Here is a 72,089-nt window from a genome sequence, read left to right on the forward strand (position 1 = left end):
TTGTGTGGGAGTGTTATTTATGTATGCATGTACTATCAAGGGTTGTGGAAAGATCATTGAAATAGTATGGGTGAACTCTTGGTGTTGAGTTAGTTGTGGGGTGAAGGAAATCTTGTTGAAGGACCTTGTAATTAATTTGCACATAATAGTGTTTGATAAATTGCTCAAATAAGCTGGGCCATGAACTTCTTCCTAATTATGGTTCAATTTTTGTTATGTTTCTAAATAGATTGAAGTTGCTGAGATTTCTGGAATATTGTAGTAATTTAATAAAGCTCAAAGTGAGGTATGATTGCTAAACTCTTCTCTTAGTATTGAATTTCCATGATGTCCTTGTAAGTCCCGTGATGCTCGTTATAAATTGAATTATTCCGAATAAGCCTTGTGTCCAAAAAATATATACTCAATATGTATTCCAAATGTTCCTATTATGTTATGTGCTATTTGAAAATGTGCTCGAAGCATGGGTTGCATGTCTAATTGTTATAACATCAAGTCGTGGCCCAAATCAAAGCTATTATGTCAACTTGTGTAAGAAATCTCAATGTGCTTAACATTCGTATTTTCTCACATGTGGATTTAAAGTCTTGAATAGAAATGCTTTGTTGTTGATGATCCATTATGATGTTTGAAAGTGAAAGAAGAAAGTGTGAGATGTAGAAATGTGGCCAACGTGCCAAGAATGAGAATTACATTTGTAGCCAACAGTGCCAATGAAATGAAAGAATGTGTGAACATTATGAGATGAGTTTTAACTCCTTTATATAATAATGTCATTAATGTCCTATGATCACCCGTGGCTAGTACAAGTAAGTGATAGTATGAACATGAATTGTGGTCGTTTGCCAAAATGAGAATCATGAGGCATTGTATGTTCCAACGGTTTCAACTATAGTTGTATGCTTGGGAAATAATGAATGTAAATGACTTTGATGTTAAGTCAATGAGAATCATGAACTTATCTAGTGACCTTAAGATGACAAAGAGGTATATAATGAGGGGGAAAAGAGATGTTCTATGTTAAATGATGATGAACCTTAAGAAACAAAATTAGGTCTATGTACCATTGAAACCTACTTAGTGATTTGCCATGCATGTGTTAATTTAATGAGCTATGTTTCTCCATGATGAGCATGAACATGAAGTGTTCCAATGATCCGGGAACTTACGACTTTAAAAGTAGCGTTATTCATGTCGCTTGAGTTTATATATGGTTATGTGCATAAAGATGTGTTATGAACCCTATGGACGGTTTATGAAACGCATTGGTGTATTGTATATGTAATCCTATGGACGGTCTATGAAACGCATAGGTTTATTGTGTAAGGAATCCTATGGACGGTCTATGAAATGCATAGGTGTATTGTGTATGGAATCCTATGGACGGTCTATGAAACGCATAGGTATACTGTGTATGGAATTCTATGAACGGTCTATGAAACACATAGGTATATTGTGTATGGAATCCTATGGACGGTCTATGAAATGCATAGGTGTATTATGTATGAAATGTATAAGTGTACGGTATGAATAAATACTAGGGACGGTCTATGAAACTCATAGGTGTATTGTGTATGAAATGTATAGGTGTACGGTATGAATAAAAACTATAGACGGTCTATGAGACGCATAGGTGCATAATATCATATGTGAACCCTATGGACGGTCTGGTGAGACGCATAGGCAACATGAAAAATAGGTGCCACTTTCATTGGCCTTTTTTGTACATGTTGTTTCAATTACATTATATTATGTATTCCACGTATAGCTCATATGGCTCAGTTGATCTTAAAAGAAGTTCAGAATGATGTAAGTATAATAAGACTTGACATGTGATGCTATAGGTCACTTTGTAGTCTCTTGACGAAATTTATTTTGCCTTTTATTTGAGTTACCGTATTTCCATATGTTGTTCTGTCTGCCTTACATACGAGCACTATTCCACATGTACTCACGTACCTTTTGCCAGGGGCGCTGCATTCTTTAATGGATGCAGGTGGTTCCATAGCAAGCGACATCGATTAGTGATAGCAGTACATCCTCCTCTCAGCTGACTTGGTGAGCCCCACTTCATATCGGGGTTATGTATCTTTTGCTTCTCATGTATTGTGTTTCAAGGTATAGTCGGGGCCTTGTTGTCGGCACTATCCTAGTACTCTTTTGTACCTATTAGAGGCTCCGTAGACATGGTGTAGTTTGTACGTTGGTATTGGGAAGGTCAAACTAATGATGTTGTAATTGTATCACATGTTCCACTTCTAAACTATGGATGTGTAATGTAACATTTGGGAGACTTATAAATGAAGTAACTAATGGTAATGAATTGGTATTGTATACATGATCTCCTTATTGTCTAATTAATAAAAATATATATTCTCTTTATTCATAAGTGAGTTTGAGTAGAAAGTATCTAACAGGCTTGCTTGACCGGGTTCACTCGGTTGAGCACCGGTTGCGCTCCCCGAGCTCAGGGCATGACATTACCCTTACCTTGTGAGGGTAGAGAGGTTATTTATGATAGACCCTCAGCCTAAGAAACACAAAGAGGAAGCAACCAACAATAATAACACATGAATAAATAAAGACATTATGTGTAATAACAAAGATCTAAAAGTAAGAAGTACAAGAATACTACTAACAAAACTGGTAAGAATGACACAATATGGGATAACAAAGATCTAGGAGCACGAAAATATAAGAATGGTACTAATACTACTGGTACGATTAGGAGAAACTCTCAACTACCTATCAACCTACAATCCTAATTCTCGACCTCCACACCTTCCTATCAAGGTTCATGTCCTCGGTAAGCTGAAGCAATACCATGTCTTGCCTAATAACCTCTCCCCAATACTTCTTTGGCCTACCTCTAACCTTCCTCAGACCCGCCATGGTCAACCTCTCACACCTCCTAACCGGGGCATAGATGTCTCTCCTTATCAGCCTGAACCATCTCAGCCTCGATTCCAGCAATTTGTCTTCCACAGGGGCCACTCCTACCTTTACCCTAATAACTTCATTCCTAATCTTATCTTTCCTGGTATGCCCATACATCCATCTCAATATCCTCATTTCTGCTACTCTCATCTTCTAGACATGGGATTTCTTGATTGGCAAACACTCAGCACCATACAACATAGTCGCTCTAACTACCACTCTGTAGAACTTGCCCTTAAGTCTTGGTGGCATATTCTTATCACACAAAATACTAGATGTGAGCCTCCATTTCATCCACCCCGATCTAATATGATGTGTAACATCCTCGTTAATCTCCCTGTTGCCTTGGATAACAGACCCACGGTACTTGAAATTATCTCTCTTGGGAATGGCTTGTATAACAAGCTTCACGTCCACTTCTTCTTCATGTGTCCCCTCACTGAACTTGCACTCCATGTATTATATTTTGTCTTACTCAACTTGAAACCCTTAAACTCTGGGGTCTGTCTCCAAACCTCCAGCCTAGCATTAACCCCACAACGTGTATCATCAATCAGCACTATATCATCTACAAATAATATATACCATGGCACCTCCCCTTGGATGGGTCGTGTCAACACATCCATCACTAGAGCAAATAAAAATGGGCTAATAACTGATCCCTGATGTAACCCTATCATCACTGGAAAGTGTTCCGAGTCTCCTCCCACAGTCCTTACCCAAGTTTTAGCACCATCATACATATCCCGAATCACCCTAGTGTACGCTACTGGGATGCCGCTAACCTCCAAACATCTCCATAGAACCTCCCTCGGAACTTTGTCGTTAGCTTACTCTAGGTCAATGAACACCATATGCAAGTATTTCTTCCTCTCCCTATACTTCTCCACCAGTCTCCTCACAAGATGAATGTCTTCTGTAGTCGACCGCCCTGGCATGAATCTAAATCGGTTCTCTGAAATAGACACACTTTTCCTCACCCTCCTCTCCACCACCCGCTCCCAACCTTCCATAGTGTGACTCAACAGCTTGATACCCTTATAGTTGTTGCAATTCTGGACATCCCCTTTATTCTTGTACACCGGGACCATCAAGCTCCACCTCCATTCATCAGGCATCTTACGCATCCTAAAAATAACATAAACAATCCAATAAGCCACTCTGAGCCTGCCCGACCCGCATTCTTCCAAAATTATACCTGAATCTCGTCCGGCCCAATCACTTTACCCCTACTCAATATTCGTATCACCCCCTCAACCTCCTCCACCTTAAAGCGCATACAAAAACCAAAATCTCGTTGGTTCTCTAAGTTCTCCAACTCTCCAAGCACGATGTTCCTGTCCCCATCCTCGTTCAAGAGTTTATGAAAATATGTCTGCCACCTAAGCCAAATAGACGCCTCATTCACCAAAACCTTACCATCCTCGTCTTTAATAAATCTCACTTGATCCAGGTCCCGAGCCTTCCTCTCTCTAACCTTAGCTAACCTATACAGTCTCTTATCACCGCCTTTACTCCCCAGATCCTCATATAAGTGCCCAAATGCTGCAGTCTTAGCCGTTGTGACCGCTAATTTTTCCTTTTTCTTAGCCTTCTTATAGCACTCCCTATTCGTCCTCCTCTCATCCTCGACTACGCTCTCCACAAGCTTCAGATATGCTTCTTTCTTGGACTTCTTTATTCCACCACATGTCCCCTTTGTGGCCTACCACGTATCCATTCGTGACCCCTAACACCTCTCGAGCAGCTTCCCTAATACAATTTGTTGTCATGGTCCGCATACTACTCGTGTTTCCACTACTCATCCAGGCCCCCATAGCCACCAACTTCTCCCCCAACTCATGAGCTTTGTCCTTATTCAAGGCTCCCCACTTGATCTTGGGTGACCATACGCCGTTCTCTTCTTCCTCTTTCTCTTAATCTCCAGGTCCATTACTAAGAGCCTATGTTGTATCGATAGACACTCACTCAGGATAACCTTGCAATCAGTGCACATGCCTCTATCATACTTCCTGCAGATAAGGTAATCAATCTTAGTCTTGGTCACCGTACTCCAGAAAGTGACCAAGTGGTCTTCCCTCTTCTAAAAACACGTGTTAGCTATCACCAAATCAAAATTTTAGCAAACTCAAACAACAAAATTCCTGCCTCGTTCCAACCTCCAAAGCCGAACCCGCCATGCACATCGTTATAGCCCCTAGCAGACTCCCCAATATGGCCATTAAAATTAGCTCCTGTGAAAAGCTTCTCGGTAAGCGGGACACCACGAACCACCTCATCCAAATTCTCCCAGAAGTGCCTCTTGACCTCCTCGTTCAGGCCCGCTTGAGGCACGTATGCACTAATCACGTTTAAAGTGAACCCATCAACCACTAGCTTAATAGTCATCAGCCTATTGTTCACTCTCCTAACATCTACCACTAGCTCCCTCAAATCCCTATCAAGTAAAATACCTACTCCGTCCTTGCCCCTAACACCTCCTAAATACCACAATTTAAACCCGCTAACTTTTCGTACCCTAGTACCCAACCATCTAGTCTTCTGGATACACGCTATATTAAGCCTCCTATTCTAGAGAATCTTCCCTAACTCTAAAGACTTCCCCGTGAATGTCCCTATATTCTAGGACCCAATCCTCATCCTAGCGGTTCTCTTACCACCCCTGCACCTGTCACGACCCAAACCAATGGGCCGTGATGGGCACCTGGTACCTTACTCAACCGAGTACCAACGTAACGTATCTTTCATATCATACTATCATAGGTAAATGAGCTGGAGAGGCTGTCGTGAGATAAGCAGAATAAAACATGAGGAAATACTCAACATTTTGTGTAATCTTTCTTGGGTTATTTCCTTTGCATTAACTTACGTCTTGCACTGGCTCCTTATTTATCAATAACATCTCGGGCAGAAACCTTTACTTCCTCTCCTTGATGTCGTGTTTGCATAATGTTCTGGAATTGGAGCATATCTATAGGATTTTGGTAAGTGCAAGCTCACTCCTTTTTCATTTTTATCGCATTCTTCCTTTACCATTCCATAGTTACTAGAACCACTTAATTCTGACTTAATGCCACATCACTCCATATTCCCCCCTTTAGGGGAGTACCCAAATTTAGAGCTGCGATGATCTACCTATAGATGTTTTACCTCTCCATCTTTGGCGTCTTTTCACATCATCGATGACCCTTACTCGCCTTGCAGTAATCCTGCTGTACCAAGGATAACAAAATTCCTTATTCACAAGGGTGACACTTAGTGTAACTGGCACACTTAGTCCTTTAAGCTTAACTCTGCTCACCGTGCTTGCTTCTGAACTGATATTTTGACTGTATTCCCAGTGGAACTCTCTTTTATTTCCGTAACACTCATACGGTACCTCAAACTACACCAACTCCTATCTGAATATTTCTCAAGTATTACAATGTCATAACTGCGAGGCTGAATTCACTATATTTATCTAGCACGATCTGTTGATATGAGAATGGGCTAACGAATAGTTAGCAGTTGATTTAGGAAGAGCCTACTTATGGCTAGACAAGAGGATACAGACAAATCTGATACCACTTTTGTCACGACCCAGACCTATGGGCCGCAACGAGCACCTGATACCTTACTTAACTGAGTACCAACATAACATATCTTTATTATCGTACTTTCATTGGCAAATGGGCCAAACGGGCCGTCATGGGCTAACAAGAATAAAAATAGGAGAATACTCAATATAGGATGACCCAACCTGATAAAAAAACTTATACATGTGATATACAAGCCTTTAAGGCCAACATGATCATTTGTAAACTCAAAACATAGGCCGGCAAGGCCATACAAGCATTCGTATATATGACATCTGTCTACAAGCCTCTAAGGGTACACACTTAACATAAAGGTCGGGATAGGGCCCAGCCATACCAAACAATATGCATCTAAATCATACTGACCAAACAAGTAGCTCCGGAGCAAATGGAGTGCACCAACATCTCCCGCTGAGCTGATAGCCTACTTGGAGGACTCTCGAACTGTCTATCGGGACCTGCGAACATGAAACACAGTGTCCCCAGGCAAAAGGGGCGTCAGTACGAATAATGTACCGAGTATGTAAGGCACGTAAATAAGTACATAAAAGACATGGAAAAAAAAAGAGTAAATGACTCAACCTGTAAGTGTGGATAACTCTATAAAAATATTTATAATGTCATGCATATGCGTATGAATGTCATGTCGTGCATAGGTACATGTTTCATAACATCATCAGGCCTCTAAGGGCATCCCATTATATCATCTCGGCCACTGTGGGCAAAATCATCAACGTATACCAGCTGATCAGGTGGTGGTGCGTATATAATGCCATAACCGTTCCCATATCCCATATACATATATATACATATATATACGCGTATATAATGCCATCTGGTCATGGGTAATGTGCATGTATAAATGCATGAAATGCATATGAAATACGTTAAAAAATCTCTCAATATGCCATAAGTAAATTGATAGAAGCTCGGAAATAAGATGGTACATCCCGCATTTTCATATGTTAAAATTTCGTCGTAAGCTAATCGACTTAAGTTCGAGAATGAGATTATTTTGAGATTATAAGCATTATGCTATTTCAAACAAGTTATGAGTAAATTCGCGAAGGAGAGAAGGTAAGCAAATAGAAGAAAATGAGTTTCGTTAAAGGTTGTCGATTTGGGGTAAAATACGGGGCGAGCTATAATACCCGATATTTATGGACTAGTGCCATACAAGGTACCCCATGACCATGATAGTGAGGTGTATAAGGTATGTTAAAAGTGAGCAGTATTTTAAGTAAATTGAGATAATTCTTAATTATGTGGGTAATTGGTTAATTATTAGACTAGTGGGGGATTTTATGGATTGATTAAGAAAAAAGGTGGATAATTGGATAGGTGAGGGGGCACTCACGTGGAAGCACCCCTTAAATCCCATGAATGACTCTTTAAGTCATTACATTATGTGGCAAAAGTAGAAATGTGGAAGTGGGCAAGTTTTAAGAAAGTAGGAACATATCCATTTACTCAAGAAAGGCTACATAACCTTTAGCAAATTAAAGGATTCGTATATCTAACATTTGAGGGAATAGAAAAGAACTCTCCATGAGACTATCTGAAGCTAACAAAAATGCAACTTGAAGCCAACGTAAAAGCAAATTGAAGCTAACACAGAAGGGTACGGATCTTTAATAGATTGAACAGAGATTTTGCAATTTAAAGGGAGTACGGTGTAAACCTTCTCAAAACTATCACACGAATTTTTCCCTAGTCCAGGTATGTTAAGGCTATCCCTTCTTTCTTTTTGGCATGATCTATACGACACGAACGAAACGAGCAAATGCACAAATTCCATAAATATCTCTATTCATAGAAATACTAGAGATGCTTATGTTCTTGATTTCCCATGTGTCATATTATTCTATCATCTGTTCATGGGTCTCAAAAATACGCAAGTTGGTAAAGTTCATTTCATGATATTAATCAGAGGCATAATGGTCTTATGACGTACTGAGAGATTTTATTAACGTATTTCATATATATTTCATGCATTTATACATGCACATTGACCCATGACCAGATGGTATTATATACGCGTATATATATGTGTGTGTGTGTGTGTGATATATATATATATATATATATATATATATATATATATATATATATATGGGATATGGGAATGGTTATGGCATTATATATGCACCACCACCTGATCAGCTGGCATACGTTGATGATTTTGCCCACAGTGGCCGAGATGATATGATGGGATGCCCTCAGAGGCCTGATGATGTTATCAAACATGTACCTATGCACGACATGACATTCATACGCATATGCATGACATTTTAAGTATTTCATAATTTACAGAGTTATCCAGACTTATAGGTTGAGTCATTTACTCTATATTTCTTCCATGTCTTTTATGTACTTATTTACGTGCCTTACATACTCGGTACATTATTCGTACTGACATGCCTTTTGTCTGGGGACGCTACGTTTCATGCCCGCAGGTCCCGATAGACAGTTCGAGAGTCCTCCAAGTAGGCTATCAGCTCAGTGGAAGATGTTGGTGTGCTCCATTTGCTCCGCAACTGCTTGTTTGGTCAGTATGATTTAGACGCGTATTATTTGGTATGGCGGGGACCTGTCCTGACCTTTATGTTAAGTGTGTACCCTTAGAGGCTTGTAGACAGATGTCATGTATATGAATGCTTGTATGGCCTTGCCGGCCTATGTTTTGAGTTTACAAATGATCATGTTGGCCTTAAAGGCCCGTATATCACATGTATAAGTTTTTTTTATCAGGTTGGGTCATCCCATATTCAGTATTCCCCTATGTTTATTCTGGTTAGCCCATGACGGCTCGTTTGGCCCATTTGCCAATGAAAGTACGATAAGAAAGATATGTTATGTTGGTACTCGGTTAAGTAAGGTACCGGGTGCTCGTTGCGGCCCATAGGTTTGGGTCGTGACAGCACCCCACCCCCTGCCCCACCAAAAGACATGACCTCACTCTACCATCACTTGCCTCAGCCACAATAATCTAAGAGATACTAAGCTCTAGTACTACTACAACACACAACAAGATAACTAAAAGAATATAGTCTTCAACTTAAGGCACTAGTAAAGAAATTACAGAAAAACAAGTAATTGATGCAAGTGAATGCGTTGTAAATAACAAAGGCAAAGAAACAATACAAAATAAATCAAATTATATAAAGAGAGAAGATACATTAAAAATCAAAATATATGATGACACAAAGATACAGAATAAATCAAATTATATAAAGTAAAAGAAAAGTACATAATAAAATCAAAATATATGATGACAAAAAGATACAGAACAAATCAAAATATGTAAAGACAAAGAAAGATAGAACCTGGAAGTATTGAAGATGTCTAGTCGCTGCCTCCGCCCACACTGAACTTTGTTTCAGTGGGGACCGCTACTGAAGCCTGCTGTAACGCCTCCCTATTAGGTACGTCGCCATATTTATGCACCAGTAGTGAAGGTAATAGGAAGGCCAGGAGGGGCTACTAGATATGATGCTGACAGTAGTGCCTTGGGAAGAGAGAAACATGGGAAAAGAAAGAGAAAAGCGGTGGGGAATAGGGAAAAGGCAAGGAGAATCCGGTGGTAGTCAACGAAGGTGGGTTCTTGACTGCCCTTATTTAGGTTTATTAATAAACCTTACTAGTCACAACCCTTAAGTGATAAGAATACGGAGTTAGAGAAGAAAAAAAGTGAAGGACCAAACCTAGGAAGAACAGGAATTGGTGTTAGTAGTGCAAGCCCGGGTTGACTTTTTGATTTTGATAAAGATCGAAGCTTTATTGTTTAGGGTTGTTTCCTACGACATTATTTGATGATATTAAGTTGTTTGTGACTATATTCAAGCAGTTCGTAGGCCGATTCACGTGGGAAGGGCTTTTTGGAATATTAATTCGCACGTTTTGAGGTAAGTAAAATATCTAAACTTGGATTTGAGGGTAATTTTTCCTGATCCGGAAGGATTTAAGACTACTATGAGAATTGTTTGCTATCATGGCTTGTTATATCCGTGTTTTCTCTACTTGTATGATTATTTGAGCTATGATTCTTGTTAGAAATCATGTCTAGAATATGTGCTTGTTGTTTTGTGACATGATAGGGCGGTCCTTGCTATTTAACATACTCTCAGTCATGATGCTATAACCTTGTATGATATCTTTGTCTCAGTGCATTCTTATTATGATTTCTCACATGTTGTTGATGCCTTATATGCGTAACACTGTTGAACTGAGTACTATGAGATGTGGTTAACTGAGACTTGAGCGGTTGATGACTAAGCTTGGGCCTTAGACTCAATTTGGTATTGACTTTGAGGTGCCATGTACGCTAGGCTCATATTGGGCTAAATGGTACTAATTAGGGGCGACACGTGCACTAGGCCCCATGATTGGGCTATGTTACATTGATTAGAGCTTGAGCAAGGATCCAAACCTGTAGAGTCTGGTATACACAGTGAGTACAGGAACAGAGCTATATATGTGCTTTGGTGAGGGGAAATTGTTCCAAGCACCCGTATAATGTTGAGTGTGGTCGTGTGAGTGTTGGTAAGGGGCATTTGTGCCAGGCACTGTGAGTGTGCTGAGATTGTTGTTGTACTTGATGGTTTCATCATGATGATATTGTCAGGACCCAATTTCTCCCTCCGTGAACTGTCATGATGGCACTTAGTCTCTACGACGAGGTAAGCCTAACACTTTGCGGAAATGAAACAAAAGAATGAACATTAACTACTAACAGTAATAATTATCTAATAAGCAACTGAATGCCACTCGACATATACAATTATCACCTCTAAAAAAGTATGAAAAACTTTTCCCAAAACCCGAAAACCCGCAAGTCACAAGCTCTTAAGAAGTCTTGACTGTTCTATACATTATTTCTACAGAAAGAGGAAAATAAATGAACACAGGGGGATAGAGGGAGACTCCGGATACTAATTTTACTTCCGAGCTCGTCACAGCTTTTGCCCCAAGGTTAGGTTTGTTACTTATTGAGTACATGGGGTCGGTTGTACTCATACTACACTCTGTACTACATGTGCAGATCTAGGTACTTCTTGGCGTGGTGATTGCTCGAGTTCGCATCGGTACCAACTTGTGGAGACTACGAGGTAGCTGTTATATCGTTCTCAAACCTTGAGGTTACTGTTCTATTATTAGACAGTTGTATTAAGGATTTAGCGATATATTTTGAGATTATATTGTGCTCATGTACTCGTTGACACCAGATCTTTGGGATGGTTATAGTAGTATTATCATTGTTTTCTTAGATATTTCATGATATTTCCGCTATTGAGATTATTGAGTTTTATTTTATTTAATTCATTATTATTGTGCAACTGTTGGCTTTCCTAACAAGTAGTGTTAGGCACCATCGCGGCTCCGGTGGGAGTTTGGATCGTGACAATAACTATTTGTTTTATCTATAATGATAGTAGTAAATTTTATTTCTTTCATAAGGGTTACCAACCATATATGAATTTTACAAGTTATGAACCAACCAATAGTGGGAATCTACCTATTTTTAGAGGGATGGATCATGCTGGTCCATCCTCGAGTCATCAGCAATTTGATAATATGCATCATGGCTATCTACAAATTATGAATGGTATATTTAAGCTTTAAAGTTAATATATTATGTTGAGATGTACAAAATATTAAGTATTCGATTAGTTGTGTAGGAAAAATGAGCAACATGACGGTCTTGTCATAACTCAATTGGACGATGACGATATTTTGAATCGGGATATGGCAAATGCACAGAGTGAGGAAGATGATAGTCTTATAACAACAACGTTGATGATACAGGTGATGAAGCATCTTTCTTTGATAAGAGCAATGATGAGGAACCACATTTTACAGATAAGAGTGCTAATGAGCAACCAGATTTGATGATGGAGCATGATGCCACCACTCAGCATGCGCAATATATGCAGACTCCACCTACTGTTAGACCAGCGGTGTACGAGTCGCATGTGCCCTTTCATTCGGCGGCTACAGCTGGTTTGTAGTCAGGAGCATGAGGAGAGGGAGGCCAAGAGGCCTCATGGTTCGGGGGGTTTCACCGGTGTTTCTTCTAGGGTCAATCCCACCATAGCAGGAGTCGTCCTTATAGGCCCACTCAGATGGCTCGTCTGGTTCATCGTGGCACATCAGCTAGTCATGGTTCATACAATGCTCGCCTGGGTCAGTCAACTCTCGGTGCTCTCCCAGCCCAGAGTTCATCTCATGCTCTATTAGTTCTGGGTTCATCTGTGTCAAGCCCCTCTAGTAGTTATTTTGGTTCTCGGGGTCTGCTTCAGTACTTGCCGCCATTGTCAGAGCGGGGTTGCTTCGAGTGTGGAGAGCTTGGTCATGTGAAGAGGCATTGTCCCCGCCTTTTGGAAGGTCTAGTTCAGCAGAGGAGTCAAGCTGCAACTTTCGCACCAGTTACTTCACCACCTGCTCAGCCAGCTCGGGTTGGGACTCAGGCAACTAGAGGTCTCCCTAGAGGGGGAGACCGAACAGGTGGCATTCAGGCTCGATTATGTGCTATTCCTACCAGGCCAGAGGCCGTTGCTTTAGACACAGTGATCACATGTATTGTGTAAGTATGCCACATGGATGCTTCTATATTATTTGACCCTGTTTTTACTTATTCGTATGTATCATCACATTTTGCTCGTTATTTGGATATGCCCCCTGATTCCTTAGTTTCACCTATTCATGTATCTACGTCGGTGGGTGATACTATTGTTGTGGACCGTGTGTATCGGTCATGTGTGGTGACTATTAGGGTATTGGAGACTAGAGTTGATTTCCTACTACTTAGTATGGTTGATTTTGACGTGATTTTGGGTATGGATTGGTTGTCTACATGTCATGCTATTCTGGATTGTCACACAAAGACCGTGGCATTGGAAATGCCGGGGTTGCCAGGGTTCGAGTGGAGGGGTTCTCTAGATTATTTTCCCAGCAGGGTTATTTCTTATCTGAAGGCCCAACAGATGGTTGGGAAGGGGTGTCTATCATATTTGGCCTTTGTGAGGGATGTTGGTACTGATACTCCTACTATTGATTATGTTCCAGTAGTGCGAGACTTTCCGGATGTGTTTCCTGCAGACCTGCTGGGCATGCCACCTATAGGGTTATTGATTTTGGTATCAACTTGTTACCGGGCACCCCGCCCATTTCTATTCCTCGGTATCGTATGGCAGCAGCAAGGTTGAAAAAATTGAAATAGCAGCTTCAGGAGCTTCTTGATAAGGGGTTTATTAGGCCTAGTGCGTCGCCTTGGGGTGCACTGGCTCTTTTTGTAAAGAAAAATAATGGTACTATGCAGATTTGCATTGATTATAGGCAGTTGAACAAAGTTACAATCAAGAACAAGTATCATTTGCCACGTATTGATGATCTATTTGACCAGCTTTAGGGAGCGAGGGTGTTCTCTAAGATTGATTTGAGGTCTGGGTATCACCAGTTGAAGATTCGGGACTCGAATATTCTGAAGACGGCATTCAGGACCTGCTATGGTCAATATGAGTTCCTTGCGATCTCATTTGGGATGACCAACACCCCAGCAACATTCATGCATCTGATGAACAATGTATTTCAGCCATATCTTGATTCGTTTGTCATAGTATTCATTGATGATATCCTGGTGTACTCATGTAGCTAGGAGGAGCATGCCCAACATTTGAGGATTGTACTATAGAGGTCGAGGGATAAGAAGCTTTATGCCATGTTCTCCAAGTGTGAGTTTTGGCTCAGTCTGGTGGAGTTCTTGGGGCACGTGGTGTCCAATGAGGGGATTAAGGTAGATCCAAAGAAGATAGAGGCGGTTTAGAGTTGGCTCAGATCGTCTTCAGCTACTGAGATTCGGAGTTTCCTCGGCTTGGCTAGATATTATCATCACTTTGTGGAGGGTTTCCCGTCCATTGCAGCGCCTTTGACCAGGTTGACCCAGAAGAGTGCTCCATTCAGGTGGTCGGATGAGTGTGAGGAGAGCTTTTAGAAGATCAAGACTGTCTTGACCACATTTCCAGTGCTAATTTTGCTTTCAGCATTAGGCTCTTATACAGTGTATTATGATGCTTCTCAGATTGGTATCGGGTGTGTCTTGATGCATAAGGGTAGAGTGATTTCTTATGCTTCTCGCCAGTTGAAGCCCCATGAGAGGAACTACCCTGTTTATGATTTGGAGTTGGCCGCCATCGTTCATGCATTGAAGATTTGGAGGCATTATCTCTATGGTGTGCCTTGTGAGGTGTTTACGGATCATCGGAGTCTCCAACACTTGTTCAAATATAAGGATTTAAATTTGAGGTAGCAGAGATGGTTGGAGCTGCTAAAGGACTATGATATTACCATTTTGTATCATTGCGGGAAGGCTAATATGGTGGTTGATGCCTTGAGTAGGAAGGCGGTGAGTATGGGTAGCCTTGCATTTATTCCGGTAAGTGAGAGACCGTTTGCATCAGATGTTCAGGCCTTGGCCAATCAGTTCATGAGATTAGATATTTCGGAGCCCAGTCGGCTTCTAGCTTGTGTGGTTTCTCGGTCTTCTTTATATGATCGCATCAGATAGTGTCAGTATGATGATCCCTATTTTTTTGTCCTCAAGGACACGGTTCAGCATGGTGAAACCAGGGAGGTTACTATTGGGGATGATGGGGTGTTGCGGATGCAGGGTCAAATTTGTGTGCCCAATGTATATGGTCTACGTGAGTTGATTCTTGAGGAGGCCCACAGCTCGCGGTATTCCATTCATCTGGGTGCCGCAAAGATGTATCAAGACTTGAGGTTGCACTATTGGTGGAGGAGGATGAAGAAAGACATAGTGGGGTTTGTAGCTCGGTGCCTAAATTTTCAGCAAGTGAAGTATGAGCATCATAGACCGAGCAGATTGCTTTAGAGGCTTGAGATTCCAGAGTGGAAATGGGAGCACCGTGGACTTAGTAGTTGGGATCCCACGAACTTCAAGGATGTTTGATGCTATTTGGGTGATTGTGGATCGGTTGACCAAGTTCGCGCATTCATTCCTGTTGGGACTACTTATTATTCAGAGCAGTTGGCTAAGATCTACATCCACGAGATTGTTCGCCTTCACGGTGCACCAGTATCCATCATTTCAGATCGGGGCACACAGTTTACATTACAGGTTTGGAGTGCAGTGCAGCGAAAGTTAGACGCACGGGTCGAGTTGAGTACAGCATTCCACCCTTAGACAGACAGACTGTCCGAGCGCACTATTCAGATATTGGAGGATATGCTACGCTCATGTGTGATAGAATTTAGGGGTTCTTGGGATCAATTTCTGCCACTTGCAGAGTTTTCCTACAACAACAGCAACCAATCGAGCATTCAGATGGCTCCGTATGAGGCTTTGTATGGGAGACGGTGTCGGTCTCCGCTAGGTTAGTTTGAGCCGGGTGAGGCTAGGCTATTGGGTACTGGCTTGGTTCAGGATGCTTTGGACAAGGTTAAGTTGATTCAGGATCGACTTCGCACGGCGCAGTCTAGACAGAAGAACTACGTCGATCGGAAGGTTTGTGATGTTGCTTGTATGGTGGGGGAGAAGGTACTACTCAGAGTCTCAGCTATGAAGGGTGTTATGAGGTTCGGGAAAAAGGTCAAGCTAAGCCCTCGGGATATTGGGCCTTTTGAGGTGCTTAAGAGGATTGGGGATGTGGCTTAAGAGCTTGCCTTGTCGCCTAGTCTATCGAGTGTTCATCCAGTGTTTTATGTTTCTATGCTCCAGAAGTATTTCGGCGATCCGTATCATGTTTTGGATTTCATCACGGTTCAGTTGGGTGGTGATTTGATTTATGATATGGAGTCGGTGGCCAATTTGGATCGGCAGGTTCGAAAGTTGAGGTCAAAGAATATAGCTTTAGTGAAGGTGCAGTGGAGAGGTCAGCCAATCGAGAAGGCTACTTAGGAGACCGAGCGGGAGATGCAGAGTAGATATCCACGCCTATTTGAGACTCCGGGTATGATTCTAGACCCGTTCGAGGATGAAAGTTTATTTAAGAGGGGGCGGACGTAACGACTCGGCCAGTCATTTTGAGTGTTGTAGCCCAGTTCTCCTATTTACTGCTTATTCTATGCTTAATTGTTGTTATGTGACTTGCCGGGGTGGTCGGTTTGGTTCCGGGGATGTTTAGTCAAATCCCCAGGGTTGGAAGCCTATGTTGAAACAGTTGATCGGACGTTGACTTATGCGTATATTGCTCCGGATTGGAGTTTTAATGGCTCTAATAGCTCCGTAGGGTGATTGTGGACTTAGGAGTGTGTCTGGATAGTGATTTGGAGGTCCGCATGTTATTTTGGCTTGAAATGGCGAAAGTTGGAAAATAGAAGTTTGAAGAGTTGAGATGTTTGACCGAGAGTTGACTCTCTGGTTATCGGGCTCGGATTTTGGTTCTAGAAGTTGGAATAGGTCTATTGTATCATTTATGACTTGTGTGGAAAATTTGAGGTCAATCGTAGTTTATTTGATAGGTTTCGGCATCAATTGTGGAAGTTGGAATTCACTAGTTTTCATTAGGCTTGAATTGGGGTGTGATTCGTGTATTTGATGTTGTTTGATATGATTTGTGGCATCAATTAAGTTCGTATCATGTTTTAGGACTTGTTGGTATATTTGGACGGGGTCCCGGGGGCCTCGGGAATTATTCGTATGGGAATCGTATTGAAATTTGGACTTGGGAGAAATTTCTGGGCCACTAATCTCTGGTGCCATCGCACCTGCAGAGTTTTGGTCGCAGTTGTGTGACCGCAGAAGCGAAGAAATGGTCGCAGGCGCGGTTTGGGCAAAGTTGGGAAGTGGTCGCAGGTGCGAGGGTTTGTCCACACCTGCGAGGTTGCAGATGCGGAGAGGAGTCGCAGGCGCGAGGTCTGGAAAGGGAGCCTGGGGTGCAGGTGCGGAAGTATATCCGCAGATGCTGATGCACATCTGCACATGAGCGATCGCATATGCGGATGTGGACTGGAGGTTCTGGATCGTAGAAGCGATGGAGAATCCACAAAAACGGGACCACATATGCGGTTAAGTGGAGCGCAGGTGCGAAAGGCCCTGGGCAGATTATATTCGAAGGGTTTCCGGGATTTTTGTCATTTTGGACTTTAGAAGCTCGGTTGGAGGCGAATTTTGAGAGGGGTTTAATGTGATTTCTTGAGGTAAGCCACTCTAGATCATTTTTATTCAATAGTATTGATTACCCATTGATTTTTTCACCTAGCTTGTGTATTTATAAGGTGGAATTTTAGGAGTTTTGAGCTAGGGATTGGAGAGTAGAATTTGGGGATTTGAGTGACAATTTGGTGTCGGAATTTGATAAATTTGGTATGGTTGGACTCGTGGTTGAATGAGTGTTTGGATTTTGTAATTTTTGTTGGATTCCTAGACGTGGGCATAGAGTTGATTTTTTGACTTTTGATTAAGAACTTAGCTTATTCATATGGAATTGATTCTCATAGCTTGTGCTGACTGTATCGAGTTATTTGTGGCTAGATTCGAGGCATTCAGAGGCCGATTCACGAGGCAAGGGCTTATTGGAGTAGATATTTGCAAGGTTTGAGGTAAGTAACACTTCTAAACTTGATTCTGAGGGTATGAGTCCCTGAATTTTGTGTTATGTGGTCGGTGTTGAGGTGACGCACATGACAGGTGACGGACGTGTGGGCATACACCGTAGTAATTATGACTTAGTCGATTTCGTGAGACTATGTAGTCATCTTATCTGATTATTATTATTGTACTCTATGTGTTAGAGTACTTTAGCTATAATTTATGTTAGAAATCATGTTTAGGCTATGTGCTGCTACTATTGGGACCCACAACGGTCGTTCTTTTGCTGTTGAGTTATTTGCTAATTTACAGTTTTGTACTCATTCGCATTCATCATTGCATATCATATCTCAGTCTCTGTTATCATTTATTATCACATCATGTATCATTGATTTTGGTTGCTTGGCATGAGTGTTGTGTGCACGAGAGACTGGAGAGATTGATGATTGAGGGAGGCCGAGGGCCTGTTTGTGAGTGATATTGATGGGATCGGGCTATGCGCCACAGCAGGTACTAATGATTCATGATGGGATCGAGCTACGCGCCGCAGCAGGTTTTATTAGTGCTTGGGCAGGATCCGCCCCTCCGAAGTCTGACATACCAGCAATGAGCGCAGGTTGTATTGATTCACGATGGGATCGGGTTGCACGTCGCAGTGGGTACCGTACAGTGCTGAGTGACTGAGTGCGATGAGTGAGAATTGAGATAGTCAGGTTGAGTACAATGAGAGTGTGAGAACGTGAGGCTTTCATTGTGTTGCATCACATACGATATGCATATTGGCATATAGATATAGAGATGTCATATTCCTCATATCAGTCAGACTTGGCATATTTTATCTGTATTGAGCTTAATTGCTAAACCTGAAAGCATGTCTACATTTCATGTACTGTGTACAAACAGATCACGAGTTTTCTCTCAGATATCATTTGCCTATTTCCTGTCATTTCTATACTGTTAAATTCGGTATTTGGAATGTAATGGTTGAGCTCGTCATTGCTTTCAGCCCAAAGGTTAGACTTGTTACTTATTGAGTTGGTTGTATTCATGCTACACTCTGCACTTCGTGTGCAGATCCAGGTACTTCCGGGCTCGGAGGTTGCTAGTGTCGGAGCTTATCAGTTCTGAGACTATCGAGGTAGCTGTCATGGCGTCCGCAGACCTTGACTGTCCTCCTTTATCTTTTAGTTTTGTTTATATTGTCCTACCTTCCTAGGCAGTGTTTCAGTTGTTAGACCGTGTTATTATATAGATACTCATGTACTCAGTGACACCCGGATTTTGGGAAATTCTGTATTAAGTTGAAGTGTTTTCTTATCAGTATTTATGAGATTTTCTCTTGAATTTATCTTATTATGTTTTCCAAAGTTAAAAATGCGTGGTTTTATTGTGAAAGTCGGCTTGCCTAGTATTGTGATAGGCATCATCACGACATGTGAGATTTGGGTTGTGACATCATGAAATTTTTGTAATTATGCCATCTTGTTATTAAGAGAAAAATTAAATATTTAAACCTAAACAGTCTTCAAATATTAAAAAAATGTTATCAATCTTTTCAGAAAAGATTAAAAAAGATAAAAGCGTCATACAATAAAACAAACAGAATACTCTTTTATTTGTATGTGTGAACCCCTGATGGTAGGAGAATTTCTCTTTCTCCTTTTATATTTTATTTTCGATTGGCTTCCCAATTTAGAATAAGGAAAGTAAGAGGAAAATGACATGCGATGTAACCAAGCTGAAAATTTCCAATTAGGAAAACAATTCTCATATTCCCACTTTTTTTTGTCCATCCAATATTCTTCGAAGACCTTAGAATTCCCAAATTTTGTTATTAGATCACAAAAAAAACACTTAAAAGTTCAAGCATGGAAGAATATGAGATTTAAGAAGTATAAGCGGTAAATTAATGGAATAGCCTTAGTCCATTGCGGAAAAATACACTATCACGCCTTTTTTCTTCTTCTTCTTCTGTCGTTTTCTTTTCGTTTTTGGTCCACTGAATACGGTGTAGCTAAAATCTTGTATTGTACATTACTGACATAACTCAAATCTTAATCTAAGCATCTTAGCTTAGATTTCCAGTTCTAGCATACTTATCGATTTGACTGACATCGAGTATTTTGTCCATCCCGCTAGGCAAGAGAAACCTAAAATAACAGATAAGAAATACATAATCAGCCAAACTGTTAAATTAGCAACCAATGCCAAAAGGAAACAAAAGAAGAAAAAGGTAGCAAAATTGAAAAGATCATGTATATATGAAAGAATTTAACTATTTTTTTCAATTGGGAGAAGTAAGAATTTAATTTATAGTGTAAATTATTTACACATATTGCGAATTTAACCGATTATAACAGGTCAATCATCATAATTTCTGGTTATCATATCAGGTTTATTATGAATAAATATGTTGTTGTAAGTCAATTATGTAAAAAACTATTTACTTTGTCTCGTATTATTTGACACACTTTTCTTTTTAGTCTGTCTAAAAAATAGTGCATTTTTATATTTAGAAGTAATTTAACTTTAAACTTTCCATTTTACTTTTATTGGAATAATTTATAGACACAAAAGTTCATGCTTTGTTATTGTTTACCATTAAAACGGATAACAATTAAATTTGTACGCGGTTTTAAGGATAGTGGATTGATTCAACACAAGTAATCAAGAATGTTAGATAAACGAATTAGAGATAAAATGAATAACCAAACCAGTTGTGATGTTAAGGATGGGCTCGAATTTAAGCTGAACAATAGTTTTGCCCTCAGCCGGACCCTCGATTCGAAGCCAAATGTATATGAAGAACAACAATTAAAATAAGAACTTTTCAATAGCTGAAAAGCAGAGAAATAAGTTTATATTATCTCGATATGCGTGTTACAATGTATGTTATCAAAGAAAAACTTCTCATTTATATAGTAGGAGAGTTTCACCCATAGTATAAGTCTAAAAAGGGTAAAAATCCTCCTCCCTCATTAATTACTAATCTGTAACTGCCATCGAGCGAGATCTGCGTCATGATATCCGGTTGGTTCTGGATATCACGGCCCTATATCAGTCGCCCGCAACCGTTCATGCGCTTCCCGAAGTCGCAGAACTCGTTTTGGTCCGGGGCGCGTTGTTTTATCAAGTTCACTGGCGAGCACTCCGTTCGGGCTTAGGTACAAGAAGTTCCCGGCTTCGATTTCGATCCCATGTATTCATATCCTTGCTTCGTTTGACCCACCGGGAAATCGAGATGAATGTTAGCCCCGGTTTCACCCGTATACAGATAGTCCCATCATTTCCAAGAGAGTAGGTTTTCCGAAATGATGAAAAACGGTAGATGAACCCTGATTCCTTCCTTCGCACGTTACAACCGAGATCACGGAGAAGTCTAAACGTCACATCAGTCGCGTCGTTCTGACTTCGGACACGTGTCAATCATCACTGGTTGCCTTCGAATGTGAAACGTCGCGTATTAATTACATTTCCCCCTATAAAAGATTCGACCCCCTTCACTTCTTTCACTTTCTGATCCTATCTCTTACATTCGACTTTATAAAGGCTTTCAATTTTCTCAAATCTTCATACCTCGCTTCTTGAACCTTCACATCTTCATCTTTAACCTTCAAACCTTCACGTTTTGTCTTGGATTTTCAACCCAGAACTTCATATCTTCACTTCTAACCTTCAAATCTTCATGTGCCTTCTTCAAATCTTCATATATATTTCCAGATTTATGATGGCCAAAACTTCCACATTTGTACCATAGCAAATGACCCATTAATCATCCCACCCAGCCGCAGATGTCGAGGTGGACATCCCCGAGGTGCTTCCAGAGCCTCCTATGAAAAGATTCATACCCGGGGGTTGTTCTATCGGGGACAATTTCAAGGTCGAGAAGGCCTCCATCAAAAAAGACCGAGGCGAAGGAGCATGGAGATACATATGCTCCGTCACTAAATATACCATTCCCATAGTCCGAGAGGACTGTAAATGGGAAGGCAAAGACGTGGTTATCCCCGGGCCTAAGGATGACATCACTACCCACGTGGAGGGGTATTTTAAGTGTTTACACTTACCCTTCCACCCTGGGCCCAGTAATACTGGCCTTTTGCAAGAGGTACGAGGTATGCCTCGGGAAAATCCACCCGTCCCTCTAGAGGATCATGATCCTCCTATGCTACTTCATAAACAACACTGAATCCCCTCGGTTCACCCTCGACCACCTACTCCATCTGTACAGACCTCGAATTTTCCGAGGGGGATTAATCAAGCTTGTTTGTCAAGCCAGCAAGGCCCCTTTTTCGAGCATCAACGAGGATCGAGATCGAGGTTGGCAAAGGCATTTTTTCGGGTAAAGACTAAAGACCTGATCCCTCCCGAGTTCTTGCCATTCCCCGAGAAGTGGAACGCATCTCGTAAATGTAGTCTTTCATTAAGTGTCGATTTCCCTTTATTTCTTCTCTCATAGCCAGTATTTATGGTCGTGCAGTTGTTCCTCGGGTTCCTAAAGCGATCCCCCGGTTCAAGGAGTGGATTGAAGGGATCTGTCAGCAGATTTCATACTACGAGCGCATGTGGCGCACACTTTCGAAGGGCAAATGGGAGGTCCATTCTCATGGTAAGGCTCTCCCCTGAATAGTTATTACTACGCCCCACGCTTACATGATGCTGACCTTCTCTTTTCCCTCGTAGGTTTGCCAAAGACAACCGAACTTAGGCCGCTAGATGGTGATGAGGATACGTCGTTACCCATCGAACCCTCCATTTCGGCACAGCCCCGGGCTGACACGGAGGAGAAGAAGAGGAAAAGAAATTCCTCAGGTTCCCCAGATCCTAGGGTGAAGATAAAAAAGAGGGTGGCCACTCGGACTCGCAAACAAAAGAAGATTCCTAAGTCCCAGGTACCGGACTCTGACTTGCTTCATCGGCTCAGGGATGATCCTGAAAAAGATGATATCTTTGTCGGCTACGGATCAACCCCTGCTGTGGATCAGGCGGCGACCGAGGAAAGGAGCCACGAGGCCGATCCCCTTTCGACTCAAGAGGCCGAAGTGGAGACGGGGTTTGTGACCTCCCGAGAAGCCATTTCTATTCCGAAGGAGGCGACCAGTGTGATAGACATCATTGAGACGCCCTCACATACCGAGTCCATGATTTAAGAGGCCCAAGCAGGCAAGGAAAAATCAAGTGAAGGAGCTCAGGGTGCAGAGGATCCTCCCCACTCCTTCTTCGATGGCATGGATATGTCCACATTAGAAGATTTCTCCGGGCTGGGTCACTTGGAGATACCGAAGAAGGACATGCCTTCGGGAGCTGATGGGCCGAGTACGAGCCCAAGATTAGTGAAGCAATTCCCTGCATCGAGCGTGGACCCCGAGCGCAAGAGGACGGTTGTTCTCACAGTCCCGAAGGATGCCCGAATCCTTTCTACTCTGGTAGGGGTAGCTAGCTACCTTCTATGCCTAGTGACCGAGGAGGACCATGCAAAGATGAATGAGGTAGGCACGTCGAGTCTTTTTAACGTGGTGCAGCAGGCGCTAAACCGAGTAAGATTCTAACACTTTCATACTCCCTTCATGAATCCCACTTAAGTTTTCCCTTGATGTCCATTACTAGTTCCAATATTTTACAGGCTTGAGTGCCTCATCATGAAAGCTTCCTCCGGTACCACTTGGAAACCAGCCAGCTCGAGTTCCAGCTCAAATAATAGGTCCGAAAGAAGGACATGTGCCGGCTTCTTATTGAGCAACAGGATGAGGACCTTAAAGACCTCCGGGCCGAGCTGGACAAAGTTCAGAAGGAGGCCTCAATCCTAAATAGGGAACATGTTGACTTGGTTGAAAAGGTATAGGTCTTTGATGTTAAAAACGAGGAACTATTCATGGTGACTAACAACACAACCTCGCAGGTCCAATAGAAGATTGACCTGATCGACCAGCTCAGAGCTGAGATGATTGAGGTAAAGGCCATGGCTGAAGTGTGGAAGGGTGGGATGGACATGTTGGCTTCAGAGAAGGAAACTGTTAAGGCAGAGTTGGCGTCTGTTGAGAACCAACTCCAGGTGGCGAAGGACAAAGCTGACAAGTGGTCTTAGCGGAATAATGATCTCCGAGCTCAGCTGAGCTCGGCGGTCCAGAACGGGATGTCCTTGGAAAAGTATATGAGGCGCTAAAGTCCAAATTGGACATGACCTCTGCTGATGTCGAGGAAATGGTGGCCTAGTACAAGGCTGATGTGGAGGCTGTCGAGACCCGCCTAAAGACCAAGGCTGAGTATGTGAAGTGGTTGTCCCAGAGAGAGACCCTCGAAGAGATACACGCCCGAGGTTTCAACCTGTCGGCTGAGGTCGAGGAAGCCAAAAGGCTCGAGGCCGAGGCAAAGTAGCTCTATGAGCCTAAAGGTGTCGAAGGCTCCAAGGGTTCCGAGGGCTCCAAGGGATCCGAGGGCTCCGACGGTTCCGGTGACGAGTCAGGTCCCGGTGAAGACCAGGCATAAATGCCTTAGTACTTTTTTAGTTTTTGTTTTTCCCTCATGTATTTTTTTTTTTGTGTGTTTATTTTGAGGCCATTTTTTATTGGACCTTTGTAAATATACTTCGGAATATATATGAAATTTTCCCTTTCTGGCAATATCGTGTCTTTACTTTTTCAGTATCTTTTTATAATTTCTATTGATGTAGTGTTTTTCATGCCTTAACATAGAATCGAGTGTAGTTATGGGGCATTCATTTTTCGAAGGTCCAAATGGAGCATGACCTCGATAAAAATTTGTTTGCTCGAGGCTTGGAAACCTCGTTGTGACCGGAGGTTTTCAAGATACTTAAATCATTTTAGACGATGCTTTTGTCGAGGGTAACCTTTTAGAAGGTTTTGAATTCTTATAAAGGCCTTACTTTCTGATTATGAGCTTCAGATGCCTCTGAGCCGCTTTTAGGGTGGTCGTAGCCTTTTGTATTCGGGCACCGCCTAATAGGTTTTGTGCCTTCGGGATTTGGTAACCCGGGTTTCCCAAACTTTCTTCGGGCGACAGTCCCCGAGTAGAGGTAGCCCTTGGGCTCGATAGTCCGCGAGTAGGGGTAGCTCATGGGTTCAATAGTCCCCGAGCATGGGTAGCTCATGAGCTTGATAGTCCCCGAGCAGGGATAGCCCGTGGGCACTTATGACTCGGGATTGGAGAAGCAAGAAAATGCGTAATACCAAGGCGGGGCTTTGTTTCTTTTCTTAGTGTGTAAAGTACATGATTGAAAGCGCATAAAAACTTGTATTATGTCTAGAGTGAACTATGTGAGCACGGTTCATACGACCGTTTGGACCTTACAATGAATCCTAAGCACCAAGCCTTAGCTTTGAGGTCGAGCTTGATAGGGCTCGGATACTATTGACATGAAGTGAACGATCATTGACTCCGATTTGAGACCGGTCTTCGAATCTAAGTTAGCACGTTTTACTGTTGCCTCGTTAAAAACCTTGTCGAAAAACCCATTTTGGGACAAGAACGGTTCAAGGGAAAAAGTGTGTAACTCGTGCTTTCAGACCTAATAGCTAAATCCATCCTTGGTCGTTGCCTGCAAATGTTAGTCCGATTCATAACATAGTTAAAGAGTAATTGATATCATACCTTAGCAGTAGTACCACTTTAGGTGTGTCACGTTCCAGTTGTTTGGTAGTTGCACATCATTTCCTGCTTCGAGTTTGTATGAGCCTTTGTCAATAATTCTGACGACTCGATATGGTCCTTCCCAATTCGGTCCCAGCTTCCCCTCGTTGGGGTTCCAGGTGTGTAATGTTACATTCCTCAACACCAAGTCCCCGATCTTGAAGTGTCGGAGGTTGGTTCTTCGGTTGTAGTATCTTTCTATCCGCTGTTTCTGGGCGGCCAACCGGACTAGGGCAGCCTCACGCCTTTCATCCAATAGTTTCAGGCTCGTGATCATGGCCTCGCCATTTGACTCTTCGGTCACATATTGGAACCTGAGGCTCAGTTCTCCCACTTCACCTGGTATTAAGGCTTCGGCTCGGTAGACAAATGAAAATGGCGTGGCCCCGGTACTAGACTTCAAGGTCGTACGGTATGCCCACAGGACTTCAGGCAGGATTTCCTTCCATTTCCCTTTGGCATCGGTCAACCTCTTTTTTAGGTTTTAAAGTATGGTCTTGTCTATTGATTCCATTTGTTCGTTCCCACTAGGATGGTAAGATGTTGATAGTATCTTATTAATCTTGTGATCTTTTAAAACTTTATTTACCTTGCTGCCGATGAATTGTTTCCCATTATCGCAAATGACCTCGATTGTTATCCCGAATCGACATATTATGTGGTCCCAGATGAAGTCAATGACTTTTTTCTCTCGGACCTTTTCGAACGCTTGAGCTTCGACCCATTTGAAAAAATAATCGGTCATGAATAGTATAAACTGAGCCTTACCGGGTGCCCATGGCAGGGGACTGACGATGTCCATCCCCCACTTCATAAATGGCCACGAGGATAGGATCGAGTGGAGTAGCTCTCCTGGTTGATAGATTATCGGTGCGTGTCTCTAGTAGTCATCGCATTTTTGTACGAAGTCCTTCTCATCTTTCTCTATTTCGGTTCAATAATAGCTAGCCCTAATTAATTTCCTGACCAAAGATTCTACCCCCGAATGATTCTCGCAAGTACCTTCATGAACTTTTCTTAAGGAGTATTCGGTATCTCCCGGTCCCAATCATCTGGCTAGCGGGCCATCGAAGTTCTTCTGAATAGTGTCCCTTCGACCAGGCTAAATCTGGCAGCCTTGGTATGCAGGGCTCTCGATTCCTTGGAATCCAAGGGCAATTTCCCAGTCTTCAAATAGTCTATGTACTTCTTCCTCCAATCCTAGGTTAAACTCGTTGAGTTTACTTTGGCGTCCATTCCTTGAATTGATGCAACGTTACATATAATTAGTCTAAATACCTTCGCATTCGTTCCTCTTTCACTTCAAATGTTCCATTGACTTGATTCACCACGAGGAGGGAGTCGCACTTAGCTTCGATCACCTCGGCCCCAAAGTTCTTATCCAATTCGAGACCTGCAATCATGGCCTCATACTCAGCCTCATTGTTAGTCAATTTCACAGTTCTAATAGACTTCCTAACTACATTCTCCGTAGGTGGTTTCAGCACGATGCCGAGCTCAGACCCTTTTGTGCTCGAGGCATCGTCCATAAAAAGGGTCCAAATTCCCAAGGCAGTCCCCGAGGTTAATAATAATTCCCTTTCGACTTCGGGTATTAAGGCCGGCGTATAGTTGGCCACGAAGTCAGCCAAAATTTGAGATTTTATGGCAGTTCGGGGTCGATACTCGATATAGTACCCGCTGATTTCGACGGCCCATTTGGGCAACCAGCCCGAGAGCTCGGGTTTGTGCATGATATTCCTCAGTGGGTAAGAGGTTACGACACATATGGTATGGCATTGAAAGTACGGTTTTAACTTTCTGGAGGCTCTTAGCAAAGAAAGCGCAAATTTTTCCAGGTGAGGATTCCTTGTTTCGGCTTCTCCTAGAGTTCTACTGACAGAGTAAATAGGAAATTGCATACCTTCCTCTTCCTGGACTAAGACTCCACTTACCGCCGCCTCGAAAATTGCCAAGTAAAGGTATAGTTGTTCGTCCGCCTTCGGAGTGTGGAGCAGGGGTGGACTCGATAGGTACCGTTTGAGTTCTTCCAAAGCTTGTTGGCATTTTGTAGTCCAAGAAAAGTTATTCTTCTTCTTCTTCAACAGTGAGAAGAACCGATGGCTTTTGTCTGAGGACCTCGATATAAACTGCCTAGGGCAGCTATACGCCCAGTCAGCCTCTGAATGGCCTTGACGTTGTCCACCACGGTGCTTTGATTTTGTCAGAATTGATCTCAATTCCTCGATTGGATACCATGAAATCGAGGAATATTTCGGATCCGACCCCAAATGGGCACTTTTCTGGGTTCCGCTTCATATTGTATTTCTTCAATATGTCGAAGTTTTTGTGCAAATGTTTCAAGTGGTCCTCTTCTTGCAGGGACTTGACTAACATGTTGTCAATATAAACTTTCATTGATTTTCCTATATGTTCTTCGAATATTCGATTTACTAGGCGTTGAAAGGCGACACTAACGTTCTTTAATCCGAATGGCATTACGTTATAACAATCGGTGCCGAATTTAGTGATAAAGAGCATCTTTTCTTGATCGCCCAGGTCCATCTGAATTTGGTTGTACCCGGAATAGGCATCGAGAAAACTGAGTATCTCATGCCTAGGTCCATCCCGAGTGGACCCTATTTTAAGGAGCTTAGATACCCCGTCCTTGATGAATGTATGCTTAACCTCGAATTGCGGTCTCCTCTTCTGCTTAACCGGATGGAATTTTGGGTCCAAGATCAGCTTATGAGTGGTTACCTCTGGCGGGATCCCTGTCATGTCAAGATGGGACCAAGCGAAACAATCTATGTTAGCTATGAGAAATTCAATGAGTTTTTTCCTAAGCTTGAGAGTTAACCCCGTGCCTAGGTATATTTTCCAATCTGGAAAGTGATCGATCAATATGACTTGCTCCAACTCCTCGACCATCGATTTGGTGGCATCGGTATCATCAGAAGCTATGAATGATCTAGGAACTCCGTAATCATACTCCTCGCTCTTCCGGTTCGGTCGGGACAGGTATCGGTGATTGCTATTTAATTTCTTCCTTCCTGTTCGGCTCCGTGTTCTTCGATGTCGAGACCCTAGGCACTGGGATTACCTCGTCGACTGCAAATATTTCCTTTATAGCTGCCTACTCTTCGTAGACCGTCTTGATTCCTCCCGGCGTAGGGAACTTCCGTGCCTAGTGTAAGGTTGAGGGTACCGCCCTCATGTTATGAACCCATGGCCTTTCGAATAGGTCGTTGTACCTCGTGTCCCTTTCGATCATGTATAATTTTGTCTCTTGGATCATCCTGGTGATGTTCACTGAGGGTTATTTCTTCTTTAATAGTTTCTCATGCCATGTTAAATTCATTCAACACCCGAACCGCCAGCACTATTTGGTCTTGTAACCCCAACTGCTCTACTACCCTCGATCTGATGATGTTGGCCGAGCTACCTGGATCAATCAACACATGTTTAACTCGAGATTTTATGATAAGTACAGATATTACCATTGTGTAACTAAATAGTTCCCTCCGGGACGTAATCTCGGGTGCGATTTTCCCTCGTGATGGATACTTTAGTGCACTTTATCATTGGCCCTTGGAGGACATCGACTCCTCCAATGATCATGTTGATGACGTTCTGAGGTTCTTCTTATTCGGTCTGTTTATTGGAGTCCCTGTTCCTGAAGTAGTTTTTGGCTCGATTACTCATAAATTCTCGAAGGTGCCCATTATTTAACATTCGGGCAGCTTCTTCTCTCAATTGTCGACAGTCCTCGGTCCTGTGGCCATGAGTGCTATGATACTTACACATCATGTTGGGATCTCTCTAGGTAGGGTTGGACTGCAATGGTCGAGGCCACTTGGATTCCTTGATGCGCCCAATGGCTGATATGATGCTTGTTGCATCAACGTTGAAGTTATACTCTTATAATCTTGGTGCTTCCCTTACCCCGAACAGCCTGTCGAATCTATTTTTGCTCATCAGACCTCGGCTATTGGACCCTCAATCGCTTCCCTTTTCGTTCCTGGTGGGGTTGCGTCCGGAGCCGTTTTCCCTTCAATCTGCGTTGTATGGTTGATACCGATCTCGGACCGGCCTTGATTCATGATCGACGACTCTCTTAGACCTGTCGTCAGTTCTGATGGGATAAACGGACCTGGAAGGGGCTTCGAGTTGGTCGTCCTCGACTCTGATTTTTGACTAGTACTTGTTGTGGACGTCGTCCCAAGTTACCGCCAGGTACTTTACCAAATTTTATTTTAGCCGTTGCGAAGCCAAAGAGCTTCGGGGGTTAAGTCCTTGAGTGAATGCCTGAACGGCCCAATCATCCGCAACCTGAGACAAGTCCATCCGCTCCATTTGAAGCCTTAACACGAACTCCTTGAGCATCTCGTTGTCTCTTTGCTTAACCTTGAAAAGATCCGATTTTCTGGTCTCGATGTTGATGGCCCCGGTATGAGCCTTCACAAAAGCATCTGTGAGCATAGTGAATGAGCCAATAGAATTTGGGGCTAAGTTTTGGTACCATTACGTTGCTCCATTTGACAGAGTTTCTCCGAACTTCTTTAGTAACACCGACTCGATTTCATCGTCGCCTAAGTCATTGCCTTTGATGGCACATGTATAGGAGGTCACGTGCTCATTTGAATCCGTGGTTCCATTATATTTTGGAATATCGGGCATACGAAACTTCTTCGGGATTGGCTTTAGTGCCGCGCTCGGAGGGAATGGCTTTTGGATAAATTTCTTGGAATCTGGTCCTTTTAATATCGGGAGTGCTCCCAGCATTTGGTCGACCCTGGAATTATATGTTTCCACCTTCTTGTTATTGGCCTCAATTTTCTTTTCACCTGATCCACCGACTTCGTTAATGCTTCAAGCATTCTCATAACTTCGGGACTGATCCCGGACCCAGCTTCACCCGGTCTCTCGGTGATCTGCTCATTTCTTTGGATGTTCTCCCGGGACGGTTCGGGCTCAACTCTGCTGGAGGTGTGGCTTTGATTTTGCAGCTGCGCTATCGCCGCCTGTCAAGCCTGTAACATTTCGAAGAAGAACCGTAGGCTAACCCCATCACCTTCGTCTTCGGGCGCTTCTCGAGCTGTTGGTCGGGGTCCTCCACGGATGCTGTTTTCGGGATCAATTGGCAGGTTGACATCGATGGCCACTTGTGAGTTAGTATCGACTTGGTCAGTAACTGGACTCCATTAGGATCGGCAGGAGATACCTCGTTGCTAGGCACCAGATTGTTGTTTTCGCCATGATTGCCATACTCGGCGTCAACGTTCAGGTGGGCGGACTGAGAATTTGACATTTTCTAAACTGACCTGAAATTAAGACTTTAAAGAACTAGCATAAAATGGAGTGTGTTATGTAGATTTGTATCAAATAACCACTATTATCCTTAGCCGCACGATGGGCGCCAAACTATTTATCCTTAAAACGGATAACAATTAAATTTATACGCGGTTTTAAGGATATGTGGATTGATTCAACATGAGTAATCAAGAATGTTAGATAAACGAATTAAAGATAAAATAAATAACAAAACTAGTTGTGACGTTAAGGGTCGGGCTCGAAGTTAAGCTGAACAGTAGTTTTGCCCTTAGCCGTACCCTTGGTTCGAAGCTAGATGTATATGAAGAACAACAATTAAAATAAGAACTTTTCAATAGCTAAAAAGCAGAGAAATAAGTTTGTATTGTCTTGATATGCGTGTTACAATATTTGTTATCAAACAAAAACTTCTCATTTATATAGTAGGAGAGTTTCACCCCTAGTATAAGTCTAAAAAGATAAAAATCCTCCTTTCACGTTAATTACTTATCTGTAACCGCCATCGAGCGAGATCCACGCCATGATATCCGGTTGGTTCCGGATATCACGGCCCTCTGTCTCTCGCTTGCAACCGTTCATGCGCTTCCGGAAGTCTCAGAACTCATTTCAGGTCCGGGGCGCGTTGTTTTATCAAGTCCACTGGCGAGCACTCCGTTCGGGCTTTGGTACAAGAAGTTCCCGGCTTCGATTTCGATCCCATGTATTCATATCCTTGCTTCGTTTGACCCACCGAGAAATCGGGGTGTATGTTAGCCCCGGTTTCACCCGTATACCGCTATTATTTTTTTATTTCTTAAACTTCATGAATCAAATACGGTCCCAAAAAAAAAAAAAAGAAATGGAGGAAGTAATAAACTATTTGTGCACGTAAGTTAAACTCTTTATAAAACAGGGCAAAAGAGCATACCGATCTATTAGAACTTTTGCCATGGATTGGCATCCACCAGGAATGGTGGATTGTAGATTAACAGCAATATTTGGATTGTGGATACTTTGTCGAAGGTGAACCCATCCATGTTCCCCATTTTGTTCATCTGAAACTTTGGCCCTGAATTGTAATCAACATTTTCAAATTTCCGACAAAGTATAGTGTTAATCTTTCTTAAAATTACAATCTTGTATATATATACCTGTACATAAAAGCATCAATTGCAGCAGGATCATCATTAGTGTCCACAAGACAACCATCACTTACCCAGCAGTCTCCACAGGCGTCAAGTTCCCATCCTGGTAAGCTTCCTTGCTACAGGTGAACGAACACACATTTCTTTAATATTCATTTCTTTTTCGATAGAAACTTTGAACTAACAAAGAGATATGATGTACCTCAATATGGGTTCTGAATGCTTCGATGGCTTCAACTGCTTTTGCTTTAGCATTTCTAGGCTCAGAAAGAACAATCATTCTGACTTCTGCCGACTCCAATGGCTCTTCAAGATCCTCTATAAGACTTCCAATGTCGCCTTCTGATCCCTCAAGCTTCATTCTTACCATTTCAATTATAATTTTCACTACCATGTATGCACCTGCATGCAATGTTTTAAAAGAATTAAGGCATAAAATGGAATTAACCATGCATGCAAGAATAGACTTACCATCATCAAGAAAGTGATTTTCTTTCAAAGCACCATGGCCACTCGTTTCCATCATGAGATGTGTTTCAATGCCATCCTTGTTAAGATTGACACCCTTGTCAATCACATTCCTATAACCAACTCTATACAAGCAATGTTGACCTCCTTTATTCCTAATAAATTTAGTTAAGGCCATACTCGTGCGAGCATCAGTTACAATGGTTGTACTAGGGTGTTCCTTGAGAACAATTGCTGACATAAGTGCAATGAGCCGGTCACCATTAATGGTATTTCCTTCACTGTCCACAACGCCGCTCCGGTCGACGTCTGTGTCGAAAACAATGCCGAGATCAGCCTTGTTTTTTAGCACCCCGGCTCTGGTTAAAGCCATGGCTGTCTTGTCCTCCGGGTTAGGAATGTGATTAGGGAACATTCCATCTGGATTTAGGTGGAGAGAGCCAAATGTGTCTGCACCAAGCTTGTCTAACACATCCCAGGTAAAGAACCCTCCTGATCCATTTCCCGCATTAACAATAATCTGCATTTTGCCACCTTTCGTCACTTTATAAAAAATAAAAAATTTAGCTAAAATAACCTACTTCCTCTACACGCCTTCATCGATGTTGTTTTTTGACCGGAAGGCTGAGAGCTAATCGAGACTTTGGACTATCCGGACACATACTTGGTTCATGCATGTTTGTTGCCAGGAGCAATAAGATCAAATTGGTAAGGATTAACACTTCATTTCTATAATGACCCGGCCGGTCGTTTTGAGCATTGATATTCCGTTCGGTGGTTTGAGGTCTCGAATAGCTTCATATGATGCATTATGACTTACGCGTATGGTCGGTTGTGGTCTTCGAGTTGTTCGAAATTGATTTGGGAGAATGACTCTCATTTTAGAAACTTTAAGTTGTAAGTGTTGACCAAGTTTAACCTTTGTGTATTTGACCTTAGATCAGAGTTTCGATGATTCTAGTAGGTCCGGATGGTGATTTAGAACTTAGGCGTATGCCCGGATTTGCATTTGGATGTTTCTAGAAGGTATTGGCACTATTTGGCGAAAGTTGGCAATTTGAAGGTTTGGAATGTTCATAAGTTTGACCAGGAGTTGACTTCGATGTGATCAGGTTCGGATTGTTGTTTCGGAAGTTAGACTATGTTCGTTATGTCATTTGAACTTGTGTGCAAAATTTGAGGTCATTCCGAGTTGATTTGATGTGGTTCGGTAGGAGTTTTGGAAGTTGAAAGTTCAATAAGTTTGATTTGAGGTACGATTCGTGATTTTAATATTATTATGTATGATTTGAGTCCACGAGTAGGTTCGTGTTGTGTTGTGGGACTTGTTAGTATGATCGTACGGGGTTCTACGGGGCTCAAGGGTGAGTTTCGGATGAGTCTCGGATCATTTTCATGTTTTTGGATAAATCTGGTTCTGGTGTTTCGCATATGTGCATAATGGAGTGCAGATGCGGGTACTGCTTCTGCGAGGTTTGAGTCGTTTCTGCGAGATTTTGGCATGTTCAGGTGTTTCGCTTATACGGATGAAGGATCGCAGGTGTGGTGGTCGCATCTGCGGTATATGGATCGCAGATGCAAGAATGAGGCATGAGTTGAGTGTCCGCTTCTGCGGTAGTATTTGCGCTTCTGCGATGTCGTAGATGCGGTAGCAATTGCGCGGGTGCGGTTCTTAGTCTGGCAAGTTGAAGTCGCAGATGCGATCTTTGTTTCGCAAAATGCGAGAGCGCAGGTGCGCGAGTTGGTCTGCAAATGAGGAAATGCCTGGGCAGATTATATTTAATTCGAGAGTTTGTTTATTTTATCACATTTGAAGATTTGGAGCTCAGTTTTGTGTGATTTTGGAGACCACATGGATTGGGGTAAGTATTTTTTTTTATTCGATTTTAATTATATTCCATCTTCAATTTTGGCATTTGATTGATAATTCTAAAAGGGAAATTGAGGGTTTTTGTCTAAACTATCCTAAAGAGAATTATTGAGTTTTGAACATCGATTCGTAGTCGGATTTGAGTGAAATTAGTATGGTTGGACTCGTGTTCGAATGAGTTTTCGGAATTCATGAGTTTTGTTGGATTCTGAGGCGTGGGCTCGAGGTTGACTTTTTGGTTGACTTTGAGTAATTGATTAAAGATTCGACTTTTATCGCTTGGGTTTGTTTCCTATGGCACTATTTGATATTTTTGAGTTGCTTTTTTCTAGTTTCGAGCCGCTCAGAGGTGGATTCTCGCCGGATGGCATTTCTAGAGTATTGTTTGACTTGCTCGATATTTGATTTGGCTTGTTCGAGGTAAGTAACATATCTAAACTTGGATTTGAGGGTTATTATCCCTGAGAACTATGATATTTGTGATGGGTTGGGGTGATGCGCGCGTGCTAGGTGACGGACGTGTGCATGCACCGAGGTATTCATGATCCAGATAGTTCTTAGGCTATTATGTGCCTTGTTTTGCTATCATGCTTATTTGATATCATGTTTTCTCCATCTATATTACTGCGTGAGATATTATTCATGCTTAAAAATCATGTCTAGTCCACTTGCTTAGTTGTTTGAGATATGTTAGGGCTATTTTCGTCATGTTGAGCTATTTGCCTTTACCGTAGTCATACTGTACAGTCATGATAGTTACATCCGCATGTTATATCTCTGTCTCTGTGCACTTTTGATATGTTGTCTTACATGTTATTGGTGTCCTTGTACGTGACACGAGATTAAGCTGTATTTGAGGTATATTGTGATATTCTGTGTTATATAATTTGATTATGTATCCGTGAGATGTGAACCATTGAGACTTGAGAGGATTGATGACAGATGTAGGCCGTAGAGCCATATTGTGAGTTATGTTGGATCGAGTTGCACGCCGTAACAGTTATATTGATATTGAGGTGGCGCATATGCCAGGCCCCACATTAGGCTAAGTGGCACTAATTTCGAGGCTATGCGTGCACGAGGCCCCACGATTGGGCTATGTGATTATGATTAGCGCTTGGACATGATCCGCCCCTCCGAAGTCTGACATGCCAGCAGTGGGCACAGGCACAGTATATATACACGTGCTTTGGTGAGGGGCTATTGAGCCAGGCACTTGTATAGCGCTAAGTGATTGTGTGTGCGATGTAGTGGGGCATTCGAGCTAGGCACCTTGAGTGTGCTGAGAGTGAGTGTACTTGATGATATCACTATGAAATTATTAACTTGACATGTATATTTGACATATAGATATAGAGATGTATTTTCCTCATACTAGACGGTAGTATGACATTAGATAATTTGACATGTATATTTAATATGTAGGCATAGAGATGTATCTTCCTCATGCTAGACAGTATATAAAATCATTTAATGACTTGACATGTGTATTAACATGTAGGTATAGAGATGTACTTTTCTCTTGCTAATTGGTAGACGTAAGTCTTATTTGATGTTGGAAATTGGAAAAATACAGTTCTTTAGATTAACTCATGTTTAATTTATTTCAGTGGTAAGGTTTGGACTTGGACGGTTATACTTGAAAAGCATGTCTATTTTTTCGTAACTGTGAACGAGCTGAACATAATATATCTTAAGTTATTTATTTTTACTGTCTCCATTATATTATTATAAATTGTTATTGGCTATTGGTGTTGGACTCTGACCGTCTTCCGAGCGCGTCACTACTTTCAACTTGAGGTTAGGTTTGTTACTTATTGAGTACATGTGGTCGGATATACTCATACTACACTTCTGCACCGTGCGTTCAGATCTTGGAGTTGATGCTGCTGTGTATGGTGGGAGCTAGTATTAAAGGTGTACCTGCTTTCCGGATATAGCTACCACATGTCCTAGGTAGTTTTAGAGATTGTATTCTATTTATGTACATTCCAAATAGATATTGTATTATTTCATACCAGCTTTATAAATCTAAGTCTTAGTGGATCGTGACTTGTACTACCAATCCTTGGATTATTGTATAAAATTCAGTTATTTCACTTGTTGACTCTTATCATTGTTATTAGAATTGTGTTGATTGTTAGTTGGCTTATCTAGCGGATTGGGTTAAGTGCCATCACGACTAGGCGGATTTTGAATATATATTATACACTAATTATATATTTATTATACACATATTATATAGAAAAATAGGCATGAATAAAGGATTATAGTTACTACGATGGGTATTGAGAAAAGTATATATAACATGTATATATTATGCTTGCGTATTTGTATGAAAGGTGTATCTACACTGATATAATGCATACACATTATTTATGCGCATTCAGTGTACATATAATTTTATATATATTATGTATATGAAGTGTATATATACTATATAACTTATAAGCAGCGCATATAGAACTTATAATATATACATAAAATGTATAATTAATATGTCATGTGTATGTAAAGTACATGATCTATCTCCGACAAACACTCTCATTCTTTCTTTCCTTTTCTCTTCTAGATCGTATTCTTTGAGTTCAATTAATATTTTTTCTTTTACTTGCTGAAGGGGGTTTCGGTAGCTGTGCTATTTTTTTTTTGTGACAGTTTATTTTGTATTCATTCTGACTGTTGCTTTATTTTTTTCCTCTTTTAGATCTTAATTATTTTGGATTGATGATAAAATTTTGGGGTGGATGAGGCTGGTCCACGAGTAGGTGAGTATAATTTTTAATAATCAATTTTTAGGGGTGTGGGTGGCCGTTGTGGCAGTGCTATGGTGAAATATATATATATATATATATATATATATATATATATATATATATATATATATATATTTATAGTTTTAACCGAGTGTCCGGATGGAATGGCACCTCGATCCTTCTACATAGATCCGCCCCTAGATCCGCCCCTGAATGGCGATGCAATGGGATGAGGTGGTGTTACCGTATTTTTGGAGTTACTGCATTTTAAGAGTTGCACTGTACTGACAATTCTAATGTCTTTTTAGGCTACTAAATGTATATGAAATCTTATGTTTACCGGATGTAATAAGTTTGCGGCGGGTGGCCACATGATTTTTTGTCTCAATAGTATTTGATGGTTGGAACGGGCCTTAGAGTGACGGTCCGCTGAAAACCCAAAAAGGGATAAAGCTAGGCCCAAATATATGTCCAGCTTTTAATTAATGAAAACGGATCCTTAGCTTTTATGGTCAATATTGCCCTGTACTTAGATAAGGTTGCTGTGGCTATGCATGCATGGCTGACTCTCACACAGGCAAGAAAACAAAACAAACTTAAGTACTCCAACAAATGTTGACAAAGACCAAAACAGCCTATAATGAAGTTTGAAAGAGTTGAGGAAGAAGAAGAGAAGAACCTGAAATCCTTTGAGAGGAGTGTCATAATGGGAAGGATGGTTCACTCTTTCCTTTATAATTTCTCGTAGATGCTTCGCGTAAGCGCTCATAAAATCCACCATTGTCGGCGTTATTGGCAGTCTCGTTGATACTTTAGCAAGCCTGTTTGCGTATTTTCGAGCTGCTTTGTCGCATATTTCCTCCACTTCTGGTGACGTTAAACCTCCCTTTTTCGTGAAGAATTTAAGACCGTTTCGAGTGTAGGGTAAGTGGGATGCAGTCATCTGCATGCAAAACACAATACTTTAGCTTTTATTGTTTCCATTTTGGAAGAATCTAATCTAATTTTAAGTTTAAGATAACATAACTGAAGTTATCAGTCAAAGGCTGAAATTGATAAAAAATATTTCAAATAATAACTGAAGTAACTCATCACAATTTAACCACGTTAATATGATTTGATACAACAAATCAACCAACAATGGTACGTTGTGGTGGAATGGTAAGTTTTCCTTCATCATTAACCAGAGCTTTCGGGTTCGAGCCCTGAGTATGAAGCAGTCGCCTTTGTTAGGGAGCACTTTAAACCCCTCCCCCACCCCCAACGTGGGACTTTCTGGTGTGAATCCGGCTTGGTCGGACCCCAATACGGGTACCGGACACCCGGCGGAAAATCCAAAATAAGATACAACAAATCATACAAACAATACAAAATATGTAACTAATATATTAGCTAATTAGCAGATCAATTTTCTTATAATGAATACTATGGCTGTGTTTATACGACATGACGATCGAGATGCATATAAATCGGGATACTTTAGCTTAATTTGCAATAATTATGCTTAGAATAAGTGGTAATTTCTGCTTTGGAATGTATATTACAGTTTTCTTTCTTTTGGAACAAAGTTATGGTATCAAAATTTTCCAAATTAAGACATGTGAGAATAAGAAAGTTTGTCATAAAGCTGTACAAGTACTTCTTAAAGAGGTTAAATTCCGTATTAATATGACTACTAACAACATGAAACAGTTTATAGCAATCTTAATTTGGTTTCATAGAAAATCAATCAGTTAAGATGCATCTTGTAAATTTTTTGTAGCGTTAGTGTATATATATTATATTAATAAAAAATTAACACTAATGCAATCCATCAATATTATACCATTATTGAGGCATCATATTGAAATGGAGGAAGAATAGTGCTCATGAAGCAAGCTGGTGTTGTTGCAAGTCCCATGTCAAACACCATGCACCCAGCCCTAGAAAGCCCTGCAAATACAGCCACACTCAACATATTACCCGAAATTCGAGGGTCTTTTCCGAGAGAAACCCTAACACCTTTCTCCTTCTCCAATCCATTAATCACCCATTCACCAAAACTTTCTGCTATTGCCTCAACAGCAGGCGGTGTAAGATCCACACTTCGACCTTTTTCACCTTGCAAAGCAACCCCACGAACGTCGGATCCGTTTTGTAGCCTTTTAATCTTATCCATTTCTTCAACGTCATTATACTTTGCAGTGCTACAAGACTCTACTCTAAGAGAAGATTTATTCAAGGAAATATGTAACTTCTTGTGAATTGGTTTATTCATTGGTAGAGAAGGGAAGTTGGTTCTTGAAGCATTAATGGTTTGAATAGAATGTGATGGGTTAGGAGTGGAAGCCATTGCTATGCACAACTTGGCGCTCTATCTTTTGGACCAAAAATAAGAAGCTTGGAGAGATAAGAATTGACTCAATGAACTATTAGCCTACACTTGTGTTTCCATCCAAGGGAAAATATCTTTCTACAAACTTCAAAATAATGACTGATATTTTTCTTGTTTTATTCAAGGCATATCCTCTGGTTCAGGAAGAGCATGTGCCTTTTGAAATATTTACTCAAGTAGAACAAGGATTTTTTCCTACTACACAATAACAAAAGAGAAAATATCAGGACTGAGAAAAACGCAAAGACCAGATTACTGCATAGCCCAATTCAAACCACTCCCTAAGAAATACTCCCTCTATTCAAAAATAATGATGTGATTCGAAAAACAAGGGTTAACCTATATAATTTTGTCAATTTGGAAATTAATTCCTTGGTATTCGAATAGAAAATTTACCAATAGACATGTTATACAAAATGTTTACCCGTCAAACGGTACAGTTGAATTTGTAATGTGGTTTATAGACACTTCAATTAATTTGATCCAAGAATATAAAATAATTAAGAACATAAATAAATTGAATTAAGAAACTTGAAGAAAATACAAGCCTGACTGTGAGACGAGCCTCTCTAGAAGCAAGAATAAAGACAATATGTAGAACAACAAAATAGAGAATTTTGTTAATAGAATACGAGCAATTTTAGCTTTTTTGCGTATGGATATTTAGTCGTCTACAATGAATATAGATTCTTCTATTTATAGCTCAATTTAAGGAGACAAGATCCCCAAATCAAGCTCTTCTTTAATATGAATAAAACCCCTCTTGATGGCTGCATAACGGTTGAGTATAAATACAATGATTCTTTGTAATGGCTTCTCATTGAATGCTGCCCTTTCCAACCGATATCTTCCTTTCAAACTTTTGCTCCTGGTTCCAGCGTCTTCGAAACTCATTCAGCACCGCTCACATGTTCGTAACTGATGTCAGCTATTTGTTGACTCCTATCTTATTTGTCTTCACTATCACGTGTCAACTTGACGAACATCCACCTGTCATTTATTAATTTTACCCATACAGATATCCCCCTACTTTCCGGTGACTAACTTCTATGTTACGGGGAAGTAGATAAGACCTCTATTCTTGGCGGGAAAAATCTTGAACGATTTCTGACACTTGAAAGGACGCATGTTTCCTTGCATTTAATGAGCCGAACACATGTTATCCCGTGATTCGGCAAATAATTTCACCAGTTTTCTAGGTAATGATGACCATGAACTCTGCCACCTATAAGCTTCTCCACTTCTCACAATTTTTATCTTTCACATTTACAAACTCTTGTTCTTCGAATTACCTTTAAGATTTTCTGCAAACCTTCCTTTCTTAGTAAAATTTTCTTACTCAGATTTTCCATCATCATGTCTTCTACTACCTCCCTAGTAACTTAGGCATTTACATCGGTGGTGGCCCTTCTAAAAAGCAAAAAATCAAGGAAGCCGATGATGGTCCTCCAACTGCCAACACAATCATTCCCTCTCAACTAAATTTTGAGACGGATCTTCAACTACAAAAGGAACCTTTCAACCCTAAAAATGACAAAAATTGGTTCGTTAGTAGATACCCTTCTTCCATTCGTCTGGCTAGTATCCCTATTGTGAAAGAAGATTGTGACTGGAAATACATTGAACTTTTAGCCCCTAATGAAATGGAAAGGGTCACTTTCAGCAAGCCAAGATTCATGTACATTTACACGTACCCTTTTACTTTAAGAATGAGCCGAAAAATCCATCCCATTATTTTTGAGTTTTGCAATAACTACCAAATTTGCTTCGCTCAGGTAGGTCCGTCAATATGGCGAACGGTAGCTTTTATTCGGGTACTATGCTCCCGAGCCAGTGAAACCCTCACTCTTGCTCATCTGATCAACCTCTATTCCCCAAAGATTTTCTGAAGAGGCATGATCAAACTCAGCAAATGCGGTAATCATGCCATAATCACCAGTGTTGATGATGATAACGATCGCGGTTGGATGGAAAGGTTCTTTGTCATTAATACTAGGGACATTCTTCCAGCGACAACACCTTCTTTCCTTGAATCTTGGAACCTTACTTGTAAGTTTTTTAAATATCATTTTTCTACTATGTTAAAGAAAATCCCCTTTTTTGCTAACTTTTATTTCTATTATTTCAGCTACCCGTTGGGTTCCTCCATCGGTTCTGAACCTGACCCAATGGGTACAGAAGATTTTAGATATTTCCATGATGGATTTTAGTAAGTGGAAAGAAATTTCACTCAAATTCAACTGGAAGGCCGAGAACTATGGTAAGTATAACTTCTCTTTTTTCTTTTCAATTTCCAACATGACTTAGTATAAATTTGTTGACTCCCTTTCATAATACACAGGCCTTCCAAAGGGGTTTTCCGTCTGTCATGTTGTTGAGGTTTCCCATGACCCAATGGTGGCTCATCTTCCCTGAGTCCCTAGTCTAAGGAAAAAAATAAAAAAAGAAGACGTACCTCCAAGGCTGAAATTCAGGAGAAGCCTTCTACAATAGAAACCCCAGTGGGACCGATCACAGTGGCCATTGATGAAGAAACACCGAGGATGATGATGAGGTAGTTTCTCTTCAAAGAAGAAGAAAAACTCCCCCTACTCAACCGGACGCTCAATTGGAAGTCATTCGAGGACTCTTTACAGAAATGTAAATGGTTGAAAACACAAAGTCCCATTTTTGAGACCCAATTGTCGCTTCCGGCCAGAGGAGTTCTACCTCTGACATTCCTCCACCTCCAATTTCAACAACCAGCTGCAGCACTGTCAGCTCATGCATCTTCGCCGGCCCCAACTGAACAAATGGAATATGTTCGCTCCCCTCGGCCACCCGATCACGGGAGCATTGAGAATATTTTCCCGGCACCTATCTGAAACCCCGATAGTAAACGTAATGTCACTCTTTTGGTTTCGAATGAGTGACACTTACTCTCAAATCCGGTGGGAGTTGCCAACTACTTGAAGCCTTTGGCTTCGAACAAAAACTAACAAAAGATGGGGGCTCTTTCTGCGGAGTGTCTGATCAATAGCAACCACTTTGTTACTCATGTATCATCTTGCTCTTCTTTTTTTCCCTTTCCTTCGCTAAAAATTATCCTCAATAACTTTAATGTTTGACTTTTCAGGCTAACCTTCTTGCCTCCGAGGAATTGCACAAGATGATCCAAGCCAAAGAAGAACTTGCTCCCGAGCGGGATTAAATTGCTGTTGAACGAGATCAACTCGCTGAGCGTCTCCCGACTTTAGAGGCAAGACTTGCTCAGATGGACGAGCTTAAAGCCCGATTAGAGCAATCAGAGCAAGAAAAGATGGTTCACAACCAAAGGCCACTCAGTTGTAGGTAGAATTTGAGGAATTGAAAGCCAAGTGGGCTGAGTTGTAGGATACTAGGCAAGCCAAAGTTAGCTAAATTTACTTAACTAGTTTTAACAATTCGAATCAAAACATTAACAATAATATTTGTAATAGTCTGAAATAGAGTGATATAATACTGAATAACATAATCTAAACATATCCCAGATTCTGGAGTCACAAATACATGAGCATCTAGAGTGCTAAAGATAAAGTCTGAACAAAATATAATTATTTTAAAGCTAAATAAACAGTAATGATAGAATGGAAGGGGACTTCAGGACTGAGGACACCATGCAGCTATACCTCAAGTCTCCACAAGTAGCTGAATTCGAGCAGTCTCACTACGCACCGCTAGGATCAACTCTGGTATCTGCACAAGAAGTGCAGAAGTATAGTATGAGTACAATCTACCCCATATACCCTGTAAGTGCCAAGCCTAACCTCAACGAAGTAGTGACGATGCTATGGTAGGTCACTCACAAATAACATGTGAAAAATAATAATAACAGGAGAAAAAGGAATAGAATAGAGCAATAAACTCATGAAACGGATCTGAATACCAACTACCAGAGAGCCCTGAATAACAAAGCCTCAAGCCTCATATTACAATACTAAAAATGATTCTACAATCTCAAACAAGTATAATACAACATATCAAATCCGTTGCGGCATGCAACCCGATCCGACCATATCATCATTTGTTCATATCATAATCTGGCCTTATTCCTTCTTATCTTTCAATATTGTTCAGTACCATTGCAGCGTGCAACTGTACCCCAAACAATGTCAAACAATTAACTCATATAACTCAACAAAGATACTTGCAAAGTAACAACACAGAGGGGTGAAATGTATAAACAATAAAAAAATGCAATATAAACGGGAATATCCAACCTCTCAAAATCTCAAACAATGAAAATAGGAAAAATAGGTAACAATTAAAATATACAATTAAAGCAAATTGAAACAAGTAGCATATAAGCAGAAATTGCACAGGAAATGAACAAATCAAGGCAAGTAGCAGTTAAATAACAAGTAACAAATATTACATAGATGTCAAGTAAAAATGTGTTACAATTAAAGCATATAACACAAAATAACATGGAACAAATGAAAACATGGAAGTAAATACTCCAATCCCGCATGCTAAATCCCGTGATGGTGCATATACACTCGTCACCTCACATATATGCCACTTCCCCCCATAATACACATAACAAATACTTTAACAAGTCCTAATTCCCTCAAGTCAATGTTAGACACAATACTTACCTCACTCCGCAACCAAATCAATGCCCAACCGTGGCTTTTCCTTTAGACTTAGCCTCCAAACCAATCAAATCTAGCCAAATATAGTTCAAATAATTCAAAATAGCCTTTAGAAACTACCCACGAATGAAAAAGATTCAATCTTTAATGATTTTGGAAAAAGTCAATAAAAGTCAACCCCATGCTTGCTTGGTCAAAACCCGAGATTCGGACCAAAATCCAATTACCCATTCACCCATGAGCTCGGTTATGTGATTAGTTTCGAAATTCAACCTCAATTTGAGGTCTAAATCTCAATTTTACAAAATTCCCAATTTCCGCCCAAATCCCTAATTTCTACCATGAAAAATCCTAGATTAAAGGTTAAAATCAAAGGGTGTTTATGGAAATGTAATGAAACAAGTTAAAATTTACTAACGAATGAAGTGGGGATGAAAAACCTCTTCAAAATGGCCTCTAGGCTGACCTCAAACTTGAAAATGGTAATAAATGAAGAAACTCCTGACTTTCAGCTATTTTAATAACTAGGCATCAGTTGCTCTTCATTTTTGCGAAGCACATGGCGCATTCGAGAAGAATAGCAGCCAGAAATCCTACGCATTCGCGATGTTACCTTCGCGTTCACGAAGGCTTGGCTCCCCCTTGCCTTCGTGTTCGCGAGCCATAACCCGTGTTCGAGTAGAGTAACAGTCCAGCCTCCCCCAGGTTCCCACAAAGCTTCGCGCTCGCGGAAAGCCGGCCGCGTTTGTGAAAGGTAAGCCCCCCTCCTGTCACGACCCCAAATTCCCTCTGTAGGATGGCGTGATGGCACCTAGTCTCTTAGACTAGGTAGGCCTATCAATGCGGAATAAAAATTAGAAATCTGAAACTTTACATAATTTAAAACTCCCAAAACCTGGTAGAAATAAGTCACAAGCTTCTAAGAATTTATCCTCAATGTCTCTATATATATCAAGGTCTAAAGAAAATAAGGAAGCAACACAATAATGATAGAAGGGGACTCCAGAGTCTGCGGACGCTGGCAGATATACCTCGAAGTCTCCGTGTACAGGTAACTCACTGATGTCGGGGCTGGTAAGGAGTACCTGGATCTGCACAAAAAGATGTGCAAAAGCATAGTATGAGTACACCACAGCGGTACCCAGTAAGTGCCAAGCCTAACCTCGGTAGAGTAGTGACGGGTGCTCCTAACCAAACATGAACCTCTGGGCTCCTAACCAAACATGCATATCACGCCCCGACCTCGGGGAGCGCGACCGGTGCTCAACCGAGTAAACCCAGTCGAGCAAGTCTAATTTACATCAACCTCCCATCATTACTCATGCATGATTTACCATAACATAATTAGATCGTGACTTTCAAATTGAATACATTTGGCTCAATGGCCTAAAATTCTCCTCATGATGGATACATAACTTTATAAATAACTGTAAATACTGTGAACATAAATACATGACAAAACTCAAAACTTTAAGTACATGACCCACAGTGTACATGAAGCTTCTATGACAATAGATACCTAAGTACATAAAACAAACTAGACTCAAACACCCACTAGAACTGTAGCGGGCTCACCATAAGCTGAGTAGTGAAGCATATCCCCATCAAAGATCCATATCATCCAATAGAAGTATACCTGTATCCATTAAAAGATGCAGAGCCCCCGACAAAAGGGACGTGAGTACATGTGGAATATTACTCGCATGTAAAGCAGACAGAACAACATATGAAAATCTGGTAACTCAAATAAGAGGCAAATAAAGTACATCAAGAAACTATGAAACGTCCCATAGAATCACATTTCAAGTCTTATTATACTTACACCATTTTGAACTTCTTTTGGGATCAATTGAGCCAAATGAATTATGTGTGGGATACAAAATATAATGTAAATATAACAACATGTACAAACAAGGGCAATGAAAGTGGCACCTATTGTCTGCGTTAACAATGCGTCTCACTAGACCGTCCATATCCCTCTCTTATTTTACACCTATACATTTCATAGAACGTCCTTAGTGTTCACATATCATATTATACACCTATACATTTCATACACAATACACCTATGCATTTCATAGACCGTCCATATAATTCCATACACAATACACCTATGCATTTCATAGACCGTCCATAGGATTCCATACACAATACACCTATGCGTTTCATAGACCGTCCATAGGATTCCATACACAATACACCTATGCGTTTCATAGACCGTCCCTAGGATCACATATACAATACACCTATGCGTTTCATAGCCCATCCATAGGATCACATATACAATACACCTATGTGTTTTATAGACCGTCCATAGGATTCCATACACTATACACTTATGCATTTCATAGACCGTCCATAGGATCACATATACAATACACCTATGCGTTTCATAGCCCGTCTATAGGATCACATATACAATACACCTATGCATTTCATAGACCGTCCATAGGGTTCATAACACATCATTATGCACATAACCATATATAAACTCAAAGCGACATGATTAACATTACATTTAAGGTCGTAATTTCCCGTATCATTGGAATACTTCATGTTCATGCTCATCATGGATAAACATAACTCATTACATTAGCACATGCATGGTGAATCAATAAGTCGATTTCAATGGCACATGAGCCCAATTTCCTTTTTTAAGGTTCATCATCATTTAGCATAGGACATCTCCCTTTCATCTCGTTATTCACTCACTTGTCATCTTGAGGTCATTAGCTAGGTTCATAATTCTTGGGTACTTAACATCGAAGTCATTTGCATTTATTATTTTAGAAGCATACATACAATGATTGAAACCATTGAAACATACAATGCCTCATAATTCTCATCTTGGCAAGCGGTCACATTTTATGTTCATACTATCACTTACTTGTACTTGCCATGGGTGATCATAGAACATTAAGAGCATTTAAAACATTTAGGAACACCATAGCCTTTACTCATGAGAATGTAGGAGCTTATAACACATTGGAAACAAAAGTACAAATACGTTCATCTCATAACCTTCCACACCATATATCACTTCATTCGTACTTTCAACCACTTACAACATCATTATTTCATTGGCTCTCTTGGCCTTACATATGATTCTTCTTTCATGGCACAATGGCCATATTTTATATTCCACACTTTCATATCTTTCCTTTCATGGATCGTCATCATAAATATCAACATATAGAATATTCCGAAAATCACAACTTTAGGTTCATTAGTAATGAAGGCTTTAAACACAATAGATTTCTTTCCAAGAAGTGAAGTAAAATGATTGGCAATCAAAGTGCAAGTTAAAATCATAAACGAGTAACACACCATTTATTCTTGAAATACTTTTCCCCAAAAGGGCAATACACAGTTTCAACTCATGATTATGTAAGAGCTCAAACCACATTGGAAATACTTACAAAGCATAGAATTAGTTAAAACAACCACCTTTGGGCATGACTTGAGCACATAAGCTTTTAGGCAAATCTATTTTCGAAGTCAATTTGGAGCAGTTGAATCAAGGCTCATTTCATAACCGTTCTCGCATAATTTCATTTCATTGGCACCATTGGCCACAAATATAACTTTTATTATTGGCACGGTAGCCACACTTTACATCTCCAACCCACTTCTTTCACTTTTCATCATCTTTATGGGTTATCAACAACAAGGCATTTCTAATCTAGACCTTAGATACACATATGACCAATTAAGAGTCTTAAGCACATCGAGTTTTTCTCACACAATTTGGCATCATAACTTTCATTTGAAAAACGACTCAAAACCATAACATTTTAATACACAACCCATACTTTGAACGCATTCCCGAAAGATAACATTACATGATAAGAGCATTCGGAACACATATTGAACATATCTCTTTCGGCACAAAGCTTATTCGGAATAGTCAATTTATAATGAACAACTCGGGACTTACAAGAACATCGTGGGATTCAATTTTAAGAGAGAAGTTTAGCCAACATACCTTGCTTGAGCTTCCTTTAGATTACCACAACATCCCAACACTTCTAGCAATTCCAATCAACTAGAGATATAACAAAATTGAACCATAATTAAGGAGAGATCCATGGTTTCAGCTCACTTAGGCATTTCATCAAGCACTAGGTGTGCAAATTACACTACAAGGTTTCTATGGTGGAATCCTTTCATACCACAACAAATCATTCACCCAATTTAGTTCGACAACCTCCCTACCACCCTTATAGGTACATTCATCCATAAAGAGTACCTCCCAAATCTAAGAATCATACTTCTCATGACCTACTTTTAGTCCAAATCCTAAAATTTTGGGCTAGGGAGTAGAACCTTACCTCTTAGATGAAGATCTTGTGATTGGATTCCTTGATTCTTGAAGATTGGGGCAAGAAGAAATGATTAGCATGCTAGGTCTTCGCCTTCTCTCTCTAAAATAGTTCTCTCCTCTCTCAAAAAAATCAGATTTTACCTTGTAAAATGACCCCCTAAGGTCTTATATCAAAAGGGTCGGATAAGAAATTTTCCAAAATGATCCCCGGAGTCAATTATGTGGTAGCAGAATCGTTATATAGGCAGCAAAATCGTTATGTGAGCAGCAAAATCATTTTGTGGGCAGAAGAATCGATTATGTGGATAGTAGAATGGTTATGTAGGCAGCAAAATTTTTCTGCAACCAGCAAAATGATTATGCGGCCAACAGAACTGTTTTTCAAAATTTGCCCATTCTCTGCTCCACTTTGCGATGCCTATGCGGTCCGCGGAACCGTTCTGCGATCGCGAAATTGACCGCAGAATCGCCTTCTTCTGCCAAAAATTCCCATCAACACTTTAGTGTATTCTTCAACCCAAAAAGTACATACCATGGCTCGTTTTCTACAATCCTCAAACCCATTAGCCTACCTCGACACCACGAAACCTTAAATTTCTTGGCAAAACTGTACGGGGCCTTACAAAGCAAACAAGTGCAATAACACCATACGAACTCGCTCGCATAATCAAAACACCAACATAACTCCTAGAACCACGAATCAGACGTCAAAATGCATGAAATTTCAAAGAACACTCAAGAACTTCTAAAATCACAACCAAGCGTCCGCATCAAATCAAACAACCTCCGATTTGCACCAAATTTTGCAGACAAGTTTCAAATAGCAAAACAGACATATACCAAGTCCCGTAACCAAAATCCGAACCCGATAATCATAAAGTCAACCTTCGGTCGAACCTAGGAAATTTCCAAACCTTCAATTTACAAGCTTTTGGCAAAATGAGTCAAATCACCCTAGGGACCTCTGATTTCAATTTCAGGCATACGCCTAAGTCCAAAATCACAATACAGACCTATCAAAATCGTCAAAATACCGATCCTGGGTCATTTTCAAAAAATATTGATCGTAGTCAATTCAAGTTGTTTTAAAGCTAAAAAATCATATTTGCTTCAATTTTTTACGTAAAAAACTTTTCGGAAAAAAGACACAGACTATGCATGCAACTCGAGGAACATCAAATGGAGCTAATAGAGGTCTCGGAACACAAAAATAAGGGCTAGTACTCAAAATGACCTATCGGGTCATCACATTCTCCACCTCTAAAAGAAACGTTTGTCCTCGAACGGACATAGAAAAGTACTTGAACTGATGAAAATGTATGGGTATCTACTCCGCATATCGAACTCGGACTCCCACGTAGCTTCCTCGATCGGCTGACCTCTACTCTGCACTCTCACAGAAGGATAACTCTTAGACCTCAACTTCCGAACCTACCGGGCTAGAATTGCCACTGACTCCTCCTCATAAGTCAAATCCTTGTCCAATTGGACATAGCTCAAATTTAATATATGGGACAGATCACCGTGATACTTCCGAAGCATGAAAACATGGAACACCGGGTGAACTGCCGATAAGTTGGGTGATAATGCAAGTTTGTAGGCCACCTCACCAACTCTCTCAAGGATTACAAAAGGACCAATATACCTAGGGCTCAACTTTCCCTTCTTCCCGAACCTCATCACATCCTTCATGAGTGAAACCCATAACAAAATCCTCTCTCCCAGCATGAATGCTACATCACGAGCCCTCCGATCAGCATAACTCTTCTGCCTAGACTTGGCTGTATGAAGTTGATCCTAAATCAACTTGATTTTCTTCCAGGCATTCCGAACCAAATCAGTACCCAACAACCTAGCCTCTCCCGGCTCAAACCAAATCATTGGAATCTCAAGACTCTAAAGCAAACCGCCCGGCCTCTGATACTCGTATTTTATCTGTTGACAATTCAAACATCGAGCCACATACTCTACTATATTTTTCTTCATTCTTCTCCACCAATAATGCTGTCTCAAATCCTGATACATCTTGGCGGCACCCGGATGAATGGAATATCACGAACTGTGGGCCTCCTCAAGAATCAACTCACGAAGCCCATCCATATTGGGCAAACAAATCCGACCCTGCATCCGCAACACCCCATAATATCCAATAGAAACCTCCTTGGTATCGCCGTGTTGCATTGTGTCCTTATGGATAAGCAAGTGGGGTCGTCATAATGACGCTCTCTGATGCGCTCATACAAAGAAGACCGAGAAACCACGCAAGGCTACACATACTCTCAGCCTTTCTGCTTAAGGCATTGACCACCACATTAGTCTTCCCGCGATGGTACAAAATAGTAATATCATAGTCTTTTAATAGGTCTAACCACCTCCGCTTCCTCAAGTTTAGATCATTTTGCCTAAAGAAGTGTTGTAGACTCTAATGATACATGAATACCTCACACGGCATGCCGTAAAGGTAGTGCCTCCAAATCTTCAATGCATGAACAATAACTGTCAACTCTAGATTATGAACGGGGTAGTTCTTCTCGTGAACCTTTAGCTGACGCAAAGCATAAGCGATCAGCCTACCCTCCTGCATCAAGACACATCTGATGCCAATCCGTGAAGCATCATAATAAACTACATATGAATCTGATGCTAACGGCAAAACTAGAATTGGAGTTGTGGTCAAAGCAGTCTTGAGATTCTGAAAACTCAACTCACACTCATCGGACCATCTAAAAAGAGCACCCTTCTGGATCAACTTGGTCAATGGGGTTGAGATAGATGAAAACCCCTCCACGAATCGGCGATAATAACCTGCCAAACCCAAGAAGATCCGAATCTCTATAGCTGAAATAAGTCTAGGCTAGTTCTGAGCTGCTTCAATCTTCTTAGGATCCACTTTAATGACCTCGGAAGATACAACATTGCCCATAAAGGCAACCGAATCCAACCAAAACTCAACTGCAAAAACTTGGCATATAACTTACTATCTCTCTGAGTTTGAAGTACGATCCACAGATGCTGCTCATGCTCCTCTCAACTACGGGAGTGAACCAAAATATCATCAATGAAGACGATCACAAAAGAATCCAAGTAAGGCTAGAATACCTAGTTCATCAAATCCATAAATGTTGTTGGGCATTTGTCAAGCCAAATGACATCACTAGGAACTCATAATGACCATACCGAGTCTGAAACGCTGTCTTAGGGACATCCGATGCCCTAATCTTCAACTGATGGTAGTCATATCTCAAATCATTCTTTGAAAACACTTTGGCACCCTGAAGCTGATCAAATAATCATCAATCCTATGCAACGAATACTTGTTCTTGATAGTGACTTTGTTTAACTGCCGATAATCTATACACTTCCTCATCGAACCATCCTTCTTCTTTACAAACAACACTGATGCACCCCAGGGAGAGACACTAGGTCTAATGAATCCTTTTCAAGCACATACTGCAATTGCTCCTTCAGTTCCTTCAACTCAGTTGGGGTCATACAGTATGGTGGAATAGAAATGGGTTGAGTGCCGGAGCCAAGTCAATACATAAGTCGATATCTCTATCGGGTGGCATCCCCGACAAATCTACAGAAAACACCTCTGGAAACTCGCGCACAACTGGTACTGAATCCATGGAAGGAACCTCCGCACTAGGATCACGGATATATGCCAAATATGCTAGACATCCCTTCTTGACCATATGTCGAGCCTTTACATAAGAAATAGCCCTGCTAGTAAAATGGCCAAGAGTCCCTCTCAACTCAAATTGAGGCAACTCCGGCATGGCTAAATTCACCATCTTGGCTTGACAGTCCAAAATAGCGTGATAAGGTGACAACAATCCATGCCCAAAATAATATCAAAGTCCACCATATCAAGAAGTAGAATATCTACACTATTCTCAAGGATCCCGATAGAAACCACACACGAACGATAAACATGATCTACTACAATAGAATCTCCCACAAGCGTGGACACATAGACAGGAGCACTCAAAGAATCACGAAAAATTAACCAGATATAAATCAAAATAGGGTGACACGTATAAATAGGTAGAGCCTGGATCAAATAAGACTGAGGCATCCCTATGGAAAACCGAAACAATACCTGTGATGACGGCGTCAGATGACTCTGCCTCAAGCCTGGCTAGAAATACATAAAAATAGGGTTGGGCCCCACTACTCTAACCTACACCTCTCAGATGGCCTCTAGCTAGCCGGCCTCCACTTCTAATGGCCTAACCTCCAGCTCTAGCTGGCTGACCCCTGCATGTAGCTGGTTGTGCGGGCGGTAAAGCAACCAGTGCCGGCATAATGGCACGAGAACCCTATTGAGGTCTGATACTCATCAATCTAGGACAATATTACTTAATGTGACATGTACCTCCACACTCAAAGAACTCTCTTGACTGCTGAGTCTACTGAAGTAGAGACTGACCCTAACAGACCGGATAACCACTATAGTAACCCTATAGCGGTGGTGCATTAATAGAATCTGAAGGTGCACTGAATGCTGTCTGCTCCAGACAATAAACATGTGAACCACAACTGCTTGAAGCCCCATGGGATGCTTGGAGTGCTGACTGAATCAGCCTAGGAAGATGGCCTCTACCAAAAGAACCACTACCTCCAGATGAGGCACCACTGAAACCCTCAAACTGACGAGTTCTCTTCTCAGATACCGCCTCTCTATCCTGACTACAAATCATCTCGATCCATCTAACAATATCTACGGCCATTGTTTGAACTTGGATCTCCTCCTCATTATCAATTTAAGTCTCCACAGTGGGTGATGTTGCACGTGCTCTAGGCTGAGCTCTGCCTCTGCCTCGGCCCCTACCCCTACCCCTAATAGTGGCTACAACAAGGGGATCCGGCTCCTGCCCAGCTATAGATGTTGTGCATGTTCTCATCATCTATGAGAGAACAAGAATGGAATGATTCAAACATCAATGATAGAATAAAATCGTACGATAGAGAAAGAAAGAAGTGAAATTTACCTAAAGCCTTATAGCCTCTGGAAGATAAGTACGGACGCCTCCGTACCGATCCTCTAGACTATACTAAGTTTGCTCATGACTCGTCAGACCTAGGAAACCTAGTGCTCTGACACCAACTTATCACGACTTAGAATCCCACCCTCGAGACCATGATGGCGCCTAACATTTCACTTGCTAGGCAAGCCAACAATAGTGTAACAACCCAGCCGGTTATTTTGAGTATTTTAGCCCCGGTCCCCTATTTATTGCCTCTTGTATGTTGTATCATGGTTATGTGACTTGCCAGGGATGTTTGGTTTTGGTTTCGGGTGCGTTTTAGAGTGAAATGGGACACATAGTCCCTAAGTTGGAGGCTTAAATAAAAACAGTTAACTACAGTTTGACTTTTGTGTAGACGACTCCGGAATGGAGTTTTGACGGTTCCAATAGCTCCGTATGGTGATTTTGGACTTAGAGAGCTGATCACGCCCAACTATGCCTTATAAAAAGGACTAAGCGATCGCTGTAAAAATATCTGATTCAAGAGTCCGGAGTCGAATCCCACAGGGAACTAACCTATTTGCTACAACTTTCCAGTATCACTAATAATAAGCTTAGACAACTTTCAGAGTTCAAGATTTGATTTTTGAATTAACAAAAATTACTTAACTAAGGAAAAATGACAATAAAAACTATCAATTAGCAAGAATGAGGTTGAATTCAAGGATAAAAGGATCTAGGGTTTACGATTTCCCCAATTGTCGGATTAATTCCAGACACGCTAGCTATAATCTCGCCATAACACTCTCTAAAGATAATGAGTTCTTGTTTACCGCAATTATATCTTGATCAATTACGATAATTTACTAGAAGTATTTTCGCCAAAACTTCGTTATCTCTAATCCTGCTTTTAAATTCGAATAATTAATATCTTAGCTTACTCGAAAGTGGCGTTGTTCAACATACAATCTAATCAAAGTGTTCTTTCTCAAGAAACACAAGATAACTAGACACGATTAATCAAGGGGCCTTCAATTAACCACAAGAAATACATAGTCGAACAATTAAAGAGTAAAAACGGCTCCATTATATCAAAATGCAATCAAGACTTCATCCAACAATTGGTTCCATCAACCGTAGATGACGGGTTTAGCTACTCATAATTATGTAGATAATCATAGTAATATCTAAGAGCATTAAACTAGAAATAAAAGGAAAGCGGGGAGAAAAACTCGAGTGATTCGTGCTTCCAAAGTATTCCATAGCCTCTTGCCTCTCTAATGATGTCTAACCCTTCAAAAACTAACTTTAAGAGGTATTTATAGGGTAGGGGCCGAAGTCTACATGTCCAAAACTAGTGAGGAATTAAAATTTGCTCGGATGCCATCATCGGCACGAGGCACTGTCTGGGGCACCAATATTTCTGCGCGAGGCACTATCTATGGCGCCATTGTTTCTGCGTGAGGCATTGTTTGGGGAGCCAATGATAATGCCCTGGACAATACCTTGCACTGTCTATGGCCATGACTTTTCATTTCCTTGCACGTCTTCTTTTATTGCTCCATTTTGTAGCTCCGAGGTACCATATCGTGCCACTTTTCTCCAATTCATGTTCAAGCATTCCTACACGTGAAATAAGCTCTATTAAGCGCAATTGTCGCACAAATTAGCATCCAAACAACAAGCAAGTAGGGTAAATAACATAAAAATATATGGAATTATCTCACGAGGATTTCACTTTAATTCACTTTTCAAATCGAGCAACACCTAGGATTTCGCGTTACTTCATATTCCGGGCAAGTTCTAGACTCAAATGCAATAACATGGACTATACAAAGAACTCACTTCACACATGGCACATGACTCACTAATGACAGTTTCATTCGGACTCTCACTCAAACAAGTATTCACAAGGCCAAGAGATATATTAAGCATAAAGCACAAAGTGAACACAAGTAAAGCAACCGAGACATAGGAGTTATACCACATGCTATTCATTTTTACCAAGGCATCGTCATATATTTAAAGCTAAGGGAAGGTGAAACGCATGCCAAAACCTAAGTATGCAACCATCAAACAAGTCAAAGGGTGCAAATCACATCAATTCTTCTCCTTTATTTCCTACATACTATTCTAAAAGTAAAAATAAAAAAATAAATCTACTACCCGGTTCAAGTTACATCCCATGAAAAAGAACTGAGGTACAAAGAAAAACCACGAGGGATTATTACTACCTAAGAAAAATAAAAAATAGACATATTTTTGTATTTTCTATTTTCTAATTTTTTTGTATTTTTTGTTTAGACTTTAATCCCTCAAGAAAACTGTCTAGGAGATCCATCGTCGAGAAAAGTCCATTTTTTTCTTTTTTTTTCGAAAATAAAAAAACCAAAAAATAAAAACTACTACACTACTTAATACTATTTTAGAGTATCCTAAAATAATAAAACAAGAAGCTAACAATAAAGAAAATAAGAAGCTAGAAATTAAAAATATAAGAAGCTAGAAATTAAAAATATAAGAAGCTAAAATTAAAAATATAAGAAGCTAATAAGGTTACTAATCTATTCCTACTATGCACAATGAGAGTTACCCACCCCACACTTAAAACATGCAGTGTCCCCAATGCATAATTAAAGTAGAAAGGGTGAATAAAAAACTCCCCGATCAATCCTCGAGACGATGGCCCTCATCGAAGAAGGCCCGGTCAGCCTCATCAACATCATAACCCAGATCCTCACCAGTGGCATCAACCGCTGGCTCAACTGTTGGATCAACCTACTCCCCGTCACCCTGTACTGAATGCTCTAGAGTGTTGATATCTTCTTCTGGTAGCACCCCCTGACCCGCAGCTAAACCAACCAATCGTTGTGCCGGTGAGGTGAGCGGGAACTGCTCAGTCAGCTGAGTCCTCTCCTCTGAAGTAGCAGGCCTACCCCCAATCCTTAACTGAAAATCCATCATCCTATACAAATGAACCAGAACGCTCTCATCGCGAGCCTAATGCTCCGCTGTAGTCAATGCCGTACCATCTTCCTCATATAGCCCACGAATAACAACAATATCGGTAGCTCGAGATGTGGATGGAATCAACAAGTAAAACCTTGGCTCCTCATCCACCTGCTCTTTAAGCAAGTATTGCGTAAGCATATTCACAAAGCATATCCTAGTAAGCATGCCCTTTCGAGATTGTTCCATCTGACTACGTATCAACTGGCCCATATTCGCCGTCCACCCTTTCATCAAGAAATACACTAGACATACTCTCTCGCGGACAACAGCAGAATCATGATCACATGGAAGTAGTCTCGTGTTCACCAAGCGCAACCATACTTTAGCAATTTTTGTAAACTTCACTTTAGGCAGAGAAGTACGGGTGTTGTATTTTTTGTCTCGTGTTTACACCGCATTCGAATTAACACCACACAGTGTGTGCCTATATCTTTGTAAGAAGGCCGGTCAATAAAGTCACACAACGGACTACATAGGACATCAGGTGCATCCAAAAATCTACATAATGCACTTGCCGAAATATCAATCATCCTCCCACGAATAGGTACCAATTGCTCCTTATCTTCAAGGTTCCACCCGGCATAGAACTCGCGTACTAAGCTAAAGTTTGCCTCTCCCGGATTTTTAAACACAAAACCCAATCCTAGTTCATGTACTATTTCCCAAATCTAAGGGTAACATGACTTCAATTTTTGCTCATCAACTGTAAAATTAGGGAGATATGAGTTTGGGCGACACTTCCTGTAAAATGCTCTCCCATATGGGGGCACACTCTTGATGCCATACTCACGAGTCGCTCTCTCTTGAGGTTGTGCCCCGGTAGAAGCAGAAGCCCCTTGCTTTCCTTTACCACTGTGACTACCAGACGTAGCCTCAACTTTGGTCCTTTTCTTTGGCGATGTGCCTGACGAGGTAGCCTTTGCCTTGGTGGTGCCTTGGCCTTAGCCGGTGCCTTAGAACTAGCTGTTGGACGACCCATATTGCACGTACCTATCAACCATGCCAATTGTTAATGGAAGGAAACAACTATCACAAAAATAAGGTCGGAGTGACCCCACACTTAAAGCTATAAGATATGCTAATTACTTTAAACCATAGGCTTCTCAGACTTCGCCTTCATCAAGTAAGTGTATTAGCATCTAAATTTCGGTACTACACATAGCTCGTATGTCATTGCAAACACACTTTATCAATCCACACCAACTTCGTAGAGTCACCCCACACTTAGGTTTTCATATCAATCATGCTCTCCTAACACAAAACAATCTATTCCAAAGACTCAGGCTCCAAATGGGACTAAAATCGCCAATGAGGAAATTTATCGAGCACCTTGTAGGCATTATTTGTGTGTGAGTTTCTTTGTGGCTGAAGGATTGCTCCACCCTCCCAAATCAACTTGGGAATCGAGTGTGAAACACTCGTTACAACAATCACAAGATATCTTATAGGATATTCGGGGTTGGATAATTTTTAGCACAACTGCACCATTGTTGTACCTTGTAGAGCATATTACCCAACACTAAAATTTACATAGAAAAAGATAGAAAAGAGGAGAGAGAGAGAACTATACCTGGTGGTTGAGAGAGTGGCGAGGCAGTGGGTTGAGATGGTGGCAGTGCGTGTGTGTGTTGTTGGAGGGGACACTACAGTGGGGTGGGGAAGAGAGAATTTAGGTATTAAGGGGTTATGTTATGAGTGTGTGTGTTTGATGTTAATGCTGGATTATTTTAATTGATGTTAATGCTGGATTATTATTTTATTTTAAAGACTTACCTGGGCCTTGGCGCGAGGCGGTGTGGGCAGCAACGATAATATCACACGAGGCGCCATCAGGGGCGCTAGCCTTAGCGCGTTGGACTGCACAAGGTGGCGTGAGAGGCACTGAAAATTTAGCGCGGGGAGGGGTCTGGGGCGGCGTCTGGACATTTCCTCGCTAGGCAACATGAGTTGTGCAAAACTCACCATTTGTACTTCGCCTCGCGATGGCTCGATGTTTTCTTGTTCTTTTTGCAACCTTTTAGCTTGTTTAGGACACCCGAGCACATCTTCCTTCCACGTAGCTCCACAACCTATCAAAACACGTCAAATTCACACAAAACGCACTTGTTAGTCCACCTCATTATCACACAAAAACTAAAACTAAAACTAAACTAACTCTACGCTATGAATTGGGTTGCCTCCCAATAAGCACCTTAGTTAACGTCATGGCATGACAAATTCAACACGACCATGGGTTGCCTCCCAGGAAGCGCCTGATTTAACATCACGGCACGACGCATGCTTTCAGGATATTTGCTCACATATTGGGGCTCTTTCAAGTACATCACATCTTTCTCCCATTTTTCTTCAATCATTCCAAGGTAGTGTTTCAACCTTTGCCTATTCACTTTAAACTTATTCGTTCCATCTTCAGACTCAATTTCTACCGCTCTACTTGGGAACACTTGCACAACTCTAAATGGTCCCGACCATCTAGATTTCAGCTTACCCGGAAATAAAATCAATCTCGAGTTGTATAACAACACTAGATCTCCGGGTTTGAAGTTCCTATCTAGAATGTGCTTAACATGCATCATCTTCATCCTTTCTTTATACAATCTCATACTCTCGAATTCCTGGAACCAGAACTCCTTGAGTTCATGTAACTCTGTAACTCTACTTATGCCTACGGTTTCCATATCGAAATTCAACTGTCGCAGTGCCCATAAGGCTTTATGCTCAAGCTCCACCGGAAGATAGAATGCTTCTCCAAACACCAACTTGTACGGAGACATACCAATTGGGGTTTTAAATGTTGTGCGGTAAGCCCATAACGCATCATCCAACTTACTTTCCCAATCAGTCCGAGTCACATTCACTGTCTTGGTCAGGACACTTTTGATTTCCCTGTTGGACACTTCCATTTGCCCGCTCGTTTGCGGGTGGTAAGGTGTGGCAACCTTATGGCGAACTCCATACTTTTCTAACAGCCTTGCGAATGCTCTATTGCAGAAATGAGTTCCACCATCACTGATTATAGCTCTCAGAGTGCCAAACTATGTGAAAATATTTTTTCTTAGAAATCCTATCACTCCCTTAGCATCATTTATTGGAAGAGCCACCGCTTCAACCCATTTGGAGACATAGTCAACTGCTACCAATATGTACTTGCTACCATATGAGCTGACAAATGGTCCCATAAAATCAATCCCCCATACGTCAAACAGTTCCACCTCTTGAATTGTAGTCATTGGCATCTCATGACGACGATATATGTTACCGGTTATTTGGGACTCATCACAACTTTTCACCCAGGCATGGACATCCTTGAATAGCGTCAGCCAATACAAACCTAATTCCAAAGTGCCCACCATATAGTGAAGCGTGGAAAGCCTGCAAAATAGAAGATTAATCTTTCTCGGGGATACACCTCTGGATCATGTTATCCACACATATTTTAAAAAGTAAAGGTTCATCCCGGTAATAAGACTGACAATCACTAAAGAACTTTTTCTTTTAAATCGAAGAGAGTTCATAAGGTACATTACCGCTAGCCAAAAAGTTAGCAATATCAGCATACTAAGGCATCTCCTCCATTGCAACTGCTAGTGATTGTTCATCCGGGAATGTCTATGTTATATCTTCAACCTCTACTTTCTTTTCAACTCCCTCTAACCTTGAAAGATTGTCTGCCACTTGGTTCTCCGTTCCTTTCCTATTGCGGATCTCCAAATTGAATTCTTGTAGCAAAAGAACCCAACGGATCAAACGTGGCTTTGACACCTTCTTTGCTATCAAGTACCTAAGCGCTGCATGGTTAGTATAAGCAATCACTTTTGAACCTATCAAATAAGACCTGAATTTGTCGAATGCAAACACCACAGCCAACATCTCTTTCTCAGTCACGGTATAATTGAGTTGTGCACCGCTTAGCATTCTGCTTGCATAGTAAATTGGGTGCATCATTTGGTCCTTTCGCTGCCCCAAAGCTGCTTCTATAGCATAGTCACTCGCATCACACATGAGCTCAAATGGTTGCTCCCAGTCGGGTGCAACGATGATAGGTGCAGTCACCAGTCTCTTATTCAGCTCCTCAAATGCTAATCTGTAATCATCAGAAAACACAAAGGGGTGATCCTTTTCAAGCAGTTTACATAAGGTATTAGCAATTTTAGAGAAATCCTTTATAAATCGCCTGTAGAAACCAGCATGCCCAAGGAAACCTCTTACTGCCTTGACCGAAGTGGTCGGTGGAAACTTCTCAATCACGTCAACCTTAGCATGGTCGACCTCAATACCCTTACTTGACACTCGATGCCCCAAAACTATACCTTCTTGTACCATAAAATGACATTTCTCCCAATTCAGCACTAGGTTTGTCTCTACACACCATTTCAACACTCTTCTCAAATTGTGAAGACAATCTTCGAATGAATTCCTCACTACTTAGAAATCATCCATAAAGACTTCCATAATATCTTCAACCATATCAGTGAAAATGGCTAACATACACCTCTGGAAAGTGGTCGGTGCATTGCATAGGCCAAATTGCATTCTCCGAAAGGCAAAGATGCCATACGGACAAGTAAATGACATTTTCTCTCTATCCTCAGGGGCTATTATGATCTGATTGTACCCCGAATATCCATCCAAAAAGCAAAAGTGAGACCTCCCTGCCAACCTATCCAACATTTGGTCAATGAATGGCAGTGGAAAATGGTCTTTCCGGGTGGCCGTGTTCAATTTTCAGTAATCCATGCAAATTCGCCAACTCGTGACTGTATGAGTAGAGATCAACGCATTATTCTCATTCTGTACAACAGTCATGCCACCTTTCTTCGGAACACATTGGACTGGGATTACCCGGACGATATCCGAAATCGGGAAGATGATGCACGCATCCAACTACTTAATCACTTCCTTCTTCACCACTTCCTTCATATTCAGGTTCATCCTTCTTTGATGTTCCCTGGAAGGTTTGTGCCCCTCTTCCAAGAGAATCTTGTGCATATAAAAGGCTGGGCTGATACTCTTAATGTCTTCCATGATCCAACCAATATCAGTCTTACATTCCTATAACACCTGTAGGAATTGTTCTACCTGCACAGCTAACAAAGTGGAGGCGATAATAATAGGTAAAGTAGAATTAGGCCCTAAGAAAGCATACTAAGGTGAGCTAGAAGCGGTTTCAGGTCTAACTGTGGTGGTTCCTCTATTGACGGCTTCGCAAGTGGTGTTTCTCTTTCTTCTAAGTGTAGTGGCTCAAACTGAGGTTCCCTTTTACAGAACCCTTGACCTTCGAGAGACATAACCCACTCTGCCAACTCTTCACCATCCACTTCGTTCAAATTCATCAAACAAGCTTCTAATAGGTCTCTGACATTAAGAGTCTCATCCTCCTCTTGTAGTATCACATCAACGGCCTCCACTAGCGAACAATTTGCAAATTCGCTGGGCCTCCTCATAGACTATTAAACATTGAATATTATGACTATTAAACATTGAATATTATTTCTTCATTATTCAACTTCATTTTTCAACTCTCCAGTCTCACAGTCAATCAATGTTGTCCCAGTGGCTAAAAATGGCCTTCCCAAAATTATGGGTATTTCTTCGTCCACCTGACAGTCAAGAATCACAAAATTAGCAAGAAATACAAACTTCCCCACTTGGACGAGCACATCATCCAGGATTCCTATTGGCCTTTTCACTGTGCGATCAGTCGGTGGCAGCAACATTGAGGTTGGTCTAGCTCTGCCAATGCCCAACTTTGTGTAGATTACCAAGGGCATCAAGTTAATACTGGCTCCCAAGTCGTACAATGCTTTAGCAAAAGCATAACTTCCAATTGTGCATGGGATAGTGAAACTATCGGGATCAGACATTTTTTTAGCCATAGGTCTTACCACTACCGAACACCAACCTTTGAGGGAATGGTGCTAGAATTAGTTCTGCCCATTGCTCTATGTCTTTTCCTGATTAAAAGTCTTTTCTACTACCTGTTCTGGGAGTTGTTCAATTTCCTTCTCTTTGCATGTGTCAACTTATGCTTGTTCAATTACAACCTCTTTGAGCTCTGTCGACTCATCAATCTCGAATGGCACGGGAGTAAGTGGCCCTACGTCTCTAATATATTGGACAACTTCATGCTCTCTATCCAAATCCCTTCCATTCATGAGACTCACTGCCATTAACTGATTCGGGTTCTGCTCTTTTGGATTGATGTTTGTGTTACATCTCGCATTTTCATACGTTAAAGTTTCGTCTTCAGTTAATCGACGTAGATGCGGGGATGAGATTATTTTGAGGTTAACGTATTTATGCTATTTATAACAAACGATAAGTAAGTGCCGTGAAGGATAAAGGGTACACGAATTAAAGAAAATGAGTTTCGTTGAAGGTTGTCAATTTGGGATAAAATACGGTCCGAGCTATAATACCCGATATTTATGAACTAGTAACATACAAGGTACCATTGACCATGATAGTATGATATATAAGGTGTATTAAAAATGAGTAGAATTTTAAGTAATTCAAGACAATTCTTAATTATGCGGGTAATTGGTTAATTACCGGGTAACAGAATATTACCCAATTAGTTAATAAATTATAAGATAAGATTAACCCCCCCCCCCCCCCAAACGTGGCATCAAGCCACTTTCCAAATAAATGACTCATAGTCACTTTGGATTATGTGGCAATCTAGTATGTTAGTTACAAGACATCTCATGCCTAATGTTTTCATTTTCTAACAACACTTTAATTCTAAGACTTTTAATAAAAACTTTCCATAACTTCAGTAACTCACTTCTCTTAACGTTTCTGTTAAGCATAGTCATAATCTCTTCAAACTTCACCAAGACTTTCCTAACTCTTTTCATAGTTAAGAATACAAGACATTTCATTTCTAACCTTTTCATTTCTAACAATCAGACGTGATTTCTTCATTTCTAACACTACAACGTGATTTCACATGATTCATTTCTAACATTACAACGTGATTTCTTCAACCAACCAGATTTCTTAGCACAGTAGCAACGTTGGATTTTGTGATTCTAAGGGAGTACAGTGCAACCTTTTCCAAGAATATCATACAGATTTTTCCCTACTCCAGGTATGTTAAGGCTATCCCTTCTTTCTTTTTGGCATGATCCAAATTATATAGAAGAAACGAGCAAACACACAATTTCCATTAACGACTCTATTCATAGAAATACTTGGGGTCTCTGTGTTCTTGATTCCCCATGTGACATATTATTATATCTTCTGTTCATGGGTCTCAGAATAATACACAGTTGATAAAATTTATCCGAACAGAATATTGAGATTATTAGCATATTTTCATGCATGTCATTCATTTATACATGTACATTGACTCATGACTAGATGTCGTTATATATATATATATATATATATATATATATATACGGCATTATATACGCACCACTACCTGATCAGTTGGTATATGTTGATGGTTTTGCCCACAGTGGCCGAGATGATATGATGGGATGCCCTCAGAGGCTTGATGATATTATGTACACCTATACCTATGCATGACACGACATTTATACGCATGTGCATGATATTTTAAATGTTTCAGGATTTACAAAGTGATTCAAACTTACAGTCAGAATTCTTTATTCCATGTTTCATCTATGTCTTTTATGTATTGATTTTCATGCCTTACATACTCAGTACATTATTCGTACCGATGCCATATTTCTCAGGGCCTGCGTTTCATGCCCGCAGGTGCAGGTAGGCAAGCTGACGGTCCCCCTTCTTAGGATCCTTGATCAGCGAGAGTTGGCGTGCTCCACTTAATCCGGAGCTGCTTTTGATTTTGGTACGATATGCGTGTATACATATATGGGTATGACGTGGTTCAGTCCCATCTTTGTACAATTGTATTTCTATTAGAGGTCTGTAGACAGTTATGTATAGCTAGGGTAGTATGTCGCCTTGTCGGCTTCCAGTTTTGGGTATATAGTTTTCTATAGCAGCCTTGCCGGCTCGCCCACTGTATTCCGCATGTATATGTACATATGTCTTTCGGACAGGTTTCCCTCGCATATGTTATACATGTTTATATCTTAAACGCATGTTTAAGGGTGTTCGACAGGTAGGACTCGGGCACCCATTGCGGCCCATCGGTTTGGGGTCGTGACAGTTTGTGTCTGCAGGAAACATTCCTTGTGGGTGATTGTTCAAAGACATGGACAGCTGGCCTAACTGAGTTTCAATACCTTTAATAGTTGACTTCCTTGTGGGCGATTGTACGACTAACTTTTCTCGCATCCTTCCATTTGTCCCAATGATTTGTTGCATCATGCCCTTGATTTCTATCATATTCCTGTCATCCTGTCTGGTCACCTGTTGTTGATGAGGTTGTTGGTAAGCCAACTGTTGTAAGTGATGCTGATTGTAACCCAACTGTCTTTGATAGGCCACAACTTGGCCTTGTGGTCGTGCTCCCTCAGGATTGGTATTGTATTGTTACTGGGTTGGTATGTACTGTTGATTTTGAGGTCCCCATTGATGTCCACCTTGCCTCTGACCCCCAAAATTATTTACGTAATTCATGTCTTCTTTGAAGCCTTGGTTATCATTCTCTCCACTCCACGAGCAAACATACGACTAATTTATGCATGAAGTGCATAGGCCTCCATTTGTTGTGTCAACAATATGAACTTGTTCCGTGCCCATCTCATCAATTTTCTTTGTCAACAAGCTCATCTAGGTCATGAGAGTGACTATGTTTTCTGCATTTGTATTTTTTGGGTCAAGAGCAATAGAATGCTATATTGGAGTGAGAGTTGTATCCCTCGTCATCCAGCCTGAATTTTGAGCCATCTTGTCAAGAAGAATCTTACACTCTGTGAATGATTTGCTCAAGAATGCACTCCCGGCTGAAGCATCTACATTGGCCTTCAGACTGTCAGCCAAACCCATATAGAATCTCTGTCCTAGCATCTGATCCGGGATGCCATGGTATGGACACTTCACCAGCATACCCTTAAACCTCTTCCAGGTTTCTTGCAAAGTTTCAGTTGGTTTCTGCCTGAACTGTAATATCTCATCAATTTGCCTTGCAGTCTTGTTGGATAGATAGAACTTGTTTAAGAACTGCTTGACTAGTTCTTCCCAAGTAGGAATGGAGTTTATTGGGAGCGAATGCAGCCAAGTTTGAGCCTCCCCAGTCACTGAGAATGGAAATAGTAACAATCTAATTGCTTCGGGTGTCACATTTGGCTGTCTTTGAGTGACACAAATTGATAGAAAATTCTTCAGATGTTGTTGTGGGTCTTCGATGTACGACCCGGAGAATAACACTTTATTCTGCAGCAAGTGCAACATATTGTTTGTAATTTGAAAAGTCTCCGCTTGTATCAAAGGGACTGCAATTGCAGTTGCCGGATTGTCAGCAGTTGGTTGCACCTAATCATATAGAGAAGCTTCTAGCACAAGAGGTGCTACCATTCCGATGTTTGGGTCAACTTGATTATTTTTATTGTTCCCGTTGACGTTCTCGACATCACCCATTTCAATTTTGATTTGTTCATTCTGTTTTTGCTGTTTGCCCTTCTTATTAGCCCAATTCAATGTCCTGAATGCTTTCTCGGGATTTGAGAGACCTTTAAATAGTTCACCAGTTCTCAAGGAGCTTATAGGCAGGCACCTGAGGCTCAGAAGATTTCAAACGTGAGAATTTCAATGGAAATAATTTTAGCACCACGGAAAATAGATCTAAACTAACAATCCTAGCAATTCTTTCAAGTTGTAATGAATAACATCTTTAATCCCCTGGCAACAGCGCTAAAATTTGATCATGCCCAACTATGCCTTATAAAAAGGACTAAGCAGTCGCTACAAAAATAATCTGGTTCAAGAGTCCGGAGTGGAATCCCGCAGATAACTAACCTATTTGCTACAACTTTCCAGTATCACTAATAATAAGCTCAGACAACTTTCAGAGTTCAAGATTTGATTTGTGAATTAACAGAAATTACTTAACTAAGGAAAAATGACAATAAAAACTATCAATTAGAAAGAATGAGGTTGAATTCATGGATAAAAGGATCTAGGGTTTATGATTTCTCCAATTGTCGGATTAATTCCTGACACGCTGGCTATAATCTCGTCGTAACACTCTCTAAAGATGATGAGTTCTTATTTACCGCAATTATCTCTCGCTCAATTATGATAATTTACTAGAAGTATTCTCTTGAACTACTCTAGTTGACAATTCATACAACTCATAAATATCGCGCCAAAGCTTCGTTATCTCTAATCCCGCTTATAAATTTGAATAATTAATATCTTAGCTTACTCGAAAGTGGCGTTGTTCAACAATAATCTAATCAAGTGTTCTTTCTTAAGCAACACAAGATAACTAGATGACGGGTCTATTATATCAAAATGCAATCAAGACTTTATCCAATAATTGGTTCCATCAACCCTAGATGGCGGGTTTAGCTACTCATAATTGTGTAGATAATCATAGTAATATCTAAGAGCATTAAACTAGAAATAAAAGGAAAGCAGGGAGAAAAACTCGAGTGATTCGTGCTTCCAAAGTATTCCGTAGCCTCTTGCCTTTCTAATGATGTCTAACCTTTCAAAAACTAACTTTAAGACGTATTTATAGGGTAGGGGCCGAAGTCTACATATCCAAAACTAGTGAGGAATTAAAATTTGCTTGGATGGCATCGTCGGCGCGAGGCACTGTCTGGGGCACCAATATTTCTGTGTGAGGCACTGTCTTTGGCGCCATTATTTCTACACAAGGCACTGTTTGGAGCGCCAATGACAGTACCCTGGATAATGCCTTGCACTGTCTATGGCCATGACTTTTCATTGCCTTGCACGTCTTCTTTTTTTTCTCCATTTTGTAGCTCTGAGATACCATTTCGTGCCATCTTTCTCCAATTCATGTCCAAGCATTCCTACACGTGAAATAAGCTCTATTAAACGTAATTGTCGTACAAATTAGCATCCAAACAACAAGAAAGTAGGGTAAATAACGTCAAAAATATATGGAATTATCGCACGACTTCGAAAGCATATCCGGATGTTGATTTGGAGGTCTGTAGGTTGTTTCGACTTGAATTGGCGAAAGTTAGAAAGTTGAAAGTTTGGAAGGTTGAAAAGTTTGACCTGGAGTTGACTTTATTGATATCGGGGTTCAATTTCAATTCCGGAAGTTGGAATAAGTCCGACATGTCATTTATGACTTGTGTGCAAAATTTGAAGTCAATTGGAGTTATTTTGGTATGAATCTGCATTAGTTTTGGAATTCGGATCTTCATAGTTTCAATAGGCTTGAATTGGGTTGCGATTCATAGAATCAATGTTGTTTGATGTGATTTTTGGCTTCGAGTAGATTCGTTATGTGTTTTTGAACTTATTGGTATATTCAGACAGGGTCCTGGGGGCCCCAGGTGTGATTCGGATTGAATCCAGAACAATTTTGGAGTTGATGCATCGCTAAACCTTTGTTGTGTCTGGTGCAATCGCACCTGGACAATTTAGGCCGCAGGTGCGGCACCGCAGAAGCAGCCCTCGATCTGCAGAAGCAAATTTGGTCTTGCCCAGCTGGGACCGGAGATGCGGTCAATGGCGCGCAGAAGCGAATGCGCAAATGCGACCGGCTTTCCATAGAAGCAATTGCGAAGATGCACTAATGGGTTTCGCAGGTGCGAACCTTTAGAGCCTAACTTGGAATCGCACCTGCGGTGGATTTTCCATAGGTGCGGTGTCACATATGCGACCCCATGCCTGCAGAAGAGTGGATCGCTGGGCATAAAAAGGGTCTTCGAGGGTTTGAATTCATTTTCATATTTTGGACCTAGAGAGCTCGGCTTGTGGTGATCATTCGAGGGATTTTCAAGGAAATCATCTGGGTAAGAGATTCTAACTCGTTTTTGGCTATATTAATTGAATCCATTGTTATTTTCATTATTTAATTAGTGATTTGAGTTGAAAATTTGGGAAAAATTGTGAAAACTTCTTAGACTAAATTTTGGGGATTTGAAAGGCGATTTGAGGTCGGATTTGAGTAATTCTTGTATGGTTGAACTCTTTATCGAATGGGTTAAGGATGTACTTGATTTTCCTTTTTTTCGTCGAGGTTGGGTTAGTGTTCAGTGTACCGCTTGTGACACCTATGCTTTGCAAGCCTACATAGGGTACAAAATTGAAAAGAATGCATTGGATGGATGCCCGAGCATTGAGAAAGAAGGACGCTTTCAGAGCCGAAAGGCCATGGGGAGATACCGTCTGTTCGGATTTTGTAATTTTGGTCGGGCTCTGAGACACAGGCCCGGGGTTCACTATTGAGTTGACGTTTTATTTCTATTTAAAGATCGTAACTTTATTGTTCAGAATAGTTTCCTATAGTTTATATTTATAGTATGAAGTTATTTTGGTTAGATTCGAGCCGTTCAGAGTTGGATAATCGAGGGAAAGGCTTACTAGTGGATTGAGTTAGCGTGTTTTATAGTAAGTGTCTTGCCTAACTTTGTGTGGGGGAATTACCCCTTAGGATTGGTGTTGTTTTGTGTGAATTGTGATGTGTGGAAGTTGTGTACGCAAGGTGACAAGTGTGTACATGGGCTAAATTGGGTAATTGACCGGTTCTAGCTATGTAGGTTCTGATCATGACTTTAATTGGGTTACCATAATATGTTATATTCATCATCTTTAGTCTATCTTCACATGCTTTACCTATTTTACCTCTTACTTTTTGTTTGCCCTTATATTCCTAGTTGAAATTATTGTTTCCTATATTCCTTATTATTTATTTAACCATTGAGCTCCTTACTTGAATTGTTATTCTTGGAATATCTTGTTGTTGAAATTGGTATTGAGTTATAAAGGTCGTGATTCACATTGAGGCAAGGTTGTTAAGTTGTGAAATACTATTCTTGTTGAGTTATTCACTTCCGGTTGTTATTGTTGAGACTCTTGTGCATATTGTGGTTGAGCCATGGGCTATTTATTGTAGAAACACCATTATTGTTGACTTCTTTGGTAAGTTGTGATATTGGTCACTTGAGGTGCGATTATACGTTGTGATATTGAAATGCATGCGGTGGTATAATATTTGGGGTTGAAACGCAGGCGGTAAGATAAGGTGGGCTTGATACGCGTGTTGCTAGTAGGGGAACTACTTGAAGCCACACTGTGTGATAAGGTGGGCTAAAATGCGGGAAGCTATAGGGATGATTTGTACTTACTCGTCGAGCTTGTGACTTGTTATCGCCAGATTTTTGGAAGATGTTTATTCTGAGCTGCAAAGTTTCCTTTATGATAGTTGTTGAGTATTTGAGAGTTTTATCATTGTTTCAGTTAAATTCTACATGTATGTTAGGCTTAACTAGTCTGAGAAACTAGGTGTCATCATGACATCATATGGAGGGAAATTGGGATCGTGACAAGTTGATATCAAAGCTCTAGGTCCATAGGTATTATGAGTCACAAGCAGGTTTAGTAGAGTCTCGCGGATTGGTACAGAGACGTCTGTACTTATCTTCGGGAGACTATGGAACTGTTAGGAAAAGCTTCACCTCTTTGATTCCTTCTCGTGCGAATTTGTTGACTTCGAAATTCTAAATCTTTGTCTTTCTTTTCTCTCACAGATTGTGAGGACACGCACAGCTGGATCTGATGATCAGACACTCGTGTCCCCTGCTAGAGCCACGAGAGGCTGGGGTAGGGGGAAAGGATGAGGACGGGCACGTGGTACAGCTAGAGCACTTGCCCGAGCTGCTACAGAGGAGCCATCAATGGCTCCAGTTGGGGGTAGGCACCTGAGACCCCTGTTACTACCCCTGCACTTTATGAGACTCTCGCCCAGTCCTTGAGCATGTTTGGTACTCTAGCTCAGGAAGGGTTGATCCCACTTATACCGGCCATATCCCAGGCTGGGGGAGGAGCATAAACTCCCGTAGCCCGTACCCCAGAACAGCGGGTCCAGGTTGACTAGGTCCTAGAGGTTATACCAGTGTAGTCGATTGTCCCAGTTCAGCCCGAGGTTAGGGCAACAACATCTGAGGGGGAGCAGCTCTGGCTCGAGAGGTACCAAAAGTACCACCCCCTCCTTTCAGCGGCTTAGCTTCAGAAGATGCACATGATTTTCTTGAGGAGTGCCACCGTATCCTCCGTAATATGGGTATTATGGAGTCGAGTGGGGTTGTTTTCACTACGTTCCAGCTTAAGGGAGCGACTTATGAGTGGTGGCGAGCGTACGAGTTAGATAGCCCCGTCGGGGCAGCTTCACTCACAATGGCTCAGTTTTCAGACATGTTCATAAGAGAGTTTGTTCCTTAGAGCCTTTGGGATTCATGGCATATGTAGTTTGAGCTGTTGCGCCAGGATGTTATGACCGTGTCAGAGTATGCTGTCAGGTTCAACGAGTTGTCTAGACATGTACCACCCTTAGTTTCCACAGTCAGGGCGCGAGTCCGTCGATTTATCGAGGGGCTCAACCATAGTATTACATTTAGCATGGCTCGAGAGTTAGAGACTGATACCCCATACCAGCAGATGGTGGAGATCGCTCAGAGATTGAAGGGTATGTGGGGCCGGGAGAGAGAGGACAGGGAGGCCAAGAGGCCTTGAGATTCTGGCACATATAGTGGTGCCTGGGACCCAGTTGCAGCCTGTCATGGTAGAGGCTATGTGATTCGTCCCTTCATTCAACACTTCCAGCTTCCAGTGGTATTCCGGCTACTCCCAGGTCTCAGGTTGCCCATTATGCACTGCCATTGTCTAGTGCACCTCTTGCATGGGGTGCTTTTAGTGGTCAGTCCAGCCGACCAGGCCCAAGCCAGTTTCAGCCGCCACGTCCTACGAGAGCTTGTTTTGAGTGTGGTGATACTCGTAATATGGTGAGACATTGCCCCAAACTACTCAGGCTCCACGTATTCCACAGGGTCCTCAAGCTTCTCAGGTCGTGGTTACCGCACCAGTTGCCACTCCACCAGTTTAGCCAGCTAGGGGTGGAGGTCGGGCGGGTAGGGGTCGCCTTAAAGGGGGAGGCCAGGCCAGATATTATATTCTTCCAACTAGGATGGAGGCGGTTACATCAGACTTAGTCATCACATGTATTGTTCCGATTTGTCGTAGAGATGCATCAGTCTTATTTGATCTATGCTCCACTTATTCCTATGTATCATCTTACTTTGCTCCATATTTGGGTATATCCTATGATTCCTTGAGTTCTCCTATCTATGTGTCCATGCCAGTGGGAGATTCCATTATTGTTGATCGTGTGTATCGGTCATGTTTAGTTGTTCTTGGTGGTTTTGAGACCAAAGTTGATCTATTGTTGCTCAGTATGGTAGATTTTGATGTTATTTTGGGCATGGACTGGTTGTCACTCTATCATGCTATTCTTTATTGTCACGCCAAGATGGTGACATTGGTTGTGCCACGTTTGTCGTGGTTGGAGTGGAGGGGTACTTTGGATTATGTTCCTAGCAGGGTGGTGTTTTTCCTTAAGGTACAACGGATGGTTGGGAAGAGGTGTTATGCATATCTAGCCTTTGTGAGGGATGTCAGTGTTGATACTCCTAC

At 41.2% G+C, this 72,089-nt stretch overlaps 3 protein-coding genes across 4 annotated transcripts; all 3 read right to left on the minus strand.

The window, feature by feature from the left end:
* Positions 1-4,129: 4,129 nt before the first annotated feature.
* Positions 4,130-5,325, minus strand: LOC104100391 (uncharacterized). Its single transcript, XM_070183360.1, has 3 exons — positions 5,122-5,325; positions 4,916-5,020; positions 4,130-4,642 (listed from the first exon to the last, which is right to left on the minus strand). The coding sequence occupies exons 1-3, from the start codon at positions 5,323-5,325 to the stop codon at positions 4,130-4,132; spliced, it is 822 nt and encodes a 273-aa protein (XP_070039461.1).
* A 14,614-nt stretch (positions 5,326-19,939) lies between these two features.
* LOC104100389 (uncharacterized) lies at positions 19,940-39,696 on the minus strand. Of its 2 annotated transcripts, none has more exons than XM_009607601.4 (7): positions 39,064-39,696; positions 37,918-38,181; positions 32,616-33,132; positions 32,347-32,546; positions 32,151-32,263; positions 31,928-32,068; positions 19,940-20,210 (listed from the first exon to the last, which is right to left on the minus strand). In XM_009607601.4, the coding sequence occupies exons 1-7, from the start codon at positions 39,568-39,570 to the stop codon at positions 20,129-20,131; spliced, it is 1,824 nt and encodes a 607-aa protein (XP_009605896.1). In that variant the 5' UTR covers positions 39,571-39,696; the 3' UTR covers positions 19,940-20,128. The 2 variants fall into 2 exon arrangements, with proteins under 2 accessions (XP_009605896.1, XP_009605895.1); XM_009607600.4 differs by lacking the exon at positions 19,940-20,210 and adding an exon at positions 31,509-31,795 and having other exon boundaries at positions 39,064-39,656.
* A 19,030-nt stretch (positions 39,697-58,726) lies between these two features.
* Positions 58,727-59,437, minus strand: LOC138897394 (uncharacterized). The gene has a single exon (XM_070183361.1). The coding sequence runs from the start codon at positions 59,435-59,437 to the stop codon at positions 58,727-58,729; it is 711 nt and encodes a 236-aa protein (XP_070039462.1).
* Between the last annotated feature and the right edge of the window lie 12,652 nt (positions 59,438-72,089).

Source organism: Nicotiana tomentosiformis, chromosome 8 (genome assembly GCF_000390325.3).
Source record: "Nicotiana tomentosiformis chromosome 8, ASM39032v3, whole genome shotgun sequence".
NCBI lineage: Eukaryota > Viridiplantae > Streptophyta > Magnoliopsida > Solanales > Solanaceae > Nicotiana > Nicotiana tomentosiformis.

Coding starts and splice junctions, on each gene's coding strand:
- LOC138897394 (XM_070183361.1), bottom strand. CDS start 59,437: ATGGAAGTGTCCAACAGGGAAATCAAAAGTGTCCTGACCAAGACAGTG.
- LOC104100389 (XM_009607600.4), bottom strand. CDS start 39,570: ATGGCTTCCACTCCTAACCCATCACATTCTATTCAAACCATTAATGCT. Junction 38,182..39,063: donor AATATGATGCCTCAATAATG/GTATAATATTGA, acceptor TTTTGCATGCAG/ATGACTGCATCCCACTTACC. Junction 31,796..31,927: donor GCAAAAGTTCTAATAGATCG/GTATGCTCTTTT, acceptor AAAAAATAATAG/CGGTATACGGGTGAAACCGG.
- LOC104100391 (XM_070183360.1), bottom strand. CDS start 5,325: ATGACTATTAAGCTAGTGGTTGATGGGTTCACTTTAAACGTGATTAGT. Junction 5,021..5,121: donor CTGCTAGGGGCTATAACGAT/GTGCATGGCGGG, acceptor ACGTGTTTTTAG/AAGAGGGAAGACCACTTGGT. Junction 4,643..4,915: donor GCATGTGCACTGATTGCAAG/GTTATCCTGAGT, acceptor GATACGTGGTAG/GCCACAAAGGGGACATGTGG.